This window comes from Sorghum bicolor, chromosome 1, assembly GCF_000003195.3.
Source record: "Sorghum bicolor cultivar BTx623 chromosome 1, Sorghum_bicolor_NCBIv3, whole genome shotgun sequence".
In the NCBI taxonomy this organism is placed as follows: Eukaryota; Viridiplantae; Streptophyta; class Magnoliopsida; order Poales; family Poaceae; genus Sorghum; species Sorghum bicolor.
The window spans coordinates 57,297,688-57,358,635 of record NC_012870.2 but is presented as its reverse complement, the minus strand read 5'-3'; the positions used below and the strand labels follow the sequence as shown (position 1 = coordinate 57,358,635).

Below are 60,948 nucleotides of genomic sequence, written 5' to 3'. Positions count from 1 at the left end.
TCTATCTACTCATACACGACCTGATATTGCATCTACTATTAATTTATTAGCAAGATATAGCTCCTGTCCTACTAGAAGACATTGGAATAGGATAAAACATATACTTTATTATTTGCAAAGTACGAAAGACATGGGTCTATATTTTGCTAACAAATGCATAGAGGGATTAGTTTGCTTTGCAGATGCAGGATATTTATCTGATCCACACAATGGTCGTTCACAAATGAGATACATACTTATGTGTGGTGGTGCATCTATTTCATGGCGTTCAATGAAGCAAACAATAGCAGCAACTTCATCTAACCATGCAAAAATTTTGGCTGTCCATGAAGCCAACAGAGAACGTGTCTGGTTGAGAAATATGACACATCATATTCGCAAGGTATGCAATTTATTTTCAGAAAAGGAAGCACCAACAGTTATACATGAAGACAATGCGGCTTGCATAACTCAACTGAAAGATGGATACATAAAAGGAGATAGAGTGAAACACATCTCGCTAAAGTTTTTCTTCACTCATGATCTTCAAAAGGATGGTATTATGATGGTCCAACAAATTCGTTCAAGTGGGAATCTAGCAGACTTGTTCACAAAGGCACTCTCTACTTCAGTTTTCAAGAAATTGGCACATGGTATTGGATTGCGACGGCTGAAAGACATCAAGTGATGCTGTCATCAGGGGGAGTGAATATGTGTGTACTCTTTTTTTCCTTGGCCATGTTTTTTCCCACTGGGTTTTTCCTTGGCAAGGTTTTTAACGAGGCATGCAATTCACCTGTTAATGGACATCCAAGGGGGAGTGTTATGAAATATTAATGTGGATGTCCATAACCCCTATACCATCAAAGCTAGAAACTCCTACTTTATCAATGGTGTAACTCTCCTAGCATCAATTCTTGTAACTCCACCTCACATGTATGACTATATATTGGAGGGCTTATGTATTGGAAATGAGACAAGAGAAAAGAGAACAACTCATTTTCATCCTCTCTATATCTGTTCACCATATTCTTACTACATATTCTTGATAGTCAAACTAGCTTTTATATAACAAAAGTATCAGAGATTTTAGTTGGAAATGAAAAAGGAGGTTAATGGGAACACAACAATAGGAGGTGAGGAGCACTTCATTTTTTTTTCTCTGCCACTAAACTACCGGCCCATCTAACCGTGGGCACGAGTCGAGCCCGTGAGAAACCAAATCGCGAGCCCACCCGCCGGGGCAGATCTCGTGCTCCCCTTCTCCTCCAGTAATCCAGTTCCCTCAACTTGCCGAGGCTCGCGACTCGCGACGCCTTCCCCAGCCCCACACCCCGCGACCCAAACCCTAGCCCCCATCCACCGTACCGCCACCGTCATGGCCGAACCATCCGCCGCCGCCGTCACCGCAGCTGACGTCGGGGCGCTGGCTTCGTTGCCCCCGCTGGTCGCCGAGGAGGCCGACGCCGCCGCGATGGAGGAGGCCGCGGCGGCCGCGAAGAGGTGGCCCGGGTGGCCCGGGGACAGCGTGTTCCGGCTGGTGGTGCCAGTGCTCAAGGTCGGAAGCATAATCGGGCGGAAGGGCGAGCTCATCAAGCGCCTCGTCGAGGAGACCAAGGCCAGGGTCCGCATCCTCGAGGGCCCCGTCGGCGCCACCGAGCGTATCGTGAGTAGCGCTACTTTTGCTGATGATTGTTGGGTTTATGTCCTCTCTGACGCGAAGGGATGTTCACGAATTCGAAATTAGGATGCTTTGTACTGTGAATTATTGAGTTGCTTGGTATTATGAGCTAATTTTTTTATTGTTATTGTTGTTATATTTATGTTTTATCTGTATATATACCTGGCAATAAGGGCGCGTTTGGTTGGCGTCCACATCGCGCGCCACACCTTCCGCGCCACAATTTTGGCGCGCGTTTGGTTCATGTCCGCACGTGTGGCGTGCCGCGACACGACCACAGCTCCGTAGTTAATTTTTGTGCCACAACCTGCCAAAAGTCTGGCGAGTGAATCGAGCGCTGCACTCCTGGTGTTGCCTCTGTCGCGGTGCGGCACAGTGAGAACGCCAGCCAAACCTGCCCTAAATGTGAGATACACTCGCTGTGTTCTTGGGAAAAAGAAAGTTGTGATGTGCATGAGTTCACAAATATCTCAGCGGTGGAGTGGCCTAATTGTCTCTCTGCGGTACTGCAAGTGTCTACTGATTTGGTTATTATCCTAAATAGATAGGACACTAGGACGGGAGTGGAAATCAACTTCTTATGGTTGGAAATTATGGTTATACTACACATCAATGTTGTTTCTGTGTGATATTTAGTGTGTGCTGTATTTGTTTTGATGACTGTAAATATCGAAAAAGGTGTATCTATTCAGATACCAGAATGTTTAATGCTTGTACATGAGACAGTTATGTACCGAGGAGGGTATGATTAATGTGAGCCTTCAATATGCTTTTATGCTTCTATATGTTGTGCGATACATGTTGAGATTTACCATATGACCGTTTGGGTTATAATTGTGGATGGTAGCTGTCTTTTCTTTTGGCACAATTAAGCAGGGTAGCTATCTTCATTGTGTTTGCATCTTCAATGAATTTAAATCTGATCTTGGATAGCTTTTTTTTGCTAGTCTTGTTCAGCGATATTCTTAATATAGTATCATGTTTCATGTTCTCTTTGGATAATTTCACTGAATCATGGATGTCGGATATTCCAGGTTTTGGTTTCTGGAAAAGAAGATCCAGGCTTGGAGCTACCTCCAGCCATGGATGCTCTCATGAGAGTTTTTAAGCGTGTAATTGGGATAACAGATGGAGCTGCTGAGGGCACTCAGGCCGCTGCTACTCCTGGTGTATGTGCTGCTCGATTGTTGGTTCCTGGAGCTCAGGCAATTAATCTAATTGGGAAGCAAGGTGCCACTATCAAAGCAATCCAGGAGAGCACGGGTGCTACAATACGGGTAATATCAGTAGGTGAGGTGTTTCTCTGGACTGATGTATTGTGTATTGATACTTGATACACAGTTATTTTTTAAAATTATAGTGCAGTTGATCATCTTGTTGTTGGACCTAATATCTTATATTCTTTCCCTGCTTCCAATGTAACTTTTGAATTTCTGGCAAACTTTAACTTTTATGCATAACACTTGCAAAACGATGCTGTCTTCCTTACATTTTAGCAAAATGGGTGCCATTGTTTTTAGAGTATTAGACATTTGACTGGACTAAATGTTATCATTCTTGTGAGAGAAGAGAATTTGCACTGTTAAAACTGATTTTATTATGTTGCTGTTAATGTGGTTAGGAGCTCTACCCTTATTTCAACTGCATGTTTTTAATCTTGCATGATTGGGTTAGGTGTATTGAACTCTTGGTTATAGAAGGTAAAAACACTTTCATAAGTTACAAAATTAGCATCCTACACAGATCATTATGGCATTAGAAAAGTTGTAAATTTGAAGTTCAACTTAATAATGGTTTTTGGTTTATAAATATCTGCAGATGAACGGGAGCGACCATTCTATGTAACTGACGATGAAAGGATAATTGAGATACAGGGCGATACAGAGAAAGTTCTAAAAGCACTACAAGCAGTTTCTAACCATCTTCGGAAGTTTTTGGTTGACCATAGTGTACTTCCATTATTTGAAAAAACTGTAAGGATGCATTTCAACTCATGCTAAACTTCACTACTACACCCTTCATATCATTTTTTATTCACCGTTTTTACCTTTTTTTTCCCAGAATACTACAGTGAGCCAAGATCGCAATGGTGATGGTTGGAGTGATATGTCACATCCTTCAATTGGTTCTGCACAAGTGAATCAACCACCTTCTGTGGTAGATGAATATATTCTCCCAGTGAAGAGGGAATCTTTGTATCTTGAACGAGAACCTTTGGTAGATCATAACATTCATCGCTCAGGAGTATCACTTTATGGGCGGGATCCAGCCTTGTCAACACTACGACCCTCTGGAATACATGGTGCTGGCCCGCTACTTACGCAGGTCTGAGTTATCTCTGGCTTTGTATGAATCTTCCTTTCTTTTCATAAGACATTTGGTGGAATAAGCACAATTGAATTCTTTATTGCCTGATTATTGTGCATTCCATACATTGATCCTTTTACAAGTTACCCTTACTAATTCCTACTTGGAAGCAGAGCTTCTCTTTTTGACCTTGAACTGTTGCTATCTTGCTGACAAGAACTTATCATATGCAGATAACCCAAACCATGCAAATCCCACTTACCTATGCTGAAGACATTATAGGAGTTAAAGGAGCAAACATTGCGTACATACGAGCTAATAGTGGGGCTGTTGTTACAATTCAGGAGAGTTTGGGTAGTCCTGATGATATTACTGTTGAAATAAAGGGGACATCCTCACAGGTACAAGCTGCACAGCAGCTCATCCAGGTAATAGCACGTCATTCTTCCTTGCAAGTTTCGATTTCCACTACTGTAAACATTTTGACACCATCTCCTTATCCAGGACTCGTTGGCTGCACACCGTGAACCTGTCAGGAGCAGTTATGTGGGAGCAGGATTAGATTCAGTGTATAGGTCCAGCTACTCACAATATGGCAGTTCCACCTATCCTTCGTCATCTCTGCCATCTTATTCTAGTATTGATGATGTTAGTAGATACCCGTCTTCAGGTCTTGGTGGCTATGGGTCGAGTTACCGGTACTAGTAGTAGTTCGTCCTTAGGCTTCAATGCTTGATGGAACCTTGTATCCATTCCTGGTGATCATTGTACAAGTCATCAAGTTTTCTGCTTTGTATGCTTCCGGGCACCCAGACTTCGGGGTCTGCTTTGTTTTGACAAATGATTGGTTTTATAGATTTTTCCGTCTCATGGAATCGGAAATTGTACTTGTTTACTAGTGCCTGTTTTTGTTAGCGCAGCAATTTATTTGTGTAAGAGATCAAATTCGATGCTTGCATCTGTCTCCAGTATATTCATGCTGTTAAATCATAACGCCCATAACAAATAGTAACTTAGCTCTGTTTTAAGTCAAAATTCTTTTAAAGTTATTATTATAAAAAATGCAGAAAAACGTACGTTGGTTTTGCATGACTAGAATATTACCCAAATGTCAACCCAACGGCCATATATAATAGTTTAAGAACAGTGCTTATTTCCAGCTGCCAGTATTACGAAAGTGGTATGATCATTCAGGAAAATGTTTGACATCTAAAGTCACATCTGCAAGCTCTTACAACACGCAGTATTTGTTGTAACTTCTCTCTAGGTCAGACGTTTCCATTCTAAAAACTAAGCAACCGTCAACTACAAGGCCAATTAACCAGCACTTAAGCAAAAGGAAACAATAAGGCTCCAGCCTCCAGAGGCAGCAAGTCAGCAACAACGCTTGAAGCCGGAATTGTCCATTGATGAGTTACGCAAGATGTTCAACTAGCCCATCCTGCGATGATGATGTACACATATCATCAGTCAAATGATAGTTTTATGGAACAATCATATCACACTTCCCCGAGCCCGACTAAGCTTTGTGGGAAGCAAAAGGAAATATGCAGAGTCACTCGCAGTTACATGAAGTCCACATTTCAGTTGACTAGTCTTTAACAAAGCTAAATAAAAAATATATTGCTTGACTCAATATCATTTTAGAAAAAAATTGAGATAAATTTACTCAAACAATGGGCCAAAGATCAGAGAAGTAAAACTAAAACTGTTTCTCAGCTGTCTTCAATGAAGAACAGTAACTGCAGTGGAAGAGGAAGAGGAAGAGGAAGAGGATATAGCTTCCCTAAAAAAAGCATGTTGAGAGCCTCAACCATCTTTCCTGTAATGGAGACAAGGATCTCCATAATCTATATTGGAAGAGTGGCCATAAATCAAACTGAATTGTATCGTGTCCTTCAAAAATAATAGTTCACCAATAATTTCATAGCACAGACAAAATAGCAAGGAAAGAAAACAGTGCATGGACAAATAGCTTCATAAAACAAATTGTTGAATGATTGCAAGGGAGCTGCATACTTCCTTTTTCTGTTGCCCATAGCATTTCTCATGCCATTCTTCGGCATATTAGTGCTTGGAGTTCCCACAAACTGCATAGGAGACATTGCAGATGCACCACCTGCTACCACAGGTGGCATAGACGATGTTGGTGCTGGAACAGGTGGAGCTACAGGTGTTGGCACTGATGCTGGTAGGGGCAATGTAGCAGGTGCTTGTGAAGGTGCAGGAGTTGGTTCAGGAGGAGGGCGTGGTAGGATGTGCTTCACTCTGTTATTCCTGTAGTTTTTCCAGAAGAAATATTGCTGCCTATGAGCAAGCTCCTGTCAAACAATGAGTTGGTAGGTGTTAATTTCATACAAGTAGTCTTAATCAATTAAAATAATATGGCAAAAAGTAAAATTATGAAGATTTATAAACCATGCAAAAGCTCTTTCCTTCACTAGTTCCTACACAAATAAATATATCAATCATATTCTACACAAGCAGTAATATCAAGTTTGTGCAACGTTCTGTTTTTTGATAGTTTCTAGCAAGCAAGTCAAATAATATGGCTAAACAGAGCAACTTCAGCTAGGTTTTGAAAGGAGGGATGACGCTGCAAGACGGTAAACAAAAGCTAAAAACTGGTGCTCAAGTGTGAATGTCTGATTTTAGGACAAAATATCACCTTGCTTGTTGGATGTGCCATTGCATTTCGGAAATTGGCATTTTGGAGGAGCTCAAGAAAGAAAAGGCAGTGTGGATACCTGCATCATCAGCAAAAACAATGAGCAAGCAATTTTCTCAGTTGCAGACAAAAGTATGTATTTGATATACTCTGACCGCTGCCAGTATTTTAGGTACTTGAGGTACCCAATAAATGCCTCATCCTCAAAATATCTATTCTGTGCTAGATCTATTCGGGAAAAGAAAAGGCATTAAAATCTTCCATGCAGTACAAACATATGCACATTAAACAAAACAGTTAAAGTAAAAAAAAAAGGAGCAATAAGGCGCACAAAATGATGAAATTCAAGCAATATTACTAACAATATCACAGCTGTAGCTTAGCAATCATACCCTATTGATAGGAAATCGCTCATGAGGCCCACACAAATAGGGCCAGTGTGTGTTAGCATCAGAGAAGGGGACAGCGAATTTGGGGAAGAATCGGAGGAACTGAGAAAGGTTGGGAAGGAAGGAAGCACGAGCACGCAGGAGGAGAATAGGGCTGATGAATTGTTTAATGTTTTGTTACCCTCTCTTCCTCCTACGATCTGTTCTCTATACAGGGTTAAGGCCCAGCGTGAACCCACAGACCTAGCTGCGTTAAGACTATGGTTCACGCCCACCCAGGTCCACTGATCTGCACGCTTGGTCCTGTTTCCACGCCTGGTGCTAGGCGCGTCAGCACTATTGGTGATCCCGTTCTCCTCGGTCAGCCCTTTGTTGTTGTTGACATTCCCTCCTCGAAGAAAAACTGCATGTCCCCAAGCAGGTGCGTGTGGGAAGCGTTGCTTAATCGCCTTCTGGTCTTCCCAAGTAGCCAATGAGCGCGGGAGGTTGGACCACTGAATCAAGACTTGAGGCACAACACTGCTGTCAGATGTACGAACTCGGCATTGTAGGATCTGGACTGGAATTTAGAGATCCTCAAGAGCTTACGGCAAGGTAGATACTGTGTAATTTGGCGGAATAGGGAGAATGGATTTTAAGCTAGTGCTAAAAATTCCTAAGCTATCATCCCTCCCTTTTAACCTTCGAACATCGGGTTGTTGCACAATAGCTGAAAGCCCACAAAGTGGACACAACGAAGTGAAGAGTGAAAGATGTGGAATACCAATTTCATTGTTCAACATCTTCTTGCAATGCCCCCTCGGGGCTCTATTTGTATATGGTCATAGACTTTCACTTGACTAAAATATTTTCATATCCGCTTTACATTCCTCGCATATTCTCGCCATGTCGGGACAATCCGATCCTGAAGTAGTGAACTTTCCTAGTTGGCACGTCCTCAGCTCGTGGCTTGCACTACTACACTATTTTTTACTATGCCTGGCAAAAAAGATTAACTGAGACGGTTTTTACAACCACCTCAAAGGTAAGGTCACGATAAATATGACCATTAACTGAGGCGGTTCTATGCCCACCATAGTTAATCCGAAAAAAACAAAAAAAAATGAAAAAGCCCATATCCAGCCCTTAACGGGCCTACATCTAGGCCTAGCTCCACTCTAGACCTGCCCGCCACCGCTGTTGTGGCCGTGCTCGCCACCGTGTGGGGTCGATGGAGAGCTCCGCCCGGATCCGCCCATCGGAGGGAGAGGGAGGCCCCCACATGCCACGGTGGAAGAGGAGAACAGTCCCCGCATGGTGAAGGCCTGGATCTGGTCACTTATGCTTGTCGTGTGCCAGGATCTGGTGAGAGAGGTCGAGGAGGAGGAAGGGAGCAGCACCACCAGGAGCTGCACTCGTCGTGCTCGTGGATCCACCAGTTCTAGGCTCCCGGATCCGCCGCCCCTGAAGCAGCTCACGGCTGGGGTGGTGGAGGCCCTCGCCGCCGGGGTGGTGAGGTCCTCGCCATGGAAGAGAAGGGAAGGACCGCTGCTGCCACAAGGGAGAAGGGGAGGGGCCGCCAACGGGGGGGGGGGGGGGGAGGAGGGGAGGGGGCACTGATGGGAGGGGAGAAGCGTCGTGCTAGGGGAGGAGTGTTGGCGCGCAAGATGGGGAGAGGTCCAGGCTGTGGCCACTGAAGGATGGGGAGTGGCTAAAAAAGTGAGAGGTTGATGTGAGAAACTCTAACTCTTTGTTTATATAAGATGATTGATATTGGGCTGATGTCGGCTAGCGGGTTGGGCCTAATTTACTGAGACAGTTGTATTATGATGACCGTTTTAGTTAATATAGATTATCCGAGACGGGTATTTTATGTTGCTTGCTACCGTAAATTGATTAATCGAGGCGATTATTTGTAACCATCTCGATTAATAAAAAAAGCCCGCCTCGGCTAATCTGAGGCATCAACCGAGGCGGTTGGATATCCTGCCCGCATGCCTTTTTCAAAATGTCTTGTATAATATTTTTTGTACTAGTGTTAGCTCTCTCTTTGCCACCTGTGAATCGGCGTCTTCGACTCCTGGCTTCCTTCCACCATTTCGTCTTCCTCTGTTGCCTTTTGGTTTCATCACGGTGAAACCTAGGAGCCCACCTACAATTGACGAGCGCATATGGTGGAAGGCGTACTCGGGATTAGAAGCAACAAAAAGAGAGTTACCAAGGCGAGGAACAATGAAATGCAAGTTAACACCTGTGTCCACAAGCTGCTAACTTATTGTTCCTCGACTCTTAACCCCTATCTCCTTCACCATCTCGCTCTTTGGTCCTTTGGGGTTCTTACCCCAAGCAAGGAACAAAACCAACTGAACGTGTGGATGGTGGAAGACGGAGTGGGGGTGTCGAAATAGTGTAACTCCCCCCAACATACCACTTGCTCTACTTTCAGATAATGGAGAACCGAGAATTTGAATTTTACCTTCTGTTATCTATTACATGAATACTATTAATGAATGACTGCTTAGACCCTGATTGGATCAGTTTAGGATTCTTAAGAACCAGTCTTTGCCTCTAGTTTGTAAAATCTGGATTTTTTAAAAAAATGGTAGGGGTATTTAGATCCCACGGTTTTTAAGAATCCGAATTTATTTCGCTTTGGGTTACAAGTACCTCACAAAAATAGGTATTGATAGCTTCTTGATTTTTTTAAGAATTTGATTTGACAAAACTAAGGTCTTATTTAGATTCACAAACTTTTTTAATTTAAGTATTGTAGCACTTTCGTTTATATTTAACAATTATTGTCCAACCATGTACTAACTCGGCTTAAAAAATTAGTCACATAAATTACAGGTAAAATTGTACAATTAATTTTTTAATCTATATTTAATGCTCTGTATATGTACCATAAGATTTAATGTAATGGAGAATTTAAAAAGTTTTTAGATTTTGGATGTAATTAAACAAGGCTTAAGCCATAAAACTGGCAAAAACTGACCTTTTGAATTTCACCCGGTTTCAAAAAGTAGATTCTCAGAAACCGGAGGTTCTTTGCAGCCAGACATCAGCTCGATCGGCGTGGGCGCGTGGCCGGGGGTCGCCCACTCCGTCACGCAATCACGCCAACTGACATCCCCCCGGCGGGACTGGATCTCGGAAAGAAAAAAAGATCAGGCCGAGGCCGCGCGGAACCGAGGGGAAAAAAGGCAGGGCGGCCGCCACCCGCCAGTCGCCACCCACCCATCCACCACCCATCTCTCGATCCAACACGGCACACGGCCACGCCGCGCGGCTGCGGAGCAGCGGAGGCGGGCGCACTGGCACGGGCTCCGCCCGCACGATGCGGCGCCGTACTCCCGTGGCCTCGTGCCGTTCCATCGCGCCCCCCTTCCTTCCCTTCCCTCATCCATCCGCCGCGCGCCGCGAGTCCGCGACTCTGCGACAAACCCCGCAAAACCACCGCACCGCTCCGCCCGCCCACGCGGCCGCAGCGGTGGGCGATGCCCTCCCCAGCCGGTCATTTCACCGCGGGGGCGCGGCCCACGCCCGCGGCCCACCACCGCACCGCACCGCCTCCTCCTCCTCCTTTTATGACCGGTTCCCCACCTCCGCCTCCGTTCCGCATCTCCACCACCACCACCAAACCCTAGCCGCCGCCGCCGCAGCTGACCGGCCATGTCTTCCTCGTCCTCCGACGCGGCCAGGGACGACGTCGTCTCATCTCCCGACCTGCCCCCTCTGGCGGCGCCCGTCGCCGCGGCGGCGGCTGCGGCCGCGGCAGCCGCCTCCTCGGGGGGAGGCTTAGGGCTCGGGGGCGGGGGCTCCGGCCGGAGGCTGCCGCCGCCGTGCTGGACGCACGAGGAGACCCTCGCGCTCATCGAGGCGTACCGCGACAGGTGGGAGCGGCTGCGGAAGGGCAACCTGCGGGCCGCGGACTGGGACGACGTGGCCAACACCGTCACCGCGCGCTGCGGGCGGTTCCCCACCGCCACGCACAAGTCCGGCGTGCAGTGCCGCCACAAGATCGAGAAGCTTCGGAAGCGATACCGCGCTGAGCGGTCGCGCTCCGCGGGGCGGTCCAAGGGGCCCAAGTGGCCGTTCTTCCCGCTCCTCCACGACCTCGCCGGCGGCGGCGTGCCGGACCCGAGCCCCAACGCCATCGTCAAGATCAAGACCAAGGGCCCCGCCCCGCCGGGGTCCCCGCCGTCCCCCGTGTCGTCCCCTTCCTCCTCCGAGGAGGGTGTGCGGAGCAGGAGCCTGCACGGGCTCATCTCCAACGGCGGGGCCGGGAGCGGGCTGCGCTTCACCATCCCCAAGGCCTCCCGCACGAAGCCCGCCGCCGTGGCAGCTGTGAAGCCGGAGAGGAGCGGCGGCGTCGAGGACGACGCCGAGTCAGAGGCCATGGCGGAGGTGGCTGCCGCACTGCGGGCGGTCGGGGAGGGGTTCCTGCGTATGGAGGAGCGCAGGCTGGAGCTCTCGCTGCAGATGGAGAAGGAGCGGATGGAGTCGGAGATGAAGCGCACCCAGACGATGCTCGACGCCCAGCAGCTCTTCCTCGAGGCCTTCCTCGGTAAGCAGCAGCAGCAGCAGCAGCACAAGAAGGCCAGGGTCTCCCCTCCCTCTGACGCAATGGAAGAGGACTGATCGATCGTCCGGCTGCTCTAGTCCTGCTCTGTGAACTTTGTGTGCATGCTTGCTCGCTCGCTCGCTCTGTGTTAACTACTGTTCATGCTAGTAGTTGTTGACTTTGATGTTAGTAGCAATTTAATCTTATTGTGTATGGATGGTAAATTGAACTGAACAAGGGGGTTTGGGGCAAAGGATGTAGGTGTAGGGATATGGCAAGGGGGAAGGACGAGGTTTTAATTAGAAATTAGAAAAGTCTCAGTTGTAATCAGTGAATTACTCGTGTTATGAATTATGAACTTATGATGAGCTGCTGCTGCTGTTATACTGAAACACTGCAGCTTGTTCAAATGGCATCTGCTCGTTGTCAGTTTCGTTGTCTGAGTTTGCTTGCTAGACTCTTGTTGTTATGACCGTCCAGTGAACTTATGACTAGTTTAACGCTGCATTCGAGATATTCGGTGAGCAAGCATATGGAATCTCTATATTACACTGAGGTTCACCCTGTTTTGTGAGTAAACTGCAATAGATTATACAGACAGACAGACAGGACTAGATGCTGATTGTACAGCCAGGCAGGACTACATGTTGCAGTCAGTCAGGAATGTTTCCTAAGATGCAACACTAACGGGAATTCTTGTCTCGATCAAGATTGAGTCTTTGCAGCGTGCTGATGGTTATTTGTTTGGCTGATGGTTTCTGTGGCTTACCTTGTCTCGATCCTATGGTTTATGCGGCTAATAACCCAACTAATGCTTAATGCTTATTTATTGTGAGAGAAAAACAATATACCATGACTGATAAACCGATAAGTTTTAAACAAACAGGACTATAAGTTGAGGCTGGTGCAAGAATGCCCTTCCATATCGCTACAGTGTTGCAAGAATGCCCTTCCCTATTATCGTTAAGGAAATGCCTCAGATCTGTCACAAGCGAAACACAGCCGTAGAAACAGAAGCATTACGATGACAAAACTAAGAAAGCGGTTGCTAGAATGCCCTTGCATATCCTTGGGCTTGTTTGGATTTTATCAGATTTACTTTAATCCACATGTGTTGTGGAAGTTTACCTGTAATTTACGAGACGAATCTTTTAAGCCTATTTAGTCTATATTTGAACAATATTTGTCACATATAAACGAAAGTGTTACGGTGTCCATTTTTTAAAATATTTTGGAATTAAACAAGGCCCGAATTCCGAAATCTCATCTCACTTCAAAAAAGGAAGTTAGGAATCCCAGAAAGTAAGAAGCTCAGAAGTATTCAACGTAGGAACCCTGGAAATATGAAATATCTAAGCACAGGAGTATTCGACGTAGGAACTCTGGACATATGAAATATCTAAGCACAAGCGGACATATAACCTTTCAAATCCTGAATCCTGAAGGTGAAAAAAGAGAGCAAATTTGCACCCCATGTAACTCTCAGTAAGTAGCGCAACACAGCCGTCGATATGGAACAATCGAACATTTGGATTAAGAGCCCATTTGGAAAACAGGAATTGAAAAACACATAAACAGAAAAAAAAAATCAACGTTCAAAAGGGGACCTAACTTAAAACCAAAAGGCATACATCACGTGCATTGGATATCACAAAATAGACTACATTGCAACTTTCTGATCAAACAGAGGGCTCTCAACAAAAAATACAGTTTTTGGACATCCTGCAGTAAAACTCACGGATGCAGATGCACCCCCTCCCCCCCCAAAAAAACATTTTCTAAGGTAAGGTTGTCAACATGTTATTACAGGTCGGTCTTCAACGGAGTTACGACAACGAAAAAACTATGTAAGAGCTGAGTCTTCCGGGCCTGCCTATTCAGGATGCACAATACTGGAACTATAGTTCTGTACCACGATATGTTGGGGACATTTGCTAGCTTTAGAAAACTGAGTGGCTCAGTGAATCACATCAACCCAGTAGGATTAGTAGTAAGGGCTGTAGCTGTACCCCAGGAACCTCCTGAATCTTGGTACCTTCCTGCAGAGCAAATAAAACAAACATTAGAAATAACATTCAGGATGAATCAGGAAACATCCACATTTCATAAATCATAAGGCTTGCTTTCCCAGGTCAACTTTTTTTCTCGGAGAGCTGCGTGTCATTTCATTAAGAAGAACAAACAAAAGACCGGCAAAGACCGGCCCAATTACAACAACACCACTCAAACTTTTTAGTCATCCTTTCCCCAGGATTCAGGTCAACTTCTTCGAACTTTTCAGTCATGTTTTCCCTTGGATGACTCTTATAGGCATGTTTTTTCACACAGAAATGGATACATTGTTTGGTAAATGTTAGCTCTGAAAGGTGAGGGGTAAGTTTGAGATGCCACAAATGACAGTCCTAGTCATTTGACCCAGAGTCAATGGTGGAAAAGCTCAAGTACCTCATAAAGTGATAATGTATTGATTGCAACTAATCAAAATAGCACTTCCATGTTTGCTGTGGCAGAACCTCGTGAATTAAGTGGCCCACATGCACACATCATTGTCCCAAAGACTTCTGATCGACGTGCACGAGTTCCAAATGACTCAAGAAGTCTGTCGGGTGTCCTCGGGAAACCCGAATCATCCACGTAACGTTCTTTTCAGGAATTCCCTCATCAAGCATCACAGTATTACAACATTTCATAGATAAGAGAAATCAGAGTAAAAGCGGAAAGATTACATAACATAGATTGAAACTTAAGTTCATAGTTTACAAACCATAAGTATTTGATACATAAAAGCTTCGGAACTTTATTATTACATAAACCATAGATTCACACAACATCTTTTACTTGCCCAAGGTCACACATCAGAAACCTCATCGTCACTTTCCTCCACAAGAGTAAAGTAACCATGGCCATCAAAAGGATTATCAAAAGACTCACCTGCAACATGGGTTAAGAAACCCTGAGTACAAAAGTACTCCACAAGACTTAACCGACTATAAAAGAGATGAAGACTCAGGTATGCAGGCTATAGGGATTCAAGGTAAAGCTTTATCAAGATCAATTATTTCTTTTGCATAAAAGCTTACTAAGAGTAAAGCCTACTTTCAAGTTTTAACTCAAGATTATCACTTATAGCTAACCAAGATCATTATCCAACTTTCATAAGCAAATCACCTCTTTCTTATACCAAAGATTCACTTATTACTACGATGATGGGGTGAGGATTGAGGCTCCATATCCGAGGAAACACGGCGATTCGAATCGATTAAACCCAGCTGGGGATTCAGTACCACACGACATATGTAGAACTTAATCTTGCATATGTCAACCTTTTCTATAGATCCTCCCATACAAGAACGGGTCCAGCGTCACCCGAGAGTACAGTACACCACCATCCTACAACCAATCTAGATGTTTCCCGGTCATCTCAGATCCGTAAGGTGGGTACACGCTACTCTCGCCATCTCTCCACTCCCAGTACGCGGTTAGCCGTTCTCAAGTATCGGAATAGCTATAGGTAAGGCTTACCAGCGCATGTGGGCTGTACTCAAAGTTCTCAATCACAACAGGCCAATCAACGGTACGGTCCTTAATCGACTCAGTTGGAGACACTACTTTAAGACTCCATTCTTAAAGCAAGTCCACCGACCGGTCTCAAATTGAACATCATTAACTATAAGAGTATTCCACAACAACCCTTCAAACTCTTTCATTTGAAAACTTATCTAATAAGCAGGGCTAAGCATACTAAGTATTTTCATAAAACAAGTATCAAGGTTAATATGGAAATCATCAAGGTAGATAATGCAGCAAATAGGATTCACTCAACTCCTATTCACCTAATGCATCATATTAACTCAAGTGATATAAATAACTTTATGAAAATACAAGGATAGGGTTTAATGTCCGGGGCTTGCCTTGACCGGGAGGGACGTTCGACAACTCAACAACACTCGAAGGATCCACAAACTCGGAAGAAACCCACTGGGGATCAGATTCTTCCGGAACGTATTCTATACGTAAAAGTGCATATGCATGATTATGATATACTCAAGGTATGATAAAGACAAGTTACACGTGCTTGGATAATAACAACAAACTATGATTATCTTGAGTACAATTTACCTTCACGGTATAGAAACAAACTAAGCTTAGCTACCCAAAAACATAGATTATTTCTAAACAAGTTTTATCATCTTTATTAAGCAATATTGTGAATCTATCATATCATAAAGAAAAATAAACCATAACCAGGGAGCATATTATGCTAAGTAACCATGGTTGTCAAACAATCCAAAATATCACCCAAATCCTAAAGGGATTAATCATTTCTATTTCTTTTATAAGCATTTTAAATAGCTTTATTAAGAGACAGAGCATACTTAATCAAAAATAACTGAAACAATTTCTGAAGCTAGATAACAGTAACACAAGTTCACATATTAAATTTCATGATTTTTGGATATACCCATAATTTATTAAAAATCATAGGAGGTTTATCTATTATTAAACAAAGGCAATTTATGTATATCTGAAAATTACCAGAAAATAAAACCTAACATTTTTCTTATGCTCTATCCATTTTATGGAAGCTATACAAAAATTTTTACAATTTTTGGAACCAGCACAAAATTTACTACACAAATTCAAATATAAAACAAAAACTGCATAAAAAGAAAAAGAAAAAGATTACTGCGCAGTGGGCTGCTTGGAAACTGGGCCGCAGACCGGCCCACTGCTTCCGGCCCGCATCCGCGCTGTGCCCGCCCGCGCCCTCTCTCTCTCTCACAGCCACTGACGGGTTAGCCCCACCCGTCAGCTTCCTCTCCCACCGGCACGGCGGCTCGGCCGCGACTCCGGCGACCGATAGCGAGGCCCTCGGCCCCCGCGCGCGCGCGCATCAGCTCCGACTCAACCTCGCGAACCGATTGCCACGACCTGCTAACGCTCTACTGCCTCCTCTCCATCTCCACTGCATCACTGGCGGACGGCCGCCATGGCCGACTGTCGGCCGGCCACTTGGGCCCGGTATAGAGCAAACGAAAGGTGTAGAGAGGTTCAAGGAGGTTTAGGGAACACGATGCTCACGTCACCACAGCGGGAGAAGCAGTAGAGAAGCTTGGCGACGGTGACCGTGCGGTCGGGCGGGTGCTCCGGCTCCGGTGACGTTATTCCGGTGAACCTGCTCGTGTCCAAGGAAAAGTAGCAAGCGCATGAGCACCAGAGTGACAAGGAGAGATAGGAACACCAGCTAGATTGACGTGAAACCTTCGAGAACGGCTTGGCCACGGAGAGAGATCACGGCGGCGGTCTCGGTCGGAATTGGAGAAGAACAGGGAAGCTCCGGCGCTCGAGCGAGTTATAGGGTGAGCTTAGAGGTGCGCTGGGTTCGCAGAGGGATGGCGAACATCGTGGACAGCTCAATTTGATACAAGGAAGACCGAGCACGGCCAATTTGGATGGGGACGGGGTACTGCTCCTCGGTGCTCCGGTGGCGGAAATGGAGTCGACGAGCGCAGCAGAGAAGGGCACGTCGCGCCTCTGGTTGCCAGCAGCTGCTCCACATTGTCACGGACGTGAACACGCGCGTGGACGAGGTAAAACGGTGGCCATGCGCTGGCATTCACCGATCCAGACTCGGGTGTCCACCGCCATGAACAGGAGCCAAAGCTTATCCCCCCCCTTTTGTCTGGTTTTGCAAAAATCGACCAAAAGTTGAATTAAAGCCAAAATGCTACCAAAACAAAAGTTGTGTAAAATTTTGTGAACTTCAAAACATCTTTTGGTGACCAGAGCTAATTCTGAGTGGAAATTAGCTAAATTTGCCAAACAGTTTTTGAAATTCAAGCTCAATTCCAAATTTTTGAATTGGGGCAAAACAGAATTTCCAAAATTACTTTTGATTTAGTAAAACAACTTGAAAAACTCCCAACATGAAAGTTGTTCAACTTTTCAAGCCCTACAACTCTCATGTTGACCATTTTTCAAAATTCCAAACAGATTTTGAATTGGAGATTTAAGTTTGAAAAGGGGACACTTTCCGGAAATCTGTATTTTCAAAATTACTTTGAATTTTGTACTGAAACTTCAAAAACTCAAAACACCAAAGTTGTACATCTTGACAAGACCTACAACTTTGCTTTTAAACTCAACTTCAAATTCTGCTTGGTTTTTGAATTGCACAAAAGGGGGCAAATCTAGGGTTTTGGAAACTAGGGTTTCCCCCCTTAAGCTCTCGGGAAAACTTTCACCCAAAGTTTTTAAACTCCAAAACAAGCATCCATACATAAATTAAACACACTTTAAATCCCTAAACACATTCATCCAAAATAAACTTATTTTAGGTTAATGCATCAGGGTTTACTTAACACTAAACTATGAAATGCTCATGATGACATGTCATGTTTTAATTCGCTTAACACCAGAGTGTTACAGCTCTCTCCCCCTTAAAGAAATCTCGTCCCGAGATTTACCTTAAAGTCTAACTAATGGAAAAGGAAGTTTGTCAAGCACTTCCAAAACCAACCTTTACAAAAACAGGGGTAGATCATTATACTATAGATTACAAGGATAAGACAGAAGAAAAGAACTCAGGAAAACGTTCTAAGAGAAACTCTTCGGATTCCCACGTGGCTTCATCTTCGGTATGTTGATTCCATTGCACCTTGTAATATTTGATAGTTCTTCTACGAGTAACTCGATCTTTTTGATCCAGAATCTTGATAGGATACTCTGAATATGTCAGATCAGGCTTTAACTCAATTTCTTCAACATGAATGATATGATCAGGCACTTGAAGACATTTCTTCAACTGAGAGACATGAAACACATGGTGTACTGATAACAACTGTGGTGGTAAATCTAGACGATATGCCACCTTTCCACATCTTTCAAGGATTTGATATGGACCTATATATCGAGGTGCCAATTTTCCTTTTACTCCAAAACGAGTGACTCCTTTCATAGGTGACACTTTGAGGTATACATAATCACCAACCTCAAAGCTAAGAGATCGACGTCTCTTATCAGCATAACTCTTTTGCCTGGACTGCGCTATCTTCATGTTATCTCGAATGAGCCTGACTTTCTCTTCGGTTTCTTTGACTAAGTCAACCCCGAAGAGACTATGTTCTCCAGGTTCTGACCAATTCAAAGGTGTCCTGCACCTTCTGCCATATAGAGCTTCAAATGGTGCCATCTTAATGCTCTCTTGATAACTATTATTATAAGAGAATTCTGCTAGTGGCAAACATTCATCCCATTTTTCTGAATAACTGAGCACACAAGATCTTAACATATCTTCTAATATCTGATTGACTCTTTCAGTCTGACCTCCAGTCTGTGGATGATAAGCTGTACTATGCAGAAGTTTAGTACCCAAAGACTTATGTAGGTGCTTCCAGAAAGCATTTACAAACTGTGTCCCTCTATCAGATACGATAGTCTTTGGAATACCATGTAAGCTTACAATTCTGTTAAAGTATATCTTAGCATAGATGGAAGCTCGATACTTCTTTCTTACGGGAATGAAATGAGCTGATTTGGTCAGACGATCAACAATGACCCATATGGAATCAAACCCTTTTAATGTTCTGGGTAATCCCACTATGAAGTCCATACTGATGTCATCCCACTTCCAAGATGGAATTGGCAATGGTTGCAATTCTCCAGCAGACCTAAGATGAACTGCTTTCACTTTTTGACAAGTATCGCATCTAGCCACATAACTAGCAATTTCAAGCTTCATCTTAGTCCACCAGAATCTTTGTTTCAAATCATGATACATCTTATTACTGCCTGAATGGATTGAAAGTCTTGTTGCATGAGCTTCATCAAGAATTTGTTTTCTGAGTTCAGGGACTTTTGGAACTACTAAACGATCCTTGAACCAAATCACTCCAGCTTCATCTATTCTGAACTTGGAATTTGGTTCAGACTGAACCTTTCTTTTCAAAAAAAATATACCCTTATTTTCTTGCTGGGCTGTAATAATCTGATCTTTGATGGATGACTGAACTGTCATATTTGTCAAACTCCCTTGTGGAATCATCTCAAGACCTAACTTTTCAAATTCATAGCACAAGGTAAGGTCTATAGGCTTGACTTCCACACAATTGCAATGATTCTTTCGACTGAGTGCATCTGCCACAACATTGGCTTTGCCTGGGTGATAGTGTACTTCAATATCATAATCTTTTATCAGTTCTAACCATCTTCTTTGGCGCATATTCAGCTCTGACTGAGTAAAGATGTATTTCAAACTCTTATGATCAGTATATATGTGACAAGTATTACCCAATAGATAATGTCGCCAGATCTTTAGAGCATGGACTACAGCTGCCAACTCTAGATCATGGGTTGGATAATGCTCTTCATGACGCTTAAGTTGTCGTGAAGCATATGCAATGACTCTGCCTTCTTGCATTAGTACACATCCAATGCCTTTGCCTGAAGCATCACAATACACGTCAAAAGATTTTTCAATATCAGGTTGAGCTAACACTGGTGCAGTGGTCAACAACTTTTTCAAAGTCCGAAAAGCTTCTTCACACTCGGATGACCACACAAACTTGGTATCATTCTTCAGCAGTGTCGTCATTGGTTTAGAGATCTTGGAGAAGTCAGGGATAAACCTGCGATAATACCCCGCTAATCCTAAGAAACTCCGAACTTGATGTACTGAAGTTGGTGATTTCCAGTCAAGAACTTCTTGAACTTTGCTTGGATCTACTGCAACACCTTCAGCTGACAGGACATGACCCAAAAATTGGACTTCATCTATCCAGAATTCACACTTGCTAAACTTAGCATATAACTGATGTTCTCTCAGGCGAGTCAACACTATCCTGAGATGCTCTTCATGCTCTTCTTTAGTTTTGGAATAAATGAGAATGTCATCAATGAATACCACCACGAACTTATCTAACTCTGGCATGAACACTGAATTCATCAAATACATAAAATGTGCTGGGGCATTTGTCAGACCAAAAGACATGACCAGATATTCATACAAACCATATCTGGTAGTGAATGCTGTTTTTGGAACATCTTTTGGCTTGATCTTAATTTGATGGTACCCAGATCTCAAGTCTATCTTCGAAAACACCTTAGCACCAGTTAGTTGATCAAAGAGAAGATCAATACGGGGCAAAGGATACTTATTCTTGATTGTTACTTCATTCAAAGGACGATAGTCCACACATAGCCTCAAGGTATTGTCTTTTTTCTTCACAAAAATTGCCGGACAACCCCATGGTGATGAACTAGGTCGAATGAAACCTTTATCCATCAATTCTTGCAACTGAGTTTTCAATTCTGCTAATTCTTTTGGTGGCATTCTATAAGCTCTTCTGGATATTGGTGCTGTCCCTGGTTTGAGCTCTATTTCAAACTCCACATCACGATCAGGTGGCAGACCAGGTAAATCTTCTGGAAACACATCAGGAAACTCACAGACCACTGGAATATCCTTGATTTCCTTAACAGAGATAGCACACACTTGCTCAACTGCTCTCTTAAGGGTAGGAAGATGGATAAGAAGCTGAGACTTGCTATTAGGTAAGTTGACCTTGATGGTTCTATTTAAGGTGTCTATAACTGCACCTCTCTGGCTCATCCAGTTCATACCCAAGATCACATCTATACTCGGATCTTTTAACACTATCATGGATGTTGGAAATATATATCCACCCAAATCTATTGGTACCTGATGTACCATTTCCTTAGTGCATAGTCGACCCCCAGGTGACTGTATAAAGAACTCATCTTTGGTTGCACCAATAGGTATATTATGCTTTTCCGCAAATGTTCTATTCATGAAAGTATGTGATGCTCCAGAATCAAAAAGTGTAAGTGCTGGGTGTTGGGCAACAGGGAACATACCAAGCATCACTGGCTCTCCCTCAGGTATAGCTTCAACTTGAGTATGGAAAACCCTTCCTGTTTTCTGAGTACCTTTACCCTTCTGCGGATTCTGGGCAGGACCTTTGTTCTGATTTGTTTGTTGATTTCCAACTGGCCTTGGTGCGTTGACATTTGGAACACTTTGCCTTGGATATGGACATTCACGAGAAAAATGTCCACTCTTCCCACAATTGTAACAAGGGTTGTTTGCAGCTTGTGGCATTGGCGGACGAATGGCAGGAACATTTGGCTGACGTTGAACATTGAATGGCATTGTCGGCCTTACAAAACTCCTCTGCATATTCTGTTGCTGAGGCGGCTGATAAGAAGGATGATAAGATGGGCGGAATTGCTGAGCTGGATGATACATGAGCCTCTGGCGCTTCTTGTTGCCGCCAGATGATCCAGACCCTGAGACAAACCCCTTCTTCTTCTTAGCCTCCTTATGCTTGCGGTTCTTTTCTTCACTGGAGATAGCAATGTTCACTGCCTCATGATAAGATATATTGCCACATGATGCCATCATCAGTTGAAGCTTTGTATTCAAGCCTCTCATGAAACAATCCTTCTTCTTTTCATCAGTGTTGACTTGCTCAATTGCATATTGGGACAGATGATTAAACTTTCCAATATACTGTATGACTGAGTCATCCCCCTGACGGAGAGCTAAGAACTCTTCGAGCTTCATTTTCATAACTCCCTTGGGAATGTAATGAGCCCTGAAGGCTTCCTTGAATTCTCCCCAAGTGATTCGGTGGCGGGCTGGTTGAACAGCTAGTAAGTTTTCCCACCAAACTCCTGCTGCTCCTCTCAGCTGCTGAGCGGCAAAAGCTGGCTTCTGAGTCTCAGTACAGTTGATGAGACTGAACTTTTGCTCCATAGTGCGAAGCCAATCCTCAGCTTCAAGAGGTTCATCAGCTTTTGTGAATACTGGGGGACGAGTATCTGTGAAGTCAACATATGTGGTTTCTTCTCGGTTATGGCGACCACGGCCACGCTGACCAACATTCTGGTTTTGTGCTAACAGAGTTGTTGCATTGACCAATGCTGCAATTGCATCAGCCAAAGAGGGTGGAACGGGTGGTGCATTAGGAAAATCATCCCCACCCTGGGAAGAACTAGCTCCATGGTTGTTAGCAGACATCTGTTTAAAAACACATCACACTTTAATTAACATGCTTACTTAACCATCATACATCATGACTTACATAACACAAACACGTTCATCTTATTTATCATACAAGTCCGCTCCTGGGCAGGACTACTGAAACCACTATCTTACACAACTTCCCATACTAGAGGTTTTCTGACTAACTAAGTTACAAAGTCAGAAGATCACACTCGGTCATACTTCTTGCCTTCTCAACACCTAGTCGTCATCCATCTCCGACTCACTGGTGGTAACACCCTCATCTGGAGTGGGAGTTCCTGGTTCTTCTGCTTCATCCTCAGAAGTATCACTATCCACTTGGATGACAACTGGTCCTTCCTCTGCTGCTTCAGGAGCCTCGGGTGGATTGAGGGCATCCTGCAGCTGGTGCACTTCCTCATGGAGGGTGTTGGCATAGGCCTCAAGATTGACCACATACCCCGCCATATGGTACAGCTGAACTTCCATGTTGATGTTGTCAGTGAGCATCAGGCGCAGATCATTCTTCATAAGCCTGTAGGTCCTTGGCGAAGGAGGACCTCCGCTAGTGTCACTCCCGTTTCCATCGCTGGAGTTATCAGTGCTGCTGTCACTGCTATCGGAGGGTGGCGGATCCCTTGATGCCAACTGGTGCCTGGGGACACGACCTCCGGTGGACTTGCGAGCGGTTAGGCGGGTACGTGCCATCTGCCAAAATATTTTTATTTTGAATATTAGAACTATATATGTTCCAAGGTTAAAGAATAGAGTTTTACAATTAGATGGACACTTTACCTCTAATTATTAACAACTTTAAGGAGGGAAAGTTAATTACATGTTATCAATAATGATGCATGAAACGTACTTACGAACCAAGCATACATCAAACAAATAATTAACTTTAAGTTAGGCACTTGATATAAAAGTGCATAAACTTTCTTTTCATAAATAGGGCATTCTTATACTATCATAAGCATTGTTCCTTGTATATATAAATATCACCATAATCACACTAAAAACATATCCATTTAGAGAGAAGGATAAGTCTAAAGAATGAATTGAGACAAGTTAGAAGCATAAGACAAGCTTAGAAGCAATTTGGACCCAAACTAATTTGAAATTTAGTTTGACTCAAAAGCTTTTGAAGTTTTCAAAATCGAATACTGCTATACTTTCTAAGGGAAACCTGCTCTGATACCAGCTGTGGCAGAACCTCGTGAATTAAGTGGCCCACATGCACACATCATTGTCCCAAAGACTTCTGATCGACGTGCACGAGTTCCAAATGACTCAAGAAGTCTGTCGGGTGTCCTCGGGAAACCCGAATCATCCACGTAACGTTCTTTTCAGGAATTCCCTCATCAAGCATCACAGTATTACAACATTTCATAGATAAGAGAAATCAGAGTAAAAGCGGAAAGATTACATAACATAGATTGAAACTTAAGTTCATAGTTTACAAACCATAAGTATTTGATACATAAAAGCTTCGGAACTTTATTATTACATAAACCATAGATTCACACAACATCTTTTACTTGCCCAAGGTCACACATCAGAAACCTCATCGTCACTTTCCTCCACAAGAGTAAAGTAACCATGGCCATCAAAAGGATTATCAAAAGACTCACCTGCAACATGGGTTAAGAAACCCTGAGTACAAAAGTACTCCACAAGACTTAACCGACTATAAAAGAGATGAAGACTCAGGTATGCAGGCTATAGGGATTCAAGGTAAAGCTTTATCAAGATCAATTATTTCTTTTGCATAAAAGCTTACTAAGAGTAAAGCCTACTTTCAAGTTTTAACTCAAGATTATCACTTATAGCTAACCAAGATCATTATCCAACTTTCATAAGCAAATCACCTCTTTCTTATACCAAAGATTCACTTATTACTACGATGATGGGGTGAGGATTGAGGCTCCATATCCGAGGAAACACGGCGATTCGAATCGATTAAACCCAGCTGGGGATTCAGTACCACACGACATATGTAGAACTTAATCTTGCATATGTCAACCTTTTCTATAGATCCTCCCATACAAGAACGGGTCCAGCGTCACCCGAGAGTACAGTACACCACCATCCTACAGCCAATCTAGATGTTTCCCGGTCATCTCAGATCCGTAAGGTGGGTACACGCTACTCTCGCCATCTCTCCACTCCCAGTACGCGGTTAGCCGTTCTCAAGTATCGGAATAGCTATAGGTAAGGCTTACCAGCGCATGTGGGCTGTACTCAAAGTTCTCAATCACAACAGGCCAATCAACGGTACGGTCCTTAATCGACTCAGTTGGAGACACTACTTTAAGACTCCATTCTTAAAGCAAGTCCACCGACCGGTCTCAAATTGAACATCATTAACTATAAGAGTATTCCACAACAACCCTTCAAACTCTTTCATTTGAAAACTTATCTAATAAGCAGGGCTAAGCATACTAAGTATTTTCATAAAACAAGTATCAAGGTTAATATGGAAATCATCAAGGTAGATAATGCAGCAAATAGGATTCACTCAACTCCTATTCACCTAATGCATCATATTAACTCAAGTGATATAAATAACTTTATGAAAATACAAGGATAGGGTTTAATGTCCGGGGCTTGCCTTGACCGGGAGGGACGTTCGACAACTCAACAACACTCGAAGGATCCACAAACTCGGAAGAAACCCACTGGGGATCAGATTCTTCCGGAACGTATTCTATACGTAAAAGTGCATATGCATGATTATGATATACTCAAGGTATGATAAAGACAAGTTACACGTGCTTGGATAATAACAACAAACTATGATTATCTTGAGTACAATTTACCTTCACGGTATAGAAACAAACTAAGCTTAGCTACCCAAAAACATAGATTATTTCTAAACAAGTTTTATCATCTTTATTAAGCAATATTGTGAATCTATCATATCATAAAGAAAAATAAACCATAACCAGGGAGCATATTATGCTAAGTAACCATGGTTGTCAAACAATCCAAAATATCACCCAAATCCTAAAGGGATTAATCATTTCTATTTCTTTTATAAGCATTTTAAATAGCTTTATTAAGAGACAGAGCATACTTAATCAAAAATAACTGAAACAATTTCTGAAGCTAGATAACAGTAACACAAGTTCACATATTAAATTTCATGATTTTTGGATATACCCATAATTTATTAAAAATCATAGGAGGTTTATCTATTATTAAACAAAGGCAATTTATGTATATCTGAAAATTACCAGAAAATAAAACCTAACATTTTTCTTATGCTCTATCCATTTTATGGAAGCTATACAAAAATTTTTACAATTTTTGGAACCAGCACAAAATTTACTACACAAATTCAAATATAAAACAAAAACTGCATAAAAAGAAAAAGAAAAAGATTACTGCGCAGTGGGCTGCTTGGAAACTGGGCCGCAGACCGGCCCACTGCTTCCGGCCCGCATCCGCGCTGTGCCCGCCCGCGCCCTCTCTCTCTCTCACAGCCACTGACGGGTTAGCCCCACCCGTCAGCTTCCTCTCCCACCGGCACGGCGGCTCGGCCGCGACTCCGGCGACCGATAGCGAGGCCCTCGGCCCCCGCGCGCGCGCGCATCAGCTCCGACTCAACCTCGCGAACCGATTGCCACGACCTGCTAACGCTCTACTGCCTCCTCTCCATCTCCACTGCATCACTGGCGGACGGCCGCCATGGCCGACTGTCGGCCGGCCACTTGGGCCCGGTATAGAGCAAACGAAAGGTGTAGAGAGGTTCAAGGAGGTTTAGGGAACACGATGCTCACGTCACCACAGCGGGAGAAGCAGTAGAGAAGCTTGGCGACGGTGACCGTGCGGTCGGGCGGGTGCTCCGGCTCCGGTGACGTTATTCCGGTGAACCTGCTCGTGTCCAAGGAAAAGTAGCAAGCGCATGAGCACCAGAGTGACAAGGAGAGATAGGAACACCAGCTAGATTGACGTGAAACCTTCGAGAACGGCTTGGCCACGGAGAGAGATCACGGCGGCGGTCTCGGTCGGAATTGGAGAAGAACAGGGAAGCTCCGGCGCTCGAGCGAGTTATAGGGTGAGCTTAGAGGTGCGCTGGGTTCGCAGAGGGATGGCGAACATCGTGGACAGCTCAATTTGATACAAGGAAGACCGAGCACGGCCAATTTGGATGGGGACGGGGTACTGCTCCTCGGTGCTCCGGTGGCGGAAATGGAGTCGACGAGCGCAGCAGAGAAGGGCACGTCGCGCCTCTGGTTGCCAGCAGCTGCTCCACATTGTCACGGACGTGAACACGCGCGTGGACGAGGTAAAACGGTGGCCATGCGCTGGCATTCACCGATCCAGACTCGGGTGTCCACCGCCATGAACAGGAGCCAAAGCTTATCCCCCCCCTTTTGTCTGGTTTTGCAAAAATCGACCAAAAGTTGAATTAAAGCCAAAATGCTACCAAAACAAAAGTTGTGTAAAATTTTGTGAACTTCAAAACATCTTTTGGTGACCAGAGCTAATTCTGAGTGGAAATTAGCTAAATTTGCCAAACAGTTTTTGAAATTCAAGCTCAATTCCAAATTTTTGAATTGGGGCAAAACAGAATTTCCAAAATTACTTTTGATTTAGTAAAACAACTTGAAAAACTCCCAACATGAAAGTTGTTCAACTTTTCAAGCCCTACAACTCTCATGTTGACCATTTTTCAAAATTCCAAACAGATTTTGAATTGGAGATTTAAGTTTGAAAAGGGGACACTTTCCGGAAATCTGTATTTTCAAAATTACTTTGAATTTTGTACTGAAACTTCAAAAACTCAAAACACCAAAGTTGTACATCTTGACAAGACCTACAACTTTGCTTTTAAACTCAACTTCAAATTCTGCTTGGTTTTTGAATTGCACAAAAGGGGGCAAATCTAGGGTTTTGGAAACTAGGGTTTCCCCCCTTAAGCTCTCGGGAAAACTTTCACCCAAAGTTTTTAAACTCCAAAACAAGCATCCATACATAAATTAAACACACTTTAAATCCCTAAACACATTCATCCAAAATAAACTTATTTTAGGTTAATGCATCAGGGTTTACTTAACACTAAACTATGAAATGCTCATGATGACATGTCATGTTTTAATTCGCTTAACACCAGAGTGTTACATTTATCATCTTTCCACATCCACATGTAATGTATCTTCATGAAGAAAAACTCCTTAGGGCACTCACAATGCAAGACTCTATCACAGAGTCCAAGACAATTAATTTCATATTATTTATGATATTTTGCTGATGTGGCAACATATTTATTGAAGAAAGAGGTAGAAAAAATAAGACTCCAAGTCTTATTTAGACTCTAAGTCCACATTGTTCGAGGTAATAAATAACTTTAGACTCTATGATAGAGTCTGCATTATGAGTTCCCTTACCCATACGATGGATAGAAAGGATAAACTGAGTGCCTTCCCCTAGATTGCTTCATTCCTGGAATGTTGGTTCTTTTTGGACAAACCTACATTCAGAATGAAGATTAGACAAAAATTAACAAAATAAATGTTAGAAAGTTGAAACCAAGTCCTTTGGACCTTCAAAGGACGACCATGAAGTTCTGTTTCATTCAAAAGGAGAGCATTCTGGACAGCCTCAACTTCATCAAACTCCACATAAGCAAACCCTTTGGGTTGACCAAAGCTGTCTGTCAAGATTGTCACCCTGTTGATAGTTCCACAAAACTGAAAATGCTGCTGAACTTCCTCCGGCGAGCAAGCATAGTCAACCTGAAGCAAGGTGGCACATGGTTTACATCTTCTCACAATCGTAGCAAACTAAGAACTACATGTTGCCAATTTTAATGCATTTTTATGGGGCAAGTATTTTTTTTTCAAAACATTTAAGATGCCACAAACCCCAACCACAGGAAGAAACAGTTACAGTAACTAAAGAACATAGGCAGGCATCAAAGTTCAACAACAACTGGAGTTCATTTTAGTAACATAATCATTGCTCAAGAGCTGCAGGAAATTTGTCAGGTGTTTAGGACATGTTTGAATAGCACTAGGACAAGGGGTACAAAAGAAAACTCACATTCCCAACATAGATGGAGCGAACATCCACCTCTGCCTTGTCAACTGTTGTTGCTGCCACAGCTGTTTCAGATTCTTCTTCTGTGAATACAAATACAAACAAATAAAAAGAGTGGTAAACAGCTATATAGCTTAGTGGGAAAATGGGAGCAGTATTCCATTGAAGCAGTGGGGCTGAGAAAAATGAAATTACTGCACCATACTCGCAATCAGAAATTATAAAGCCTGCAACAAAAGACATACTTCAAGCACAGCAACAAACCTATGTAATCAGTACCCATGATTGTATAAAGTATAGATGGACTTACAAATTAAGTAGATATATGAGCAGAGGTATGGTATGTCGCATATACTTTATGCACAATATTATTTTCAGAATATTTGCAGAACTCACTTTCTAAACTAGATCACCTGAAAGATTGTATTCACTACCTATAAATTTTCAGAAGTAATTAAGCTGAGCACAAGCTTTACTGCTTTAGTCACATTGTCTCTCTGTGTACAAATTGTTCTTTCTATGGAATATAGGCATATAGCATTAGCATCATTGTGGTGCCCTATGCAAGAATAATTGTATACATAAATACTTGTATTATTAGACAAGAAAACTTGTAGCTTAGGGCGCCCATGCCCACATGAGAGCAAAACCATATATAGTTGATCTGATGGAAATGTCCACTATAACAGCAATAAATTGTAGCTAAGGCAAAATACATCGCAATAATCTTTTTCAGTGTTTACTTAAATGCTATTAGCAAGAACCAGATACCCAATGCATGCCGCCAAAACATGCCGCATGCCTTGTCCTTCTATGCTGTAGGCAACATTGGAAGATCCAGAATGAAGTGGTCTTCCAGAACAAAGGATCATCCATCAGTTGTCTCCTCCAAGCATGCGAGCAGCACTTATGGCGTACTCGCCTCTTGTGCAATGATCAAACCACCTCCGCCAAATGTTATTTTTCTTTTTTCAGTGTAACCTCCTGAGAGTTTGCACTGAATTCTGTATCAGATAAAAAGTTTGGCTGCAAGAGCCATAATGGATTAAGGTGGGACTCCCTTTCCTAGCAGTACTAAGCTCGCACATATTTCCTAGTAGTACAGGTCTCATAATGCAATCCTAGGAGACACTCAAGTAACACTATGAAAACATCAAAATGCAGCTTAGGCCGGATGTCGCCGATTACTCTATCTAGAAATGCAATAATTGACCACATGAACAACATTGTAATACACTTGAGATGTTTAATGCCAGAATGTGGTGGCAAAAAGCATCTCCGTAGTCTGGCTGATCACTTATGACAGTCACTCAAAGTAATGTTTAGCTGCAGCACAAGCATTCAATAAGTAACCAAACAAGCTTACCTTCTGAATTGTAACTATTCTAGTCATGCTTTGATCACAATATATCAACCAATTATGTCTTCGTCAAGATCTGTTCAATTTTAGTACAAAATAGTAGCACTGACCAACATAACAAATGGAGGCAAACAGACATAATGTTCGTCTATCACACAGCACATGAGAAATACAATAATTGACCACATGACAAATATTGTAATACACTTGAGATGTGCAATGCCAGAATGTGGTTGCAAAAAGCATCTCCGATAGTCTGGCTGATCATTTATGACAGCCACTCAAAGTAATGCTTAGCTGCAGCACAAGCAATCGATAAGTAACCAAGCAAGCTTACTTGCTGAATTGTAACAATACTAATCATGCTTTGATCACAGTATATCAACCTTTTTATGTATTTCAGTACAAAATACTACCATGGCCAACATAACAAATGATGGAGGCGAACAGACATAATGTTCGTCGATCCACACAGCACATGAGAAATTGAGAATTGCGAAATGCATCATCCACCACTCTTACTGCAACCACATAACACAACATCTCCTCAATCAGGCTAAAAATAGAATAAGGTAGTCACTTATAGGCAGTAAACTGAAGCCAACTATATAGCACCAGGACGAACTACATGCTCTGGCAAACAAAACACACCACAAATTCAGTCACAGACCACTAAAATGGTTAAATTAGCATGCTGTCCGGCAAAATAAATAAAATCCCGGTACCCGCAGTTTACTTCAGCGGTCAACTTACTACACCAACAAGGCAAACAGAGATGGTGCGTTTACTAGCAAAACGAATTACCATGCGATGGGGCCGGTGGTATCTCAAACTCGAGTTTCTCCAACTCCCGCAGCCGCCTCCGCATTTCTTCAATCTCCTGCAGCCCACAATACCCTAACACGTATAAGCACTGCCGTACCAAAGCAAACGATACGAGACCTTAAGCGCTCGAGCGAGTCCTTATTCACGCAAGGTAGGAGGCGACATTGCAAAACAAGCGCGGGCGCAGGCGCACACCGCACGCACGCACCTGATCCCTGGTGTAGAGGCTGGCGCGGAGCTCCACGGCGGACGGATGGTCCGTCTCTCCTTCCTCGATGCGGCCGATGCGCGCGCGGTGACCAGAGCCGCGCGTCTCATCGCCGCTTCGGCCTCGCTTCGAGGTCATCGCCATCGCCGCCGCCGCCCCAACCGCAACTGCTGCTTCGCTTTGGTGCTCCGCCGCCCGCCCTCTTTTCCTTGAGGCTTGTCGTGTTTGCGTGAGCGTGACTGACGACGTGGTGCGGTTTGATTCCGGGAGTATATTTTGTTTTTTTTTCTACTATCGGTTTCAAATCCAGTGGGCCCAATTGTACGGGCGGCAGATGGACGGTTCGGATTAGACGACACGGGCGAGACGCAAGCAAGTGCAAACGCAAAAGATAGAAATCGTGAATTGCGGTGACAAACAATCATAAGCTGCTGGGAAGAAGCAACATTGCCTGAAAAATCATGCATTTCTTTCCAGACTTGCAAAAGCTCAATCCGAACAACCTTCTTAACACATAATTGTTTTTTTAGAACTCGAGGGGCAAAGAAGCCCCTACAAAAAATACATTAAAAAACTATAACAATAGTTACAAATAAAACAAAGTTGGAGGGAGGGAGGGAGGACTAGCTTAAGAGATAAAAAAGAGACAAAGAAAATCAAACTTGTCCGTTTGGGCTTATCAGCCGAATGTGTCAGCCATTCAGCAGTATTTGTTTCTCACAATAAATCAGCCAACAATTGCTATAGTCATGGATTATTAGCCAAACGAACAAGGCGCAAAGATTGATGAAAGCGACGACTTAACTCTATGCACCAAAAACATAAGTTCTTTGCAGAATAGACTTAGAGGCTGTTTGAATCCCTTCATTTTAGAGAAATTGAAATCTATGTATTAGACTATTTAGTTTGGGATTTGACATTCCATAACTTTTTCAAACTCACAAATAAGGCTATCTTAAACTCATAAGGTGGGAGATGGAAATGGATTCTATATATCACTGTGCTATAATTCTATTCTCTAACTTATAACACACTCTTCATCTCACTTTCTTAGAGTAGAAATACAACATATAAGTATGTCTTTTGTATGACTAACAGTAAATATACAAATATATTCCATATACAATTATATTAGCATAATTAATCTATACCTAAATTATAATTATTAGAACAAATTCAATTCCAAGGATCCAAACAGGCCCCAAATTTGGAGGAATCTCTTTAAAGATTAAGTTATTTCTTGTCGTCTAGATTATCCACCACATCAGAATTACCACCATCATGAAAAAAATGGGATTGCAGTTTGCTTCAAAAGTGAACAATAGTGCCAGGGAAGCTTGTGTTACTGGAGAAAAAGATGTTCAACAATTTCTTCAACATTCTCATTGCAAATCACACAATCATATGAGTCCAAAAACATATTCTTCCTTTTCAGGATGTTTCTTCTGCTTAGTTTCTCCTTGATCACTAGCCAAAAAAAATCTTATGCTTGGGCTGACAAAAGCAGTCCCATAACCATTTGAAGATATCATGAACTTGCCGGTGGCCAATCAACTCTTTATATGAAAACTGAAGTTTAACTCCCCCAGATATACTTCCAAATGTCGTTGTCCCATTGAGTTGAATTGCTTCGAAATCTTGTTACAATCTTTGCAATTGCTCAAAAGCAATTCCAAAGATTGGCAAGTGAAACAACTGTGTTACTTCTTCTTGCTCCAAGGCAATTTTTACTAAAATAAGTTTATTTATTGATATGAGTATAATTCAGGCAGCCTCTTTTGCCATACTTCAGTGCTCCACTTATCTTGCAAGAGCATAACTGTTGAACCATCTTTTACTTCCATCATGTCCAATTCATTGAATTTTGGAAGTTTTTCTTCTGATTTTTCCTCCACCAAAAAGAGCCTTTCTTTATGTGACTTGGCAAATTTCCCATCTTGTAATATGTGTCCCAGATGAGGTTAACCTAGGGGATATCTGATTTGTTAAAAACTTATCTAATTTTTTTCATTAACAAAGCCTTTTTTTGCTTTTTAATATCAATGACTCCCAAACCACCTTTCTCCTTTGGTTTGCATACCATCTCCCATACAACTTTGGTGGTTTTCTAGCATTGATGTTTGATCCTCTCCACAAACAATGTTTTTAAAATTTATCAAACTTTGGTAGCTCCAGTGAACACATGAAAAGGTTGGAAGGAAGGTGAAAACTGCACTGGTTAACTCAAGTCTACCGGCTTGGTTCAAGAAAGAGGAGATGCTTGATAACCTCCTCTCACACTTAGTGACAAGGGGTAAGAAATCTTGGACTCTTGGCTTTGTCAATCCTAAGGGCAGCCCCATGTAAGTGAAAGGTAAAGTAACTTTGGAGTAGCCCAAAGAGGTCTAACCTTTCCTCATACAAGTTAATTGGCTACATCATAGACTTTTGAAAATTGACCTTAAGCCCTGCAACCTCTGAGAAGGTATTAATGCATAACTGTAACACATGTCCAATTCAATCATGAATAACAGTTGACACAGGTAGAGAGCTACCGCCTATGGGTGTGTTTGGTTCCCATCTAGATGTGGCCAAACCTGCCCTGGGCCAGATTTCGCATGTTTTGTTCCTTGTTCTGGGTCTGGGGCATGGCCAGGATGGGCCGGCCGTACGACGTTGTCTTGGCCAGCCTTGAAAGGCAAATTCAGCCTTCCCAACTGAGCCAGGCTCTGGCCAGCCTCTTGGCTAGTTCTCATCACCGCTCCCTACCTTCTCCGCCTCCTCCCGGTCCCCAACCCCACCTCCTCAGCAACTCCCAACTCCCAGCCACGCCGGCGGCGGTGTCCGCGAGGGAGGCTAGCGCGGAGGCGAAACGCGCGAGGCGGCGGCGCCAGGCCGCCACAACAGGTAGCACCCCGCGGCGGCGCTCGCCCAGAGGAGCTAGCGGCGGCGGCGCCGGGCGAAGGCGAGCGCGCGGTGGCCGGAGATGCGGATGGGGAATCTTCGATCGAGGTTCTCGGCGACGGCGCTCTCGGCGACGGATGGGGAATCTCCGGTCGACCACCTCCGACAACGGCCGCTTCTCCTTGAAGGTGCGGCGCACCCAGGCCTCCAGGTCCATGCCACCTTCCTCTTCCGTGGGCTTCGTGCTCGCGCCCGCTCCGTGCCCGATCCCTTGAGCCGTGTTGGAGCTCGATGACGAGCTACCAGACGGCCTTACTCATCTGCTCGAGGCGGACGGCGTACGATGGGCTTGTTGCCGGGGGCGGTCGTGGATCCGGTGGAGGCAGACCTCGTGGCCTCGTCGACGAGGCACTCGAAGCTGATGCACTGGCGGATGGACTTGACGAGCTCCTCGGCGTGGTCGGCTGGTCGCAAGCGACGCGGTCCTCGCTGTCGTCTTCTCGCTGCCTGACTGCGCGCGAGGGCGAGGGGATCTAGCTCGTCGGCGTCGCAGCTCGCCGGATCCATGGTTCAGCGCACTGCTGTCCAGGAGCATCGGAGGTACGGTCGTGGCGGAGGTGCTTCAGCGCGCTGCTGGCCGCCATCACGGTCTCCGTCGTGTCGCCACCTCCACCTCTCTCGAGGTACAAGATGACGCACAAGGTTCTTTCCTCCTAGCTGCTCGCCGGCGAGCCCCCACTCCCCTCCCCTCCCCTCCCTCTCTCTCGACCAGCACAAGGCTCGTCCCATGCTCTGGTTCACGCCGGAGTGACGCTTATCGTGTGCTCGATGAATTACCGCAAAAAGATGGTGAAGTTATTCGTGTAAAGAGAAGGTGACTCTACCCCAGCCAAACCAACACAACTAGATGCTAGCCTGGTTTAGATAGTGTAGACAACCAAACAACTCTATGTTGGCTTGCTGGAGTGAGGCTTAGATTAGCCTAGCCAGGCTAGAAAGAAGATGAAGGCCAGCCTGTGTTACAGACTTACAGGGGGCGGGCGTTTTGGATCGAGACAAGTGGAAGAAAATAATCAACCATGAACCGCAGATCAACAGCTTATGCTCGTTCACTAAAATCAGTTGTTTACACTTTATAAAACAAATGTACGTATTGTTTACACTTCATACAACAAATATATTGTTTACACTTCATACAGTAAATATGTTGAGTTTTGTGAGACCAAATCGTAATAAACTATTTAATGATGGATAGATAAGTTAACTGAAAACGAGATTTGGCTGGGCACAACCTTGCTCCCGCGCCAAATGGAGTAGAGTGAGAGGTCATGACAGTGTCAACGTGTCAGGACAGTGTAATTTGGTTGTGCCACGCAGGTTGCCACGACTGAACAGGTCACATCTGAAAGTAAAATATTATTTTTTTTCGAAAACATGTGCTGCACGTGCCTCATTAAGAAGAAGAGAGTTATAAGAGTTACATCCCCCGTTCCAAATGGCGAGTTATCAGTGGGACGACGGGCAACACAAAATACAAAGGGTGCCGGCTACTACGGCGGAGCGTGCTTAGCTGTACTTTCTAGGCGAGAAGCTTTGCTCCTAAGAGAGAAGGGTAGGAAAGTGAGACGATGCTCTAGACAGAGTTGAAAACCGTCAAGTCTCGAAACCCTGCAGCCACCCACTCGGCGGCCTCCTCCTTGGATTTGCGAAGTAGCTGGTCCGGAGTGGAGGCAGTTGCATCAAACGTTCGCCTGTTACGTTCTTTCCAAATCATCCAAGCCGTTAGGAGGGTCGCAGAGTCAAAGCCTCGACGAAGCGCGCCCGAAACTTCGTTCCGCGCCTTGAGCCACCAGTCAAGCAAGGTTGGTTGGCCCAGAGGCACCAGCGTTGGGAGGCCGGCCCAGAGTAGCACGCCATACCAGACCTGCCTAGAGAAGGGGCAGGAGAGCAGCAGGTGGTCAGCGTGCTGTTCGCAAAGGGCGCAGTTGTCGGTTTGTTGGAGGCCATGTCGCTTGCGGCGTTCCGCTGTCCACAATCGGCCATGGAAAGCAATCTAGAAGAAGAACTTGACTTTGTGTGGGCAGCGGACATCCCACAGTTCCTTTGCACCGCGCATCGTGACGCGGCCTTCGAAGAAGGCACGGTAAGCTGATGCACTGGAGTAGGAACCGTCCGGAGTCCATCGCCCTACCATCGTGTCTGGGGCGAAAGGGTTGAGCTGTACGCCGTCCAAGAGCGTCCAAAGTCTGATGAATTGGGACATGTACGTGACCGTGGGAGCCGCAGCCCCGTCCCGTGCCCACTGATTGTCTTGTAGCGCGTCGCGGACCGAGCGCCGGCGCCATCGCCTTGGCACGGCCTGGAAGACGACCGGCGCCAGGTAACAGAGCCGCCCCTGGGGCAGCCAGGCATCGGTCCAGAATAAAGCTAGCTCGCCGTTGCCCACAGTGAAAGTGGTCGAAGCTTGGAACATGTGGGCAACCTTGTGCTCGACCGACGCCAGCAGCTGTGCCCAGGCTTGATCTGGTGATTCCCTGCGCTTCCATTCCCAGCGTAGGCGCAGTGCGAGTCTGAGGAACCGAAGGTCGGGGATCCCGAGGCCCCCCAACTCGCGCGGCGACGTAACAACGGGCCATGCAATTTTGCATTGGCCTCCGGCCGCTGATTGGGCTCCTGCCCATAGGAAGCCTGGTCCTGTCGATTGCCTTGAGCGCCCAGGCCGAGAGGGAGCAGCAGATGGAGATGTGGACAGGTATGGCCGAAAGCGTGGATTGGACGAGGGTGGCACGACCTACATGGTTAAGGAGGTGTGCCTTCCAAGTGGGCACGCGCGCAGCCACTGAGTCGATGAGTTCTTGTTCCTTGCTCCTGGCAAGCCTGTAGACTGACAGTGGTGCGCCCAAATACTTGGTGGGGAAAGGCTCGACACGGCATGGGAACGCCTGCAAGCCCAAATACTTGGTGGGGAAAGGCTCGACACGGCATGGGAACGCCTGCAAGGCATTCTGCAGATCCTCGGGTGGGCAGGCGATCGGAGTCATGGCGCACTTGTCGATGTTGGTCATGAGCCCTGAAGCCCCCGCGAATAACTCCAGAACTTGGCGGATGGCCGAGAGGTCGTGTTCCGCGGGAGCCAGTAGGATGACCAGGTCATCCGCGTAGACAGAGACTCGGCAGTGTGCTATCGCGCTGGGTAGGGGCGTGAGGTGTCCTAGTCGGTCGACCTCGTGGATCAGCGCGTTAAGTACCTCCATTACAATGACGAAGAGCAGCGGCGAAAGGGGGTCTCCCTGCCTCAGCCCACGCGCATGATAGATCCTCGGGCCCAGGCGTCCATTGACCAGTACCCGCGTGCTGGCAGAGCGCAGCATGGCAGATATCCATTCCCGCCAGCGGCTTGGGAAGCCCATGTGTTCCAAGATCTCCAGCAAAAAGGGCCAGGCGACCGTGTCGAATGCTTTGGCGAGATCGATCTTAAGAAGCACCGCTGGGGACTTTCTGGAGTGTAGGAAACGGCATGCCAGCTGCACTCTGAATCTGTCATGGATTCGGCACCCGCGGATGAAGGCCGTTTGGTTGCCTCAGATTAACTCCACCATCCGGGGTGCTAGTCTCAGCGCCAATGTCTTGGCAAAAAGCTTACCGACGCTGTGTATCAGGCTAATAGGCCTGTAGTCCCTGAGTCCCTGAGGTGCTTCCCTCTTTTGAAGGAGGACCATGGTGGCTGAGTTGAGGTCGTGGAACCCTCGGAAGTCCAGCGTCCACAGACTGTGGAAAGCCACTCGGAGGTCATCGCAAATGATCTCCCAAGAGGACTTGAGAAAAGCTGTCGTGAACCCGTCCGGGCCAGGCGCCCGGTCAGACGGCGTGTCGTGCACGGCCGCGGCGATCTCCTCCGCCGTGAAGGGGCGGGCTAGGTCCTCGAGGTCTGGCGTTGGGAGGTTCAGCAGTGACAGGTCCAGTCTGTGGGTGCGGCTGAACGGCTTCCCAAGTAGGTCGTTGTAATAGGCGTGGACGATGCCGGCCTTGGCCTCCTCCTCAGTGAAAGTTTGACCCTCGTGAGTGATGGTAAGCAAAGTGTTCTTCCGGTGCCGGTGGCATGCCTGAAGGTGGAAAAACTTTGTGCAAGCGTCACCCTCCTTGAGGAATTTGAGGCGTGACCGCTACCTGGCCATCGTTCGCACGAGGGACGCGAGTCCAAGTGTCTGAGACTTTAGCTGTCCATGCCACTCCCGCTCAGCAGGGGTCAGTGCTCTAGACTCTTGCGCGGTGTCTAGCAAGTATACCAAGGAGCGGGCCGCCCCAAGCTGTAGTCACACGTCGCCAATCGCTGAGGCAGGCCAGCTCTTAAGAGCCATTGCGAGGTTCCTTAACTTTTGGTCGAGTGCCCTACAAGCGCTGGCGTGCTCAGAGGTGCCCCAGCCAGGTGCCACGACCTTAGTGTAACCTGGGAACTTCGTCCAAATTGCCTCGAAGCTAAATCTTGGAGGTGGCCACGGGTTTGTGGATAGTATCAGGAGAAGCGGTGCGTGATCTGAGTGATCCGAGGATAGACAGCAGAGATGGTGGGCGGGAAACCTCTGAGTCCATTCTGTAGATCCAAACGCACGATCCAGCCTTTCCAGCGTCGGCTCACCTCGTCTGTTAGACCAGGTGAAGAGCCTGCCGTGGAGGAATAGCTCATCTAACAGTAGGTCATTGATCGTTTGCCGAAAACGTCTCATTTGGGCGTGGTCCAGGCGTCCGTTGTTCTTATCAGCTGCGTTGAGGATCATGTTAAAGTCTCCGCAGACAAGCCATGAGCCTGGGCATGCCAGACGGATGTCACGTAGTTCCTGTAGGAACGCCGGGCGTTCGTCTTTGGACGGGGGGCCGTAGACGTTGGTCAGCCACCACTGCTCCCCGGCACCCCCCGGTGGTGACAGGGAGACCGTGACCGAGAAGGATCGTATGCTGTGGGTGGCGCCACTCCAGAGATCGCGACGCCAGCATGAGACCACACCGCCGGAGGCACCCGAGGCCGGGAGAAACGAATAGTCGTAGTCGGAACCCATCATGTCGCTGATTAAAGAGTCAAGGATTACATCAACTTTAGTTTCTTGCAAACAAATGATGGATGCCTGTTGTTCGAAGACAACGTTGCGAACGGCGTTACGGTGCGCGCGGGAGTTAAGTCCGCGCACGTTCCAGCTAAGTAGATGGTTGGCACTCATTGGGTCACTAGTGTGCTCCTGGCCGGTTGCGTTCTGCTCCCCCGCCGTGGGAACATTGCAGCCATGGCTTCTTTTCTCGCGGAGAGACTCGCAGCTTCGAACGCTGCACGAAACTCGTCGTCAACGTCTTGATCCGCGACGTGGCCTGCTGCATTCCCAGTCCACCTGGAGATCATGATCCTCTTGGCTTGGCGCTCTGGGTTGGGGTCACGGAAGGCCGACTTCGCAGCAAGCCTGGAGCTTCTGCGCGGCAGCCAGGCTTGATCCTCAAGTGAACCGTTGTCTCTTCCCCTAGGGACATGCGCACGTGGCGTGGTGAGAAGCACAGGCTCCTGCAGGGGGAGGCGGATGGCCTCGAAGAAACCGTGGAGGCTTGTTATGTGCTCAGCGCGTTCCGAGCGCACCGCGCTATTGTGGCCCCCCTCTAGCGCAGAGTGGCCATCAGCTTACATTTGCGTCAGTGGCTGGAGTCATAGCGTTCATGGGCCGCACACGCAGCCGTGTCGGGGTGAGCAGCTCGTTCTCGGCCATGGTCGCCCACCAGTCACGCCCTGGGCTGGAAGGGGCTGGCATGACAAATCCGCCGGCCTACAGCTGGACTGGGTCCTTACCAATGACGCACCCAACGAACCCCCCAGGCGGGGATTGAGCACGGTTGGGTAGTAGTTCAGGTGAACGGAGCCCTCCAACCGGGGTGCCCGTGTCGTGGGCGAGGCCGGTGGGTGTGAAAGTCGACGCTGACGACGCAGCTGGCGTTGGTGTCGCGTGTGGTGTTGGCGTGCTAGCCGGCTGGTACTGCCCTGCCTTCAGCAGACAGAGCACCTATCCCACTTGCAGGGCCAGGCAGAGACCATCCTGTTGGCCACCGTCCCAGTCTGAGGGATAGTCGCAGTAGGGGTGGTCGTTCCGGTGGCGCGGGTCGGAGGAGTCTGAATCACAGTCAGAGTTGCGGCACGGCATGGGGCAGTAGCGATGATCATCGTTCCAGCCTCCCCGATCCTCAGCTTGGTCATGCTCATCATTGTCGGCGTTATCGTCATCATCGGGCGGCTCATCGCCCGGCAACTCGAGGTTCTGATAAGCCACGACGCGTACGCGGACGAGGTAGTGCAGACCTCATCGCATGGTATTTTCCGTCGGCTCTGAAGGCCGGATGTTAGGGTCTGGGATGTACAGCAACTTTTCAGGTTCAATGAGTTGCGGATGCCAGCACCATGCGGAAACAAAGTACTCCCGATCATCTTCCGGTGGCCGGTCCCTGAGGTTGGTGAGCTCAACTTCAGCACAGCAGCGTCCTAACACTCGTTGTGCAGTGTCAGTGTCCCTCGCGTGTGCAGGTACATTGCGGAGCGCGATCACGACACGGTAGTGGAACGCACCGGCCACAGCTGCAGACACCCTGGTCCAGGGCCGCCATCTGAGGGGCATGAGGGCTCCCCAAGGCCTGGAAGACAGGACGCAGTCCCTGTCCTCTCGGCGGGAGAAGCGAACGAGGAAGTCCTCGGGCTCGTGCACCTTGATGTCTACATCCTCAGCGTTGATCTGGAAGCGGGCAAAGAGGGCGTCCTGGATCATTGCTGTGGAGACGAAGGGTCGGTTGCCCGTGATTGTGGCGACGAGTGCCAGGTGGGAGAGGCTGTCTTCAGAGTTCTGGATAGCCGGCGTCCGCGGTATGACGACGAGGGACGCCCTGATTGCGCCTGCAGCCACCGCGGCGGCTGTGGCGGCGGCGCCATCAACCATGGGTCCCTCCTCCGAACCGCCCCTCCCAAACGGCGCTGTTGGAGCGCCCGCTGGGGCGGCGGAGGCGACGACGGAGGTGCTGGTGGAGGTTGCGGTGCACCGGAGACAGAGTCCACCGAGGCCGCGCGGCGTCGCCGATGCCTAGGCCCCCCCCCCCCCCAGAAGTTGAGGTTGAGACGAAACGTCCAGACACGGTGTCCGCCGAGGCCGCGTGATGCAGTCGTGCCACAGCGCGGCCCCCCGGCGGGCGGCCATGTGGGCGTGCCCCGACCTCCAACCGCGAGGAGCTCGCGTTAAAATATTATTGAAAATAGGTTAAAAATAAAAAAAAACTCCAAACAAAGCATGAGATGATAACATCCTCAAACTGACCTCATCGATAACATGGAGAGAAAAAACTAATTGCGTTACTTGGACGGTTGGACTGATCGCTTAACCATCTTCAGGTCCGGGCTATTGTTGAACAAAATGGTATCATATTATTTTGAGAAAAGGTAGGTAGGGATTTAATCATTTGTACTGCCGAAAATCAAATGTCAACTTTTAATAATAGGAAAAAGAACTAAAGGATGTGAATATATCTTCTCTAGCGGCTGTGAATCCTTATTGGTGATGAAAATCAAGCTTCATCTCTTATCCTCTTAATTAAGCAACAACTCTGGATGTCAAATTATGCCATGTCTTGTCTCTCTTGTTCCTTAACCTGTCAGCAATGGCGAAAGCCAGCTCGAGGGACTGCGACGCGTTCAGTCTGGGGTCACAGTGTGTGTGGTAGCGGGCACTGAGATCATCAAATGTCACCGCCTTAGATCCCCCGATACACTCTGTAACATTCTGCCCCGTCATCTCCAGGTGAACTCCTCCAGGGTAGCTTCCCTCTAGCCCATGAACATCGAAGAAAGCCCTGAGTTCAGCCTGCACATGCAAGTACCGTTGTACCAACTAGTATCAAATACAGGTGTAATACAGTTTCTTAGCGAATCGTGACAAAAATATTGTTCTTACCATGATTGAATCAAATGATCTTGTCTTCAGTCCGCATGGTGCACTGATAGTGTTTCCGTGCATAGGATCACTAACCCAAGTAACAATCATCCCAGCTTGGCGCACTGCTCTGATCATTTGTGGAAGCTTAACACGCATGTTCTCAGCCCCCATTCTTGTGATAATCGTCAATCGCCCAGGCTTGTTGTGAGGATTCAGAGTCTCACACAACTTCACAAGCTCTGATGGGTCAAGCTTATCACTTACCTATATAACATATACAAGTTAATGCTGGTTATGTAATTATTCTTTTAAGATAATAACAGAAACAGTAACTAATATGCTTCTCTTCATAACTGCTGAGAAATGGCACTGTGCTGACTACTGTAGTCAACAATACAGTAATATATTAAAGGCTACAATACTGAGTTGTGAACGTTTTCTCTAAAAAAAGGATGCCCTGATAACTAATAGGGTGTTTGGTTTCGAGGAATGAGTTAGTCCATCATCTAATCACTCCTCACTTTTTTGTTTGGTTTGTGAAATGTAATGGGGTTGATCCATCATCATCTCACTCCTCACAAGCTAACAGTTAGTACTAGTATGAGGAATAGAGTCATTCCACCAAATTTGAGTACAAACTCATGATACACCACCTCATCTAGAATATAGTAATTTCTCAAACCAAACACACTAAGAGTACTAACAGGTGCCATATGAATTGAACCTAAAGCACCTCAGCTGTTATTTAAGACCACAAATGACAACTCCATCAATCAATAATAGTAAGAATTGGGATTTCGATACATATTATATGAAAAGATGTTAACTGTAAATGACAGTCCCTCGTAGGTGGCTATTACCTTTATACCCAGAGGATTTGAAATACCACGAAGGAATTCAACATGAGCACCATCCAGCTGCCGAGTCCTCTCACCGACCCAAAGCATGTGTGCGGAACAGTCATAGTACCGGCCACTAATGGAATCCTCCCTAGTCAGTGCTTGCTCGTATGGTAAGTGAAGGGACTCATGGGATGTCCATAACTCAGCTGTGGTCATGATGGGGTGTTGAGGGGTCAGCCCAGCGGCAACCATAAACCCAATGGCTTCATGAACCCTCTGAGAAAGCTCCAGATACCTGCTAGCACAAGGAGTTAACAGACATATGATCTGTATACCACATTAGCACAAATTATGAACCTATGATGATATATAGTGTGCCAACATGACTGTACTAAAATGGTCTGATGCTGTTTCGTCCAAAAAAAAAGTCTGATGCTGTCATAGCAGTAGGATAAACAATACATTATATTACATTTGTTGATTTTGACCCTGAATTTTCTGCTTGTAGAAAAGGTAAAACATGTGAAGTTTTGAATGACAAATTTTTGCACCCTGATGCTGTCACTATATTATTATAGTAATGATTATTTTCATAAAATTAATTGCAGAAGGTATAGTTACTCAGACGCCAATAGCTAAGGACCTGTCTCCTTGTGTGCTGTGCCTCAAAAAGTCGAGATTCCACTGGGTGACTCTCTGAAGATCCGCAAAACCTCCATGGGCAAATGCTCTGAGAAGATTCAGGGTGCTCGCAGACTGGGTATAGGCTCTAATCAACCTTTCAGGATCTGGTACACGAGATTTCTCATCAAAAGCCTGATCGTTGATGATATCCCCTCTATAGGAGGGAAGGGTTACCCCATCAACAGTCTCAGTTGGGTTCGATCTTGGCTTCGCAAATTGACCACCCATCCTTCCCACCTGAAATACATTGTCGACACCTCTTATAAACAACTAGATACCACCTTTTATATAAACCACTTGATAATTTGCTCAGTCAAACAACAGGATAGTGTTTTACTAGTGCTGAGTGGTAAGTCACGAAAGGACAAAGTACCGATGCACTAACAGTGATATGATTTTTTTATCCTCATTTCTTCCGGTCATAATCAATGAGCAGATTAAGAGAATGAAAACAGAATATTGCTTTCATAACATCATGAATTCTTATTTTATCATTTATAAATGTCCACTCCGGTTATGCTAGACAAATCTGATCCTAGTTTTAATTCACCAATCATCATATGGTTTTGCTTTTTTTCTTTTTGAAGTCTGCATTTTGCTATGGCCTTGTTTAGTTCGTAAAAATTTTCGTTTTTGGCCACTGTAGCACTTTCATTTTTATTTGACAAACATTATCCAATCACGGAGTAACTAGGCTCAAAAGATTCATCTCACAAATTACATGTAAACTGTGCAATTACTTTTTATTTTTATCTATATTTAATGCTCCATACATACGACCAAAGATTCGATGTGACGGGGAATCTTGAAAATTTTTGCGAACTAAACAAAGCCTATTATTTTCTCAAATCTAGCCATTTAAATGTCACCTGAACGTGCCAAATTCTATATGATGCATCCTCCAGAAAATCCAACAACACAAATCACTAACTCAGGGACTAATTGTTAGTGGAGTGCAAATAATGCATTGAGACGCGGATTTACGATTGGAAGAACGGATTACCTAGGACGAAGAAACAATGCTTTGTATTAAGGGAGAGGAGCAGGATGGAGGCGGAGAAGGAACGACCTTGATGGTGGGCATCTGTCCGCCGAAGGTGAGAACGACGGCCATCTGCAGTATGAGTCGGAAGGTGTCCCGGATTTTCTGTGCATTGAACTCCCTAAAGCTCTCGGCGCAGTCGCCGCCCTGCAGGAGGAATGCCCGACCCATGGCCGCCTCCCCGAGCCGCTCCTCCAGCTTCCGCACCTCACCCGTGAACACTAGCGGTGGAAACTCCGCCAGAGTTCGCTCTGTAGCCTCCAGCGCCGCCGTGTCGGGGTACTCCGGGATCTGCCGCGCAGGGCGCGCACGCCAGCTTCCCGGCGTCCACCCATCCGTTGTTCTTCCCTGTGAGGCCGCGCGCACTGCCGTCAGCCCTCGCCGCGGCCTTACCCGTGGAACGAGAGAGCGCGGGGCATGGGGAGTAGGAGGCGGCGCGGTGGCGAGAGGCGCCATTGTGGCGGTGAGGGCGGTGGCGAGAGGCGCCGTTGTGGTGACGAGGGCGGCGGCGGAGTGGGAGATCGAGTCCAAGGGGAGCGAGTCGGAGGGCCGCGAAACGCTTCGCGTGCAACGCGTTCAGCCCCTCTCGTTCAGTCGTTTGTGCATGTGGCGACGCGTGGCGGAGTGCACAACAGCACAACTGCACAAGTCAGAGTGCACAACGGACCGGGTAGATAAAAAAAAAAAGAAAAAAAACATTCCGTTTAGGCCGTGTTTAGGCCAATGTAGTCAAACGGCCAAAACTTTTGGAGAAATGAGCACTTTTTAGAAGAATAGATCTAAACAAATTTGGCTGTAAAGATTTAGAATTTGGGATCTTGGAGCTCCAAAACTGTGTAAAGTTGCTTAGTGACCCGTGTCTTATGTGTTGTAGACCAAAAAATTTAGTGAGCATCTAAACATCTATTTGAATGTAAAGTTTACAGCCAAAAGTTTTGGGATGTAAAGATTTGGGATCTAAACAGGCCCAGTTGATGAATTGAAAAATTTCGTGATACTATAGCATTTTTATTTGTTTGTGGTAATTATTGTCTAATTATAGACTAACTAGGCTTAAAAGATTCGTCTCATAAATTTCGACGCAATTAGTTTTTATTTATATTTATATTTAATACTTCATGCATACGTCTAAAGATTCGATGTTACGAAGAATCTTAAAAATTTTTGTGTTTTTGGATGGAAGTAAACAAGGCCTTATATATTCTTATTTTTCTAGACAATAGCGTATAACAAAAAAATATATGTAATTAGAAATGTCAGAGTGTCTTGAATTTAGAATGAAAAAATATTTGTTATTTCAACATATGGGTCGAATCAAGCATCTATTTTTTCGATGATAATCCTATAAAATACTATCATTATACAAGTAAAATTAGATTTTTTTGCAACAAAGTAGATATTAAAGTTTATAGGACACGTAGATAAAGAAAATCATTAAAAAATATTGTGTTTATTACATAATTTAAAATTATTAATAATTGTATAAAAAATGAAATTTCATAAGGACATAACTATTTCAATGGCATGTAAAAAATACTTGAGGAACCATAAATAAAAACTATAAAGCATTTAGATATAATGATATATTGTAAGTGCATCTAGCCCTTTAGTGAGTTTTGGTGAATTGAATGACAACACAGTTAAAGGTCTAACAAGTTTGCTAAGTGTATCAAAGGTTCAACAAGAAAGCAAACTTGATAGTATTTCACATAATGTTCAAATGAAGACCAAAGTTGTGTATTGTTATAAACTGAAGCTTGATTGATATCAACACTCATATCAAGAAGATATTTAAGCAAGGATCACAATATTGAAGAAATAATTTTTCAATGGATGCTTAACATGATGTGACTTGAGTATGGCTCGATAGGGTGAAGATAGCAAGGAAAGGGCTTCGAGGGACTAAGCAAAGGTGAAGGGCAAGCAATGGCTTGTAGACCAAGGTACCATGGCTAAGGTGAAGAAGAGAGTGCTTGCATTGAGTCGAGGTACTAATTGAGCTATGAGGAGTCATGTTGTGTTAAGGATCAAATCATTAGTGGAAGTGACTTGAAGCCATGGATTGAACTCACATGTGTTGAAATGATTCAAGTCACATGCTCAAGCTATATTTACTCAAAGAGAGGAGACAAAGTTAATTGCATCCCTAATGAAGTGATAGTGAGAAGTGGCATATGAAGACATTGAAGACTCAAGTGGTTAAAATGGTTATATACTTTTGATCTTGAGTTTAGGATATGTCGTACTATAAAGAGGGATGCAAATTTAGTTGGTCTGAGGAAGATAGAGTGCTCAAGTATTAAAACTAAATCAAAAGAGAGACACTCTAGCACTTCACGAGCACGTAGAATAGTTTTGTATGACTTGGGGTGTCGGAAGTCCCGACGTACGTCGGAACTGATGACGTATGTCGGAAGTGATGACGTTCGTCGGAAGTCCCGACACCTGGCCCTCTTGCTACCTCTGCTCGCGCTTGCGTCGGAAGTCCCGATGCGCGTCGGAATTGATGACGCATGTCGGAAGTGATGACGTTCGTCGGAAGTCCCGACACCTGGCCCTCTTGCTACCTCTGCTCGCGCTTGCGTCGGAAGTCCCGACGCGCGTCGGAACTGATGACGTATGTAGGAAGTGATGACGTTCGTCGGAAGTCCCGACACCTGGCCCTCTTGCTACCTCTGCTCGCGCTTGCGTCGGAAGTCCCGACGCGCGTCGGAGCTGATGACGTATGTCGGAAGTGATGACGTTCGTCGGAAGTCCCGACACCTGGCCCTCTTGTTACCTCTGCTCGCACTTGCGTCGGAAGTCCCGACGTACGTCGGAGCTGATGACGTGTCGGAAGTGATGACATGTGTCAGAACTGATGACGTGCGTCGGAACTGATGACGTTGACTGGTTTTGTATAGACTTCTAACCAAGTAAACAGTGTTTTTAGTGTATGTCAGAAGTCCCGAGATCCGCGTCGGAACTTCCGACGTAGATCTGAACGGTTAGTTTTCAGCTTCTTGTATAAATAGCTTTCTCGACGCTCTAACCGTTGGCCAAGTTATTCACTCGACCAAACCTTCTGAAGAGCACCTCTCTAGCTCCCAAAAACTCCTCTCTTCTATCCCCTTTGCTCCTAACTTCAAATCTTGCAAGGGATTGAGTGAGAGAAGGATTCTTGGTGAGAGAAACATCAAAGCAAAGCTTGAGCACTTGATTTCTTTGTCAAGCCGGTTGGATTTGTGTTTGTTACTCTTGGAGCAAGGCTCCTAGCCGGCTAGGCGTTGCCCGTGGAGCTTCCAACTTATGTGGTAGCCCTGGGAGGTTTGTAATCACTCAAATCATCTAGTGAAATCACCCCTCATCTCAAGAGATTGCTCTCTTGACTTGAGAACGAGGATAGGGTTGAAAGAGACCCAAAAAGCCTGTGTGGTTTCCTCAACAACGTGGACATAGGCAAGCCTTGGTGGCAAGCTGAACCACGGGATAAATACCTTGTCGCTTTGTGTTCTTGCTATTTGTGTTGCTCTCTACTTGTTTATTTATGATTCTAGGGTTTGGTCCCGATCTACAAATTGGGTGGCTCTCTAAGGTCAAGGAAGCACTTGGATAACTTCATCTTACCACTAGGAAGTGGGGTTGTAAGTTATTGGCTTCACAAAGTTTATTTGAGCACTTGTAGTTCATTTTCCGTAGGCGTCGGAACTTCTGACAGTTTGCGTTGGAACTTCTGACGACGTCGGAAGTTCCGACCTAAACTGTCATCACTTCCGACAGTTGCTGACAAGTGACTTTAAGCTGTGTAGAAATTTTTAGATACGCCTATTCACCCCCTCTAGGCGACATCAAGGTCCTTACATATATAAGGTTTAAACTAAATCAAACCATTAAGAAAATTATACATAATATTACATAGAAATATCAAGTTAGCATTAAAAAATATAGAAGTATTCAACTTAAATATCATTAGTCACATAGATAATTTGAACTTATATAATATTAGTAGTAGTTTAAAATAATATCATTTGTCATAAAAATAACTAAAAACACTGGGTGCTTATTAAAATAATTGTGAGGTAGTTCACCATGTGCTTATTTTCCATGGATAAGAATAGCAACTAGATACTTCGTGGGGTTTTTTTACTGTGGGTCTAGACTAGGGGCTTGTTTGCTTTCTTTTACTAAATTATAGTCAGCTAAAATTATTGTAGCTGCTATTGGATGACTAGTAGGATTAAATTATTTTAGCTTCTTTTAGTTAGTATGTTTGGAAGTTTAGCTACTAAAGCGATTAAAATTTAGCTAGCTAAAATTTAGCAAGGGGAACCAAATAAGCCTTAGGTGTAGTATTTTGATGTATCTATTTACATATCTATATCAGAATCGAAAATCTATATTTAAATTTTATTAGAATATCGTTTGGTTCACACTAATCATCTATGAAAAAACATAGGAAACTTTACTTTGTGCTTGATTTCACATGAAAAAAATCCATTCAAACATCATGCTCGTTGCTTCTTGTGCTTTTCCTGCGATTGATCCAAAACATATATTAGGACAAAATTTCTATATTATCTATTCATTTTTTTCGTTGCATATGCATTCTTATTCTTTGCTGTGTATTTTCTGCATTTTACGATCCTGTATTCTAAAGAGAGCCTAAGCAAAGGATGTAAATCATCTAATTTGGAACACAGAATTTTACTGGTAGCTTAGGTAGTTTGAACTAATCTACTAGCGAAGGTGAGATGGCAAAATTCTTCTTACTCTGCCAGGTTTTTTCCCTTCCGTTCTTTTCCATGTCTGTTTTTTTTAATAACCATTTTGTTCCGTCCAAGTCCACTATCTCCTCGTTTCTTTTTCTGCGTATTCCTCATTTTTCTTTTGTTTTTTTCTCATAATATAGGTATGAAAAACAGTTTTTGTTTATCCTAACAAAGATCCAAACTAAATACTTCTTCCATTCCAAATTATAAGACAACGAATCAAAAAAAACCAAAACGTCTCATAATTTAAAACAGAGGAAGTAATAAATATAGCATTGTGCATCTAGCTATGGATTCTTATTTAGACTACAAAATTATTTATATTATTTTAATTACAAACAAAACTTATTCTTATTAAAATTTGAATTGGCGGATAGTCCAGCCAATGGAACCATGAACCCAAATCCTAGACAATCTGTCAGCCCATCTAGTCTAAATAAGTATCTCTAAGGGTGCCTCCAACAACTAGCTATTTGTCTAGCTATGATGACGTGAATAAGAAAAAAAATAGGAGAGAGTAGTCATTAACGACGAGCAAATAACCTATCTATTTCATCTGGTCTAAGAATTTGAGAGTGGAGCATGTGGGTCTAATGATATATAGAGACAAAATAATCTTTGTTTTTGTCTCTCGCCTCTATATAAGCTAGCTACGTGGCTAATACCATTGCGGACGTCCTATAAGCTATCTATATATATGCACAATCCCCAATGAGGATTGTCATATAGAAAATAGTCCCTTTCGCAATCTTCATGCAGTAGATTAATCCTTGATACAACGACAAATGAGTCTTTGCCTATTTTAATTGGGATTAGGATTACATATTTTTATAAGCCCCTTAACTTAAGTTACAAATGTCATAGCCATCACAAAAAAAATATAGATAGCTTTGGCATTTATACATATGCAAGACAAATAGATACTATATAACATCCCTGTCTTTTTTCTGCCGGTACAATGCAAAACGGGTATTTTTTGCTAATAAAAAATAAAAATAATATCTCATAAAATGTTATAACTTCATAAAACTTGCCGTCGTAACTTATCATCACTTGTATGGAACATTCACTTGTATGGAACATATCAGTTGTTATAATTTCTAGATCATGTCTTCATAACTTATGAACAGCTAGTAGTACTGTGCAGCTTGAAAAAATTTAGCCCTGCACATTGGATGCACGCAATACCTTGAGGTTCGCAAACATTTTTTTCGAAATTAAAAAAAAAACAATGGCGTTCACCGAAATGGGACAGTAAGTGCATACCGGATACTGTGCATGGTTTCTCGCAGAAGTGTTGTGTGGTAGAAGAGTTTGGAAACAAGTATGACCGGTAATTCAACCACCAGCCACAAGATGGTCGAAATATAGATGGCCAGCGGGCCGGCACGGCCCGGCCCGGCACCGTGCCGGTTGGGCCCGCATGCCTGTCGTGCCGTGCCTCAGCAGCCTGCGTGCTTGGCCTTCGGCCCAAGCACGGGCCCACGGGCTGAATTTAACGTGTCGTGCCGGCTCATGGCCCATGTAATTCAAAATGCCTCAATCAACTCATCATTTCATCAAGATTATAACACACCACAGAAACACATAACAAAGAACACAAAAGTTAAAAGAAAATGAGCTGTGTGCAATGCTGTCTCATTAAAAATCTTTCTGGGTAAAACTCACCCTTGTGAAAAACCCCAGAAAGGAAAAAAGAGTGCAGCACAGCTCTTATATAATGAAAATGTTTAAAGGTTCACAGATACATCACAAACTCACAGTCACAGTCATAAGTACCACTCAACCTCTCAGAGTCTCAGTCTCACTTAAACACTCACTCTAATTCTCAAGAACCAGCAACACTAGGACCAGGAGCAGAAGCCACAGACACAGAACCACTAGGAGTTGCAGCAGATGTGGTAGCATTACCAAATCCACCTTGATCTTCAGGAACATCAAGGTACAAATTCTCAAAGGAATCTGCAAGATCTTGGCTGGCAGCAGAGTGTTGAAGCCTTCTATCACCGAGCTCCCAGTCTTTGATGCAAGCAAGCATCTCCACATGTTCAGGTAGTAGTCGTCGGCGCCGCTCCTCGATGATCCTGCCTGATAAGCTGAAACAAGATTCTGAAGACACAGTTGAGACAAGAATAGAGAAAATATCTTTTGCCATGATAGACAGAACTGGAAATGTAAGCTTGTGGTCTTTCCACCAGAGAAGCAAATCAAAGTCTTGCACATATGCAATGACATTGTCACAGTCCAGATATGCAGATAGCTCACATACACAGGGTGCAGCAGAAGAAGTTGGGACAGAGGAAGGAGCAGGTCCAACAACACCAGAGGCTCCAGGGCCTCCAAAAACAACCTCCCAGGGATTCTTTTTCTTACTAGTGGTTGGCCCAGGCTGAGTGGATCTCCTTTGAGTCCTCGAAGACCCATACTTCTCATCATATTTGTTAAACAGTTTGAACAGCTCAGTTCTAACTTTAGCATAGTAAGCGGTGTAATCATTACCTGTTTTTTCTTGCATTATTTGAAGAACATTAAACATGCCTCTCATTTTACCTCTAGGATCAAGAACAAATGCAAATGAATATAGCAAAGGTATGTCTTTCCAATATTTTAGATACTTAAGTTTCATAGGGTAGACAATAGGGAACATATCAGTATCTTTTTCAGATTCATCCATGTGAGAGATAATTTCTATAAGATTGTGCATCACTAGTGGGCTAGTTGGGTAATAAACACCAGACAAAGAAATAGTCGCATCATAAAAAATCTCAAGAAACTCAAGCATTTTTGCGGCTACCTTCCAGTGTTTTGTAGTTAACAATGTTTTACCATAATTTGTATTATTGAAAGCAGTAAATGGCTCTTTATATGGCATCAAGTGTTGAAGCATCAAGTATGTAGCATTCCATCTAACATCCATGTCTACACCAAATTTCCTAGGTCTAAGACCTTCATCTTGGCAGTACCTTTTAAAAGATGCAATTCTAGTATTAGAAGAGTTCATGAAAATAATAGCAGTTCTAAAGTCCTCAAGGTAGGATTTGATTCTTTTTAAGCCAGATTTAACTATGAGATTAATAATATGGCATGCACAGCGTTGATGTATAAGATGGTACTTCCTAGCATTAGGATCTTTATCAGTTGGTGTAGGTTTAGAACCAAGATAACCAGCAAACATAGGATTTAAGGTTTCCATGGCTTTAGTATTAGAAGAAGCATTATCAAGAGTAATAGCCATAATCTTGTCGAGGGTATCGGTAAGGGGTACCCTCAGCGATGCGCATTATGAGGTCGCCCGTACGAAGGTTGGGACCCTCAATTCGACGCTTTAATCTTACGTACGCGCCGCCATCGACGGTCGCAGCCTCGAAGACGGAAATAGCGTCGAGCGAATCGATCGGGGCTCGAGCGACGGCTACCGTCGAAAACGGAAGCGGGCTCGAGCGAACCGAGAGGCGTCGAGCGCCAGGACACTGTCCGCCGCCTGACGCGCGCACGCGGGCGGGAGCATTAAATGCGCCTGACGCTTCCCCACCTAACACACAGGTCACGGAAGGCGTGATAGGGAGCAAGCTTCTGTCCCATCGTTCTTTTTGCAGCTTTCCCACCGAACGACCCAGGGCGTGTCAGGACGCAGGAAACAAGGATGGAACGTCTAATCGGGACCCCCTCGAGACACCCAAGGTCAGCGCTCCAGATACCAGCATATTACACGGCGTCCGACCCTCGACCAAACAGGGTCCCTTCCTAGGGACAAGTTGGGCGTCGACTGACTTCATCACAGCAACCCCGTCGGGTCCGCCACCATACCGTGCAAGCATGCGACTTCAGAACCAGCACAAGGCGGCTGGCAGGGCAGAACACAGGAGCACGCGTAATCATCACCGAGCTATCAAGATGGGACGGCTCGAAGCTATGCCGTACGGAAGCCTCGAGTAGGTCAGCGCTCCATGCGGCTATCGATCCCTACCCTAACATCTATGCATGTACCCTGTGTCTCTCCTTGGAGCTATAAAAGGAGGGACTCAGGAATAGAAGAGGGGGACATCACAACACAAGAACACACACACGTAGTAGAACGACACACTTCATACCGCGCTTGTATTCGCCCCTGTACAAGCACTTAGGTGCAAGATAATACAAACTCTCTCCCCCCGCTGGACGTAGGGCCTTCTCTTGCCCGAACCAGGATAAATCTCCGTGCCTTCTTGCATCACCATCCGGAAAGGGGAGCACGCATACAAATTTACTCGTTGGTGTGACCCCCCGGGGGAAAAACACCGACAGTTGGCGCGCCAGGTAGGGGTCCTGCGTGTTTTTTACCGATTTCCCACTACTTCCCGGATGGCTACTCTTGCCTCGCCGCTTCCGCGCTCCACGGTGATTTGGTTTGGGAGTCTCGAGTTCGTGTCTACGGGCTCCGGCTACGACATGATCTTGCTCTCAGTCAAAGGACCAGGAGGAGTCCGCGTTACGCCAGCACGGTTGAAGGCCCCGAGACGCCCTCACCACCACGCCTCCCCGCCTAAGAAGAGGCGCGGGCAGCACCACCGCAGCCCCTCTGCTTCGGCACGACCAACAACTCGCACAAGGCAGGATGTGGGCCACGGGTCGGCGACACCGTGTGACCAAGCAACAAGCACGACGACTCAGCACCACGCGACGACGGGGGGAGACGCGTCTCGCGCGCCCTCCCCCACCGCAGCTAGGCTGCTTCCACACGGGTCGTTCTCTCCAAGGGCGGCACTGCCGTTCGGGTTGGACAACGCCGCGGCGTCGCTCGCCAAGACGATATGCCCAAACGCTCAGACGTACGTGGAAAGACCAATGGTCATCCCACGTAGCTCTGAAGCGCGGCGGCCGACGTCCGAACTGCCGGACCTTTCCCGAGTACGAGGCCTCCGCCGTCTAGGCCCCGGACGATACTCGATCACCTCCCTCAGGCAACGATGGCTGGAGGAAGGACGTGGGTGTTTCCACGCTGCCGAACCGGACTCCGACTCCGAGACAGACAACTATGACCCTACGAGGGAATGCTATCACCTCGACGGGGCGGCAGAAACCACCGACGAGACACGGGATGCTGCTGCGGGTGGTCGAGCCCCCGCGGCGCAAGAAGACCCCAGGACACCTGGGAACGACGGACGGCTCGACCCTCTTCCTCAGGAAGATAGAACTGCGCAGCTCGCGCAGCTGCGGGAGCTCAAGATGAAGCTCGACGAAGATCGCGAGCGCCTCGTCCTGCTCGAGCAAATCCTCGAACAAGACCTGCCCTACCCGCCAGGTGGAAGTGTCCGCAGACGCGCTCGAGAGGTACATCGACAGATCGTCGGTGACGCAGAGGCGGAGCAACCCGTCAGCCGTTTCCCTCGAGCAGGCCAAAATGTAGTGGCAGCGACGATGCTGCTACGTAACATGCCGGAACCATCAAATTCCCAGGCCCGACGAATTCGAGATGAAGTTCAGACATTGCTCCAGGTGGCGGCAGTTCAACAAGCCGAAAGTTCGGCATCTCGACGATGAGGGGCTGCCACAGAGAAGCGCGACGAACAGCCTCTAATCGAAGAGGAGGTGTCTGTCCAGCAACAACCTCCCCCTCGAGGTAGAAAGGCCGCTCTCATCCTCCCTGCCGACAATCAACGTCGACACGACGCGCGACACGATGTCAAAGAAAATAGACGCCGCCGGCACGGAGACGCGGAAGAACGTGGTTATAGCGCGCATCGCGGTGGGAGGTACGACAGCGACGAGGACCGGGTGGCCCCCGAGCCACCGGGCCCGCGGGTGTTCAGCAGGGCGATTCGCAGCACGCCCCTGCCTAGTCCATTCCGACCCCCAACCAGCATCGCGAAGTACAATGGAGAAACCAAGCCAGAGCTATGGCTGGCCGATTTCAGGCTGGCTTGTCAGCTAGGTGGCGCTCGGGGGGATGATCGAGCCATCATCAGACAGCTACCCCTTTTCCTCTCTGACACCGCCCGTCGATGGCTCGAGGAACTCCCAGCCAATCAGATTCACAACTGGGTTGACCTGGTCAGAGTCTTCGAGGGTAATTTCAAAGGGACCTATATACGGCCAGGGAACTCGTGGGACCTCAGCAAATGCAAGCAGAAGTCAGGAGAGACTCTTCGGGAGTACGCTCGACGCTTCTCGAAGCAGCGCACTGAGTTGCCACACATCCCCGACCACGACGTCATCTTAGCGTTTGTCTCGGGCACCACCAGTCGAGACTTGGTGCGGGAATTAGGCCGCAATCGACCTCAGACCGTCGACGAGCTGATGGACGTAGTAGCTAACTACGCGGCAGGGGAGGAGGCAGTCGGCGCCTTCTTCAGCTCAGAAGGAAGAAAAGGCAAGCAGCCCGTCGATGAAGATGGGACTTCCAGTCGAGGCCTCAAGAAAAATAAAAAGAAGCAGAAGGTGCGGCAGTTCCACCAGGGAGATTCGGGTGACGACCTCGTCGCCGCGATGGATCGAAAGAAGCCGCGAGGCCCTCCGGAGGGAGGCATCTTCGACAAGATGTTGGAGGAGCCGTGCCCTTACCATAAGGGAGGCGCTAACCACAAACTCAAGGACTGTCGTATGCTGAGAAAGCATTTTGACGGTCAGGGGTTCAAAAAAGATACGCGCGAGGACTCCAAGAAGGAGAAGGCTGGCGGCAAGGAGGACAACAAAGATGACGACAGTTTCCCCGCCGTCCACGACTGCTACATGATCTATGGTGGGCCTTCGACTCAGTTGACCGCGAGGCAGCGCAAAAGGGAGCGTCGCGAAGTCTTTGCAGCAAGAATGGCGGTGCCCCAGTATCTTAGCTGGTCAAGCACTCCCATCACCTTCGACCGAGAAGATCACCCTGACAAGGTGGTCGCCCCAGGCGTCTACCCGCTCGTCGTCGACCCCATCATCATCAACACCCGACTCTCGAAAGTGCTGATGGATGGTGGCAGCAGCCTCAACATCATCTACCTCGAGACCCTCGACCTCCTCGGCATCGATAGAGGACGCCTCCAGCCGAGCGCCGGCGGTTTCCACGGCGTCGTACCGGGGAAAAAGGCACTGCCAGTAGGTCGAATCGACCTACCGGTCTGCTTCGGCACGGCGGCCAACTTCAGGAAGGAGACCCTCACTTTTGAGGTGGTTGGGTTCCGAGGCACGTACCACGCCATCATCGGGCGCCCGGGCTACGCCAAGTTCATGGCTATACCCAACTACACATACTTGAAGCTGAAGATGCCTGGTCCCAAAGGCGTCATCACCGTCAGTTCCTCCTTCGAGCACGCGTACGAGTGCGACGTCGAGTGCGTCGAGTACGGGGAGGCGGTCGAGAGCTCCACCGAGCTCGTTGCAAAGCTCGAGGCCATGGCCGCTGAGGCTCCAGAGCCTAAACGTCATGCGGGCAGCTTTGAGGCGGCGGAAGGAACTAAGAAGATCCCGCTCGACCCCAACAACTCCGACGGCAAGGTGCTGACGATCAGCACCGACCTCGACCCCAAATAGGAAGCCGTGCTCGTCGACTTTCTCCGTGCAAATGCTGATATGTTTGCATGGAGTCCCTCGGACATGCCAGGCATACCGAGGGAAGTCGCCGAGCACTCCTTGGAGATTCGAGCCGGTTCCAAGCCAGTGAAGCAGCGGTTGCGCCGATTCGACGAGGAAAGGCGCAAGATCATCGGCGAGGAAGTCCACAAACTTTTGACGGCCGGATTCATCAAGGAGGTTCATCATCCTGACTGGTTAGCGAACCCTGTATTAGTTAAGAAAAAGAATGGGAAAATGAGGATGTGTGTCGATTATACTAGTTTAAATAAAGCATGTCCAAAAGTTCCCTTTCCATTACCACGCATTGATCAGATTGTCGATTCTACCGCGGGATGTGAAACCCTTTCTTTCCTTGATGCATATTCCGGTTACCATCAAATAAAAATGAAGGAGTCCGACCAGCTCGCGACCTCTTTCATCACGCCTTTTGGGATGTATTGCTACGTGACCATGCCATTCGGGCTTCGAAACGCCGGAGCCACGTATCAACGTTGCATGCTCCACGTTTTCGGTAAACACATAGGGTCGACGGTCGAAGCCTACGTCGACGACATTGTCGTCAAGTCAAAGCGACGAGGAGACCTGATCCAGGACCTCGAGATTGCCTTTAGCTGTCTACGCATCAGCCAGATCAAGCTCAATCCCGAGAAGTGTGTCTTCGGTGTACCTCGAGGCATGCTTCTAGGCTATATCGTTTCGCAGCGCGGCATCGAGGCCAACCCCGAGAAAGTCTCGGCCATCACGAGAATGGGGCCGATCCGAGACGTCAAGGGTGTACAGAAAGTCACGGGGTGCCTGGCGGCTCTAAGCCGTTTCGTCTCGAGGCTAGGAGAAAAGGCATTACCGTTATATCGACTCCTAAAGAAGGTCGAGCGCTTTTCTTGGACCCCCGAGGCTGAGGAAGCACTTGAAAAACTGAAAAAGACGCTGACCTCGGCACCAGTCCTGGTTCCACCTCAACCTGCGGAGCCGCTACTCCTCTACGTCGCGTCGACGACCCAGGTCGTCAGCGCGGCGGTGGTGGTCGAAAGACAAGAGGAGGGTCACGCGCTGCCGATCCAAAGGCCAGTCTATTTCGTCAGCGAGGTGCTTTCGGAGACCAAGGCGCGTTACCCCCAAATCCAGAAGCTGATCTACGCCGTAATCCTTGCCCGCCGCAAACTGCAACATTACTTCCTTGGTCATCCTATCACGGTGGTCTCTTCTTTCCCCTTGGGCGAGATAATCCAGAGCAAGGAGGCCACGGGAAGAATAGCTAAGTGGTCGGTCGAGCTCATGAGCGAGACTCTCACTTACGCACCTCGAAAGGCCATCAAGTCGCAAGCCCTGGTAGACTTCGTCGCGGAATGGACGGACTCCCAGCTTCCCCCAACTCAGGTCCAGGCGGAGCTGTGGACAATGTATTTCGACGGGTCACTCATGAAAACTGGGGCCGGGGCCGGCCTACTGTTCATCTCACCCTTGGGCGTCCACATGAGGTACATAATCAGGATTCATTTCGCCGCATCTAACAATGTCGCAGAATATGAGGCCCTTGTCAACGGTCTCAAGATCGCTATCGAGTTAGGAGTCCGACGCCTCGACGTCCGAGGCGACTCCCAACTCGTCATCGACCAGGTAATGAAAACCTTGAGTTGCCATGACCCAAAAATGGAAGCATACTGCAAGGAGGTGCGTCGACTCGAAGACAAATTCCACGGCCTCGAGCTTGTCCATGTCGCTCGACGCTACAACGAGGCAGCCGACGAACTCGCCAAGATTGCATCTACCAGAGGCACAGTGCCGCCTGATGCATTCTCAAAGGATCTACACGAGCCATCCGTCGACCTAGGCACGGGGGCTGGCGTCGACACCACCATCGCCCAACCAACCAATGCTGTCGATGCGCTCTTGATGGAGGAAGAGGTGATGGAAATAGAACGACGACCGGGTCGACCATTCGATTGGCGCACACCGTTCCTCGACTGCCTTATCCGCGGTGAGTTGCCAGAAGACAGGACAGAAGCTCGTCGTATTGCTCGACGGGCCAAATCATATGTGATCTATGGCGAAGACAACGAGCTATATCGACGGAGCCCGACGGGGGTCTTACAACGTTGCATCACCGTAGAAAAAGGTCGAAAACTCCTCGACGACCTGCACTCGGGGGCTTGCGGCCACCACGCCGCCCCACGAACCCTTGTAGGAAACGCTTTCCGGCAAGGCTTTTACTGGCCAACGGCCGTGGCGGATGCCATCGAGCTCGTACGCTCGTGTCATGGGTGCCAATTCTACGCCAAACAGACGCACCTGCCCGCACACGCTCTTCAGATGATCCCCATCACCTGGCCGTTTGCGGTATGGGGGCTCGACTTAGTAGGGCCTCTACAAAAAGCGAAAGGAGGATATACCCATTTGCTGGTGGCTATCGACAAGTTCTCCAAATGGATCGAGGCTCGACCCATCACCAACATCCGCTCCGAGCAGGCCGTCCTCTTCTTCTCCGACATCATCCATCGGTTTGGGATCCCCAATGTCATCATCACCGACAACGGCACCCAGTTCACTGGCAGAAAGTTCTTGGATTTCTGCGATCAGCATCACATCCGTGTGAACTGGTCCGCAGTAGCCCACCCTCGAACTAACGGCCAGGTCGAGCGTGCCAACGGCATGATTCTGCAAGGACTCAAGCCAAGAATCTACAATCGATTGAAGAAATTCGGCAAGAAGTGGGTCGAGGAGCTTTCCTCAGTCCTATGGAGCCTTAGGACAACGCCAAGCAGGGCCACAAAATACACCCCATTCTTCATGGTCTACGGCTCTGAAGCCATCCTCCCCACAGACCTCGAATATGGGTCACCACGACTCAAGGCTTACAACGAGCAATCGAACAAAGAGACTCAGGAAAACGCGGTCGACCAACTCGAGGAGGCTCGAGACATGGCCCTCCTCAACTCTGCTAGATATCAGCAGAGACTCCGACGCTACCACGACAAGCACGTGCGCAAGAGGGACCACAACGTAGGCGACCTAGTCCTACGACGCCGGCAAAGCAACCAAGGACGCCACAAGCTGACCCCACCTTGGGAAGGCCCGTACGTGGTGGCCGAGGTCCTTAAGCCAGGAACGTACAAATTGGCGGACGAAAAGGGGGCAGTCTTCACCAACGCATGGAACATCGAACAGCTACGTCGATTCTACCCCTAGAAGTCCTAGATTTACGATCCTACTTTTTGTACGAAGACTTTGTAAATGAACGCATGAATAAATAAAGTCTTTCCCTCGAGCGGTTTCTTTCTGTACCAAAAATAGTTACGAGTTATAGTCTCGACGTCAAAAGGGGATGCCGACCATGACCCATCATAGTCCGCACCCCCTCGGGGGCTACCAGAGGGACGACCCCTCCCCAAGCGTCGAAAAAGCCAAAAAGTTTCTCTCTTTCCTACTTAGTAAACCTTGAACGATCGAGTAGTCGAGGCGCCTCGAGCCCCTCGAGGACCGAAGGATAGCGAGCCTGAGAACACCTACGCCCCCGGGCTATGGAAACTCTACTCACTCCCTCACCCTCGAGGCGATCGAAGATGTCTTTTACGAAAAATCGAACAAGGAACACATATGTAGGCGCAAAAAGAAATAAAAGAACCTCGAGTGGAAAGACAAACAAACATTTAACAACCACAAAAATACTGTATCGCTTAAAAACAGGATTAACAAAGTCTTATACAAGGGGCCCCAGGCACCCCGAGCAGGCTCGCAGGCCTCAGTCCATGGTACGATCCTCGCCACCCTCACCTCCGCCCGAGCCAGTCTCAGGAGGAAGCACCTCAGGCTCAAATAGCTTGGCCAGCCTCTCTCCAGGAGCCTCCGCGTCGTCGATCAAAGCGTGAAGCCTTTCTTCGTTCTCCGCGTCGGTCTTAGAGATGTCGGTGACGAAGCCGTGGGATACTACCTCCATGTCGTAGGAGAAGCCCGAGCAGACAACCGCCATCGCCCGCTTCACCCCGATGTGGAGGGCATCCCGCACCCGATCTCGCAGCGTCGCACCTAAGTAGCACAGCTGATCGACCAGTGCGTCGCCTCGAGAGTCCTCCCTCGACTCATCCATAGGCTCGACCTCCCAAGATGTCGAGAGATCGCTTATCGCCGTCCGCACTCGACGGTTCAAAGCAACCTCAGCCTCGAGTTGAGCCTTGGCGTTGCGAGCCTCGGCTTGGGTGGCCAGGAGTTCGTCCTTGAGCCCTACAAATGCCAATACAAAGG

General features: G+C 46.4%; 5 protein-coding genes across 8 annotated transcripts; 2 read left to right on the top strand and 3 right to left on the bottom strand.

Moving 5' to 3' along the window:
- On the top strand, positions 1,237 to 4,865 carry LOC8058065 (RNA-binding KH domain-containing protein PEPPER). The gene is made up of 6 exons (XM_002467429.2): positions 1,237 to 1,645; positions 2,695 to 2,950; positions 3,479 to 3,633; positions 3,722 to 3,985; positions 4,201 to 4,395; positions 4,472 to 4,865. Exons 1-6 carry the CDS (start codon positions 1,358 to 1,360, stop codon positions 4,670 to 4,672), a joined length of 1,359 nt encoding a protein of 452 aa, XP_002467474.1. The 5' UTR covers positions 1,237 to 1,357; the 3' UTR covers positions 4,673 to 4,865.
- LOC8055630 (mediator of RNA polymerase II transcription subunit 31) lies at positions 4,950 to 7,219 on the bottom strand. The gene is made up of 4 exons (XM_021451315.1): positions 7,028 to 7,219; positions 6,636 to 6,714; positions 5,987 to 6,288; positions 4,950 to 5,408 (listed from the first exon to the last, which is right to left on the bottom strand). The coding sequence occupies exons 1-4, from the start codon at positions 7,084 to 7,086 to the stop codon at positions 5,399 to 5,401; spliced, it is 450 nt and encodes a 149-aa protein (XP_021306990.1). The 5' UTR covers positions 7,087 to 7,219; the 3' UTR covers positions 4,950 to 5,398.
- On the top strand, positions 10,233 to 11,996 carry LOC8058064 (trihelix transcription factor ASIL1). The gene has a single exon (XM_002467428.2). It carries the CDS (start codon positions 10,676 to 10,678, stop codon positions 11,642 to 11,644), a length of 969 nt encoding a protein of 322 aa, XP_002467473.1. The 5' UTR covers positions 10,233 to 10,675; the 3' UTR covers positions 11,645 to 11,996.
- On the bottom strand, positions 13,058 to 31,275 carry LOC8058063 (polyadenylate-binding protein 1). 4 transcript variants are annotated; one of them, XR_002450657.1, is made up of 7 exons: positions 31,032 to 31,275; positions 30,803 to 30,878; positions 28,642 to 28,721; positions 28,143 to 28,334; positions 27,987 to 28,069; positions 25,205 to 25,300; positions 24,172 to 24,224 (listed from the first exon to the last, which is right to left on the bottom strand). XR_002450657.1 is itself a non-coding variant. In XM_002464873.2 (6 exons), exons 1-6 carry the CDS (start codon positions 31,173 to 31,175, stop codon positions 13,552 to 13,554), a joined length of 630 nt encoding a protein of 209 aa, XP_002464918.1. In that variant the 5' UTR covers positions 31,176 to 31,275; the 3' UTR covers positions 13,058 to 13,551. The 4 variants fall into 4 exon arrangements, 3 of the variants coding, with proteins under 3 accessions (XP_002464918.1, XP_021310755.1, XP_021310759.1); XM_002464873.2 differs by lacking the exons at positions 24,172 to 24,224; positions 25,205 to 25,300 and adding an exon at positions 13,058 to 13,606; XM_021455080.1 differs by lacking the exons at positions 24,172 to 24,224; positions 25,205 to 25,300 and adding an exon at positions 22,641 to 23,301.
- LOC8055629 (phospho-2-dehydro-3-deoxyheptonate aldolase 2, chloroplastic) lies at positions 41,263 to 44,979 on the bottom strand. Its single transcript, XM_002464872.2, has 5 exons — positions 44,453 to 44,979; positions 43,343 to 43,620; positions 42,718 to 42,994; positions 41,876 to 42,121; positions 41,263 to 41,785 (listed from the first exon to the last, which is right to left on the bottom strand). The coding sequence occupies exons 1-5, from the start codon at positions 44,879 to 44,881 to the stop codon at positions 41,516 to 41,518; spliced, it is 1,500 nt and encodes a 499-aa protein (XP_002464917.1). The 5' UTR covers positions 44,882 to 44,979; the 3' UTR covers positions 41,263 to 41,515.

Excerpts from the sequence above, each read along its gene's own strand:
- LOC8058065 (XM_002467429.2), top strand. The coding sequence starts at position 1,358 with ATGGCCGAACCATCCGCCGCCGCCGTCACCGCAGCTGACGTCGGGGCG. Across the intron at positions 2,951-3,478 it reads AATACGGGTAATATCAGTAG|ATGAACGGGAGCGACCATTC; the intron begins GTGAGGTGTTTC and ends AAATATCTGCAG. Across the intron at positions 3,634-3,721 it reads TTCCATTATTTGAAAAAACT|AATACTACAGTGAGCCAAGA; the intron begins GTAAGGATGCAT and ends TTTTTTTCCCAG.
- LOC8055630 (XM_021451315.1), bottom strand. The coding sequence starts at position 7,086 with ATGCTAACACACACTGGCCCTATTTGTGTGGGCCTCATGAGCGATTTC. Across the intron at positions 6,715-7,027 it reads AGCGATTTCCTATCAATAGG|GTATCCACACTGCCTTTTCT; the intron begins GTATGATTGCTA and ends CTGATGATGCAG. Across the intron at positions 6,289-6,635 it reads TGGCACATCCAACAAGCAAG|GAGCTTGCTCATAGGCAGCA; the intron begins GTGATATTTTGT and ends ATTGTTTGACAG.
- LOC8058064 (XM_002467428.2), top strand. The coding sequence starts at position 10,676 with ATGTCTTCCTCGTCCTCCGACGCGGCCAGGGACGACGTCGTCTCATCT.
- LOC8058063 (XM_002464873.2), bottom strand. The coding sequence starts at position 31,175 with ATGGCGATGACCTCGAAGCGAGGCCGAAGCGGCGATGAGACGCGCGGC. Across the intron at positions 28,335-28,641 it reads GCTCCATCTATGTTGGGAAT|GTTGACTATGCTTGCTCGCC; the intron begins GTGAGTTTTCTT and ends ACCTTGCTTCAG. Across the intron at positions 13,607-27,986 it reads CCTTTCTATCCATCGTATGG|GAAGGTACCAAGATTCAGGA; the intron begins GTAAGGGAACTC and ends TTTGCTCTGCAG.
- LOC8055629 (XM_002464872.2), bottom strand. The coding sequence starts at position 44,881 with ATGGCGCCTCTCGCCACCGCGCCGCCTCCTACTCCCCATGCCCCGCGC. Across the intron at positions 43,621-44,452 it reads GACAGATGCCCACCATCAAG|GTGGGAAGGATGGGTGGTCA; the intron begins GTCGTTCCTTCT and ends AATGTATTTCAG. Across the intron at positions 42,122-42,717 it reads CAAATCCTCTGGGTATAAAG|GTAAGTGATAAGCTTGACCC; the intron begins GTAATAGCCACC and ends TATGTTATATAG.